We start from the raw sequence: 72,089 nt of genomic DNA, 5'->3' as shown, positions 1-72,089 counted from the left end.
ACCTATAAACTTCCAATACTGAATCAGGAAGAAACTGAGACTCTGAATAGACCAATATCTAGTAATGAGATTGAAGCAATGATCAAAAACCTCCCAAAAAACAAGATCCCAGGACCTGACAGATTCCCTGGAGAATTCTACCAAACATTGTAAGAAGATGTAATACCTATTTTCCTGAAGCTGTTTCAAAACAATAGAAACAGAAGGAAAACTTCCAGACTCTTTCTATGAAGCCAGCATAACCCTGATCCCCAAACCAGGCAAATACCCCACCCAAATGGAGAATTTCAGACCAATATCCTTGGTGAATATGGATGCCAAGATTCTCAACAAGATCCTAGCTAATAGGATCCAACAGTACATTAAAAAGATTCTATACCATGACCAGGTGGGATTTATCCATGGGATGCAGGGATGGTTCAACATTCACAAATCAATCAATGTAACAGAACAAATCAATAAGAAGGGAGAGAAGAATCACATGGTCCTCTCAATTGATGCAGAAAAAAACATTTGACAAGATATAGCATCTGTTACTGATTAAAATGCTTCAAAGTATAGGGATAGAGGGAACATTCCTGAACTTCATAAAATCTATCTATGAAAAAACTAGAGCAAATATCATTCTCAATGGGGAAAAGCTGAAAGCCTTCCCTTTGAGATCAGGAACACGATATGGATGCCCACTCTTGCTGAGCAACAGCAGTCAGACAACAAAAAGAAATAAAAGGTATTCAAATTGGCAAAGAAGAAATCAAATTCTGTCTCTTGGCAGATGACATGATACTTTATATGGAAAACCCAAGACTCCACCCCCAAAATACTAGAACTCCTACAGCCATTCAGTAATGTGGCAGGACACAAAATCAATGTACAGAAATCAGTTGCTTTCTCATATACTAACAATGAAAATACAGAAAGTGAAATTAGAGAATCAATTCCATTTACTATAGCACCAAGAACCACAAGATACCTGGGAATAAACCTAACCAAAGAGGTAAAGGATCTGTACTCAAGGAACTACAAGAACACTCATGAAAGAAACTGAAGAAGACACAAAAAGATGGAAGATCATTCCAGGCTCACGGATCAGAAGAATAAACATTGTTAAAATGTCTATACTGCCCAGAGCAATGTACACTTTCAGTGCCATCCTGATCAAAATTTCACTGGTATTTTTCAAAGGGCTGGAACAAACAATCCTAAAATGTGTATGGAACCAGAAAAGACCCCAAATTGCTAAGGAAATTTTGAAAAAGAAAAACCAAACTGGGGCATCATGTTGCCTGATTTCAAGCTTTACTACAAAGATGTGATCACCAAGACAGTATGGTACTGGCACAAAAACAGACATATAGACCAGTGGAACAGAGTAGAGAGACTAGATATAGACCTCCAACTCTATGGTCAAATAATCTTCGACAAAGCAGGAAAAATTATACAGTGGAAAATAGTCTCTTCAAAAATGGTGCTGGAAAAATTGGACAGCTATGTATAGAAGAATGAAACTTGACCATTGTTTTACACCACACACAAAGGTAAATTTGACCTCTATGTGAAGGACGAACATATCAAAATCCTAGAGGAGAACATAGGCAGTAATCTCTTTGACATCAGCCACAGCAACTTCTTTCAAAATATGTCTCCAAAGGCAAAGGAAACAAAAGGGAAAATGAACTTTTGGGACTTCATCAAGATCAAAAGCTTCTGCACAGCAAAGGAAACAGTCAACAAATCAAAGAGGCAACCCACAGAATGGGAGAAGATATTCACAAATGACAGTACAGACAAAGGGCTGATATCCAAGATCTATAAAGAAATCTTCAAACTCAACACACACAAAAGAAATAATCAATCAAAATATGGGCAGAAGACACGAACAGACACTTCTCCAAAGAAGACATACAAATGGCTAACAGGCATATGAAAAAAATGTTCATCATCATTAGCCATCAGGGAGATTCAAATCAAAACCACATTGAGATACCACCTTACACCAGTCAGAATGGCCAAACTCAACAAGACAGTAAACAACAAGTGTTGGAGAGGATGTGGAGAAAGGGAACCCTCTTACACTGTTGGTGGGAATGCAAGTTGGTGCAGCCACTTTGGAAAACAGTGTGGAGATTCCTTAAAAAATTTAAAAAAAAGAGCTATCCTATGAGCCTGCAATTGCACTAACCTCAAAGATACAGATGTAGTGAAAAGAAGGGCCACCTGTACCCCAATATTCATAGCAGCAATGGCCACAGTCCCCAAACTGTGGAAGAAGCCAAGATGCCCTGCAATGGATGAATGGATAAAGAAGATGTGGTCCATATACACTATGGAGTATTATGCCTCCATTAGAAAGGATGATACAACTTTTGTATCAACATGGATGGGACTGGAGGAGATTACACTGAACGAAATAAGTTAAGCAGAAAGGGTCAATTATCATATGGTTTCACTTACTTGTGCAGTGTAAGGAATAACATGGAGGACATTGGGAGATGGAGAGGAGAAGTGAGTTGGGGGAAACCGGAGGGGAAGACAAATCATGAGAGACTGTGGACTCTGAGAAACAAACTGAGGGTTTAGGAAGGAAGGGAGTGGGGGGCGGGCGAGCCTGGTGGTGGGTGTTTAGGAGGGCACTATTGCATGGCACACCGGGTGTGGTACATAAACAATGAATTTTGGAACACTGAAAAAAAAATAAAATTAAATAAAATTTTTAAAAATGTTATTGGTTTCCATGACATAAATTAAAATCCATATGCTTAACCAAGGCTATATGCCCTTTGCCCTTCCCATTTCAGCTTGTATCTCTCTCTTGCCTATACCTTTACAAACCTATGGACTCCTGCCATGTGACAAATATGCCAAATTCTTTCCTATATCAGGGCCTTCTTGCATGTTGTTCCTTCTACGTAGAGCATTCTCCTTCCTACTTCCTCCTCCTACCAATTTCTTCATCTTTTATTAGCCAAGTTCTTAATCTATCCATTATTGTTCTACTGGTGTCTTCCCTCATTAGCCTAAGTGAGTATCTCCCTGCCCTCCACATACACACACATTCTTCTCCATCTTAGTACACAACAATTGACAACTACATATGTATTTAGTTATTTTCTCCCTCTGGCCCTCCATTAAACTCTATCATAAGAATAAAAACTTCATATTTCCATAGTTGTTGGTTTCCTAGATTTAGCACATAACAAACACTAGAAAAATGACAGGTGAGTACATGAGAAGACATTCAATCCTCTTAGAACAAAGCTCTTAATTCCTTTACTGGGGAATTCCCTTACTCTGAGTCTGCTTGACCTCCTACTTCCTAGATTCAGACTTCTAATTCTAGTTCAAAGTCAAAATTAATTAAGTACTCTGATCATTCTTCATTAAGTTGAGCATGGCCATGCAATGTTACACCTGCAGCTATTCAGAAATATGCAGATGTCTAGCATCAGGATTAAGACTAACAAAATGCTTGGGCATTTTTTTTCACTATATTCTTTGTGAATATGTATTTGAGAGAGAAGACTCATTGCAAATGGTTTACACTAGTTAATTACCGATGTGTCCATACACATATATTTTACTATCATCTGAATCAATATGCAATTCAGATTGGCCCTAAATCCTCTCCACTTTTATTTCATATAAATTTATTACTCCTCACTCAGTGCTGTAAAGTTTAATTAAAGTCAGTGACTGCATCTTGATTACTCTAATTACTTGACACATAGCTTGTGAGCACGTACAATGCTAAGCACAAGCAGGGATCAGTTCCTCCTATTTTATTAAAGTTTCTTTCTGACTACCATTTATAGAAAAGACATTTTACTGATCACTGGAGAGTGAATGACCTACGGTCTCTGTCTTCAGTTAGTATGTAATTGGACATGCCATAACTCTTAATTTAGTTGTTGTGTTTATTATTGTTGGTGTTTACCTGTTAGTTTCAGGGGCTCTAGAATATTACCATAAGCAAAATATTTGTTATTAAATGTGCACAATAAAACTGCACGTTTATTTAAAAGTAACTATTCCACCAGCCCTTCTGACTTCCGTCCTTATACCTTGGTCTTATCACCTGCTGATCTGGACTTTCTTCCCAGGCCACTGACTCTTCAAGGTATGTCTTAAATCTTACCTCTCCTGGAGGGTGATCTTGATGACCACGAATTCCTTACATCTCCACTTTTTGACTTACAAAACTTAACCTATTACTACATAATTTTTGTTCATTTATATATTATGTAACATTATTTTTAAGGAGTTTCATGGATTCACACATGTGGTAAATACTTGGTTGGACAACAGTAATGGACCCTATGATGGTCTACCTAATCTCTCCCTTCAGTACCAATGAAGTCATTTGAAGTCATTCCCAGATGCAGGGTGTGTTGGCTGCTTACCAACCAACTGATTGCCTCCCCAGGATTTGCTTTCAAATGAGGAAAACTATTGCACCCAAATTTTCATTCCCCCAGACGTGGGGAAGTCCACATCCATGACCGCTCAATGTGAAAACACACATGCCAATTTCCCTTCTCTCGAAGGTCAACTTTGAAGGGTTATCTGGGTGCCAGAGCTCTCCAGGAGTTCACCTGAAGCAAGTGGCACCAGCATCTCATTCAAATCCACCGTCTGTCCACTGACAGATGTTACCAAAAGCACTCTTCAATAAACTTGCTTCGCAAATTTCCATTTCAGAGTCTATTTCCTAGGAAAACAGACTTATTACATCTCAGCTGTGCTTCTAGACTTGGTTCTTGGAAGAATTTATTAATTCAGGAATCCTGAGCAGGCAATTTGTAATAGTGATATGAAAATTATCATTATAGGGAGCACTTCTTTAGCACTTATGAACCAACATCATGTTATTAATACCCCACATCATCCTTATGAATGTTATTGTAATCCCTTTCCAGATGAAAAAACTAAAGGTCAGAAAGTGTAAGTAACTTGCAGAAGGACCTACAGCAAGAATGTGGCTAGTAACAAAATGTGAATCCTTAATTAACATACAATGTAAATGATTACACTAGCTTAATTTTTTAAAAAACATTTCATCACCAACCTCTTGGGTAAAGCTTCCCCTACCCTTTCTGAAAGTGCTGTGTTAGGAAGCAAGCACCCTGCAGTAAGACATCTCCTTTGAGGAGATTCATATTTTAAAGGAAGAGAAACTAGAGAAAAGTTTGAATCCAGATTATAGTGCAGATAATACCTGCTGACATTGGCTAAATACAATAGCATTCTTCTGCTTCATTGGATTTTCTTTTTTTTTTTTTTAAGATTTTATTTATTTATTTGACAGACAGAGATCACAAGTAGGCAGAGAGGCAGGCAGAGAGAGAGGAGGAAGCAGGCTCCCCGCTGAGCAGAGAGCCTGATGTGGGGCTCTATCCCAGGACCCTGGGATCATGACCTGAGCCGAAGGCATCGGCTTAACCCACTGAGCCACCCAGGTGCCCCTTCATCGGATTTTCTATGGAGAAAACTCACATAATTTGGAACGCTATTACAGAACCATGACCATCAGCTAAAGTAAAACCGATTAACACAGCTTCCAACAACATATTTCCCAGCCATGTAAAGATTCAGGTTTCCAAAGACAAAAAGTTTTGGCATTTCTGAACAACCTGGATTCCTTTCAAGTAATTAGCATGTGTTTCCTAAATGGGGGGGGGGGGGTGGTTGGGGGAAAGGAAAGTAGGAAAAAGAGGGATAGGAAGCAAAGAAGGAGGAAAATGCAACAGGAAGAGCAAGAAAGTTTTTTAGGAGTAGATGAGATATATAGCAAATACTATTTCCACTACAATTATACTTACACTAATTATGAGGTTAATTATGAGATTAATATCATTGATTAAGATCTGTAACAAATCCACTCTGTCACGGGTTATGCATCTAGTTTAAAGTTTTGTTTCTGTTGGTCTAGTAGAAGCAATTTATTACCAGGATGGGAAAAAAAAAACAACAACTTTGTCTAGCTATTTTAATTCTTCTATCACATTAAGTATTCTGCAAGGAAATGTTTTAAAAGGATGAGGAAATCTGTCAACATTTTTTCTGGAGATTAATTTTTAAGTTGATTAACCAAGGTCTTTCCAACATACTTGAATTGGAATAGGGCTATGTGCTGGAAGGTAAAGACGAGGTGGAGGCACATCTTTGTCTTATACTAATTCTGAGAATTCACATTTTGTAGCCTGAACTGCCAATTCATGTGACTTGCTGAAACTTGAAAATCTCACTGCACCTCTGAATTTGAGAATAGGCTCAAAAGAAAAAGATGAATAATTTTTGAGGATCTTTGACTCTGTTTTAAAGCTTAAAAAGAATAATTCCTTATAATTATAGGAGGTGATAAAAGACTGAAGGAAAGCTGATTAGTTCCCATGTAAATGAAATTATATTTTAGAGCTGGAAATACCTTTATGAACCCTGTTAAAGAACACAGCCAAATTGTGAAAAGGTAAACATAAAATATTTTGTTTATCTTTTACAATTGAGAGCCTTTTATTTAGTCATTGTCAAATGTCTAAAGGAAAGAAGCTTCATGCTGAGATATAAAACATAAAGTCAGGATATTAATAAAGCATCAAATCCTGGCTTTCCATTCAATAAACAAACTGATCACATCAGAAATTTATGAAAAAAAAGAGAAACGCACTAACTTCTAATGGCCATGTCTGTCTAATTACTGCATGGTTACAGTCTGGAAATTAGCAAGGATATAGGTCATACTTTAAGGCAGAAATATTGTACTTGATCAAATATTCTTCATATAAATATCAGAGTAAATTTACTGTGCTGAGCCTCTTTAAGCTCTAGAAATTATAAAAGACTCTAAACTTAAATTTTATATAAGCCACAAGGCATAGTTTATTTCATAAATCATTTTTATTTCTTTAAGGGTCAAAGACACTCAGCTCAATTCGTGAATGAAACATGCACTGAACACTTGACACAAAGCACTGTATTAAGTATTATGAAAATGTGAAGATTAAAAACATTTCATTCTGCAGTTAGTAAGGTTAGAGTATGGTTCATTGATTTTTGAAAACGTATTTAGCTGAACTCTTAATGGGGCCATGGGGGACCATTTCCTGAGTTGTCACAATAGGAGAATAGGGTGGTGGAGATGAGGAGCAAGTTGAGAAAGCTTATGTTTCCTCAAAATTATTTTCCTCTCATTCATATCTATATACTCCTTTATAAAATGTAGTTTAAAGTTTCTGAGGAAAGTTTTCTGTCTGATCAAAATGCATTTCTTGTTTTACTTTACAAACATTAGAAAAACAGTGGAGAGTTGAAACAAATTTGGGTAAATTTCTGTGGTTTACTTATTTATTCAACTTTCAACAAATATTTACTTTCTACAAATGATATAAACATTGAAAGAATGTAAGAGAATACTGTGAACTTCATGCCAATAAATTTGATGACTTACATGGAAATGAACAAATTCTTCAAAAAACACAAGTTACCAAAACTGACACAAGAAGAAGTAGAAAATACAAATGTTCCCATATTAATTAAAGAATTTGAATTTGCAATTAAAATTTTTCACACACACACAAAAACCTCCAGGCCTAGATATCTTAAGCAGTGAATTGTTCCAAATATTTAAGGAGGAAATAATACCCATCATATAAAAATTCTCAGAAAATAGAGGATAGCTTCTCCCTACATCTCTGATATCAAAGTTTGGCAAATTCATAAACTCATTTTAAGAAAATTACATTCCAGTATACCTCATGAACATACACACAAAATCTTTAAAGAAATGTAACAAATGAATCTGGCAATTTATATAAAGAATAACACATCATAAGCACATAGAGCTTATTCCAAAAATACAAGATCAGTTGAAAATCATCCAATGTCACTTCCATATTAATAGAATAAGGCAGAAAAGCCATATTATCTCCTCAATAGCTATAGTAAAGTATTTGAAATAATTCAGTACTTATTCGTAAAAACAATTCTCAGCATACTAGTAGTAATGAACATCTATGAAAAACCTAATGCTAACATTATACTTTAGAGTGAAACACTAGAAAGCTTCTACCCCAAGGCAAGTAATTCTACCCTTTCAACTATTCAACACTGTACTAGGTATTGAAAAAATAGCAGTAAATAGCACTGAGCAAGATGAGCAGACATCTGTCTCTCAAAAAATTTAGATGCTTTCATATAAATGAATAATAATATAGGATTTTCATTAGAAGTACTAGAACTTACCTATTTATTTTAGTTAAGGTGCCACATGGATGGATTACTTAACATTTGACTTAAGTGCAAATATGCCACAAACTGAAACAACATGCTAATTTCCTGGCCACATCATCACAAGTAGGAACTGAAAAATATTCAAAAGCGAGACTCTGTGCCATGATCACAAGCATTCTACATCACCAATTTGTCCTACATAAGCAATTGATTTTCTTAAAAATCTTTTTCTGAGCTTACTGCGCTTTGAAACATATTTCACATCTAAAAATAAAATACATGTATATACCAATTCTACAAAAAGTGGGGGAGAGATCTATTCAAACTGTAAGCTTTTAGAAAATATGCACACCCACGTTGAGGCTGTGTGAGGTGCAAAGCTCCAATTACCATAGTACAATCAAGCCTGTACTTAGTTTGTTTATACCTCTCCCAGGCTGCACACAAAGCATTTTTGGAATCTAATGGGCATGGAAGGCAGGATAAACCATGCACAACAAATTGGGTGTGAAACAATGTTCATTTAGATCATCCCCATTCCACAAAATAGCCATTTGGGAAGTTTTTCAAAAACACCTTGGGGTTTGAAGGCTTTCTTAAATTGACACTTGGTGCAGTCTCTTAACTGACTTCCACAGGAGTTGTTTGGCTCTGATTTGATGCTTTTACTTAAAATATACTCTTTGGAATATGCCTCTTTCATATCCTGAGAGCATGGCATTATAGTCAAAGCTGCACAAGATGATGATAAATTAGTCTTTTGCAAGTGGAGGTCATTCAAATCAGATTATTTCATTAAAATGGGATACAAATTAAAATGGGAGATCAGCAGATGCTTTGAAGCAAAACCTGTATTATCTGTGTTCCATTTATCCAAAAACAGTGCAGAAAGAAATCTGGTTTGATAGATGATCAATAGTAATTCCCACCTACTATTAAATATTATTGTTTAAATAATTGTCCTCCAGCAACAAATTCTATAGTCTTTGTATTCTGGATTTGTTTTTTTCCTAAATTACTTGTTTCAATTGTTTATTTGGTTATTGTTCTTGAATTTAAAAATTTCCTGAAGGAAATAGTATAGCCATCCTTTTATGTACTAGGCCCTAGGAAAGGTCCTGTCTCATGGTATGTACTCAATATGTTATTACAGGGGGAAGGAGAGATAGAAGAAATGAAGGTCACCAGAATGGAAAAGGAAAAAATTGGAAAATTAGGTTTAGGCAACCTAACTTGATAATATAAATGTTTAGTTCAAAAAAGAATCTAATACAATTTTTCTAAACTTGCCTGCTCAGGATAACCACTTTGGGGTGATAACTAACATAGTAACTTTCATATTTATGAGATCATATTGATCACCATATAAGCATGTTGTTATAGCTCTCATATTAAGAAAGAAAACTCTCTTCCTCCCTTTCCTCTACATTATAAGATCAAAGAAGTTGTTAGACTTCCCCAAGGCCACACAAAGATTAAGGTAAAAAGTAAACACTAGAGCTGGGTCTCCAGTCTTGTTGCGTTCTTTCATTTCTCTAAAAACAAAACGTAACAGGATAGAACTACATGATAAAATCACCTCTTCCCCTCATCCTCACCCTTTCTTGCAAGGTACATTCTCTTTCCTGGCCAGATTATAAATGCCAAAGTACTCCATTTTTTAATTCTATTCATGCATTCCTGGATTCCATGTGATGAACTTTTCTGATTTCAACTATTACACTTTTCTAAAAACAGAGGTCAGCCTCTTGCTCAGACAGGATGTGTCCAGTATGCAGATTTGGAAATAAAGGGCTATGTTCTCCATGGGAAGAGAATGGGGCATCAGTTGCTCTGAGCTTGACACTGGAGATTCCTTTGGCCAGGTACCAAGCTAGAGCTCTTCTTCAGCTCCCAAACCAAAGCCTTGTATCTGCTTTTTGTTATGGAAACAACTGCCTCATTGGGGCACCTGGGTGTCTCAGTTGGTTAATCAACTGCCTTCAGCCCAGCTCATGGTCCCAGGGTCCTGGAATCATGCCATACACTGGGCTCCTTGCTCAGTGGGGAGTCACTTGTTCCTCTCCTTCTGCCTTCTCCCTCCCCCACTCATGCTCTCCCTCAAATAGATAAATAAAAACTTTGAAAAAATAAAGGGAAATAAAACAAAACAAAAAAATTGTCTCACTGACTTATCTACTTAAACACACTTCCATCTCCAGGCTTCAGTCCTTACCATCTTCACACCGACATGTATCTATAATGGTCTCCTCCAACCTCCACAGGAACCTAAGGCATGGTCATGCCTCATTCTCAATAGCTTTCTAACACTCATCTCCTCTGATCCCCAAGAGACTCCATAGTTAAGTATCCCTCAATAGTCATGGATATGTTTCTATCTTGAGCTTCACTGTGCAAAAGGTCTTCACTTAATTCTCCATTACTCCATACATTCATCAAACATACTGAGTGTGGCCAGACTCTATAAATGCCTTCTCATAATCCCACCAACTACAGCTTCATTTCTCTTTTTTTGCAATCAACATCCTTAAATGAGTTGACCAGACTCTCTCCCTCTCTTGTCATATTCTTTTAAAAGATTAATTATTCTGGCTTCACCTGTTACAGGACATTTCTTTGTTAAGGTCCCAAATCACCCTCATGGTAAGTCTCAATGTAAATTCTGTCTTTTTCCATTTTTAAAAAATCTATCCAGATCATGTGATGCAGCTGATAACTTCCCCTCTCAATATATTTTATTCACGTTGCTCCCAGGACAGAGTACCCTCTCTTCTTGTATTCCCTCTTACCTCATTGATCATTTCTTCCTGGATTCTTCTGAGGCTCTACCTACTCTGCCTGATTCCTTAACACTGAACTACCTCCCATGCCAGTCCCTGTCTCCATTTTTATGCCTTATTTCATGGATCTAATCCAGTCTCATAGCTTAAGTGCTGATTGCTGACAGCCCCCAGTCCTCTCCTCTCTCTGAAGATAAGTCTGCCTTGTAACCATATCCACTCAGGTATTACTATTTTAGGACATTCAATTACCTAACAACTTCAGTTGCCAAAGTCTACATCTGTTCACCAAAGGAAGTTCTCTAGCCTCTGATCGTGCTCTGCCGGCACATGGAGTAGGCCAGAATTGCCTAACCATACATGTTTCCTGAAAGCCAGCCTCAACAAATCCCTGACAGGAATTAATATATGAAGATCTGTCTCATCCTTCTGGTTGGGGATTTATTTTACAGAGGATCCCAGTGTTCCCTAATGACATTTAGTCCTAATTCCCCACTGTTCTTAATTTGCTTGGTAACTTATCCTTTACTGGCCATTTTCCCTTTTCAGCCTCATTTCCCCCACTTTCCTAGTGCTTCCTGAGTTTACCCCAAAATAAATTGAGTATACTTGAGTCCTAGTCCTGGAGGTTTATTTCTAGGATGAAAACAGACACGAGGGGCACCTGGGTGGCTCAGTCATTGAGCATCTGCCTTTGGCTCAGGTCATGATCCCAGGGTCCTGGGATTGAGCCCCTGCATTGGGCTCCCTGCTTGTCAGGAAGCCTGCTTGTGTTCTCTCTCTTGCTGTCCCTCTCTGTGTGCCAAATAAATACATAAGTAAAATATTAAAAAAAAAAAAAAAAGAAAACAGACACTCAAATACAATTTTATATATCCAATTGATAGCCATATACCCACTTGGATTTCTGATGGACAGGGAAAATATAAAAGGCCTAATACTGAACTTTGACCTTCTCTCTCTGGAAAGATGTATTGTAGCTGCAGTCTTCCTCCTCTCCGTTGATGCAAACTACCTTCGCATTGGTGCCACCTCTAGTCCCTAAATTATTGTTGACTCATTTCCCTTTCTCACAGTTTAAAAGTTTCCTACCTCATTTTATTCTACATTTCATGTTTTTCTATGTTACTTCTGTGTAATATATATGCAGATTATAGTTTTATTTTCTGTTCCACTTTGCTAGAATATAAACTCCATGAAAAACTGTAGCTTTGCTGTGTTCATTGGACATGAGCGTATCTTCTATTTGCTCATAATGTAGATTTATCCAATTGTTTTGAGAAGTTTCAGATTTTTAGGAAGCATGTGTTTACATAATTATTTCTACATAGATAGTTGTGAATTTAAATTGAAGGTAGAGACAAAACTAACGATCTTTTGCGCCCAGGATATGTAATGATCACACAAATCATTTTTAATGGCAGTTTAGTCCAAATATATGGAAAGCCTAAATATATAATGTATAGAAAATACTCAAAATATATCTCTTCCCTTTATTAAATTAGACTTATGAGTGGTTTGGTACTTTTTGTAAAAAGCTTGAGGTCCAATTTGAAGTAGTACAACAAAGTCATTTTTCTAAAGTTTCAAGGGAAAAATTCTCAACAATCACAACTATTTCAAAGAAAGAATAACAGATTTCACTTTTAATTTTTATTAAGATTAGCCAAAGAAAAGTCTTTGGCATACATCACTGAAATTTTGTCTATTTCTTATAGGCACATAGGTCCATTTCCTTATTTAATGGATATATTTGAAATGATAAATTCATATCCAGTATTTGCTTTGCTTATTTTACTTGTTGATATTTTGTTTTTAGGGAACAGTATTGCTTAATTTATTAGTAAAAAAACAGGTTTTATAATTACTGGTATGTTGGCTTAGTAAAAGTTGAAAATCTACAGATCAATTAAGGTATTGCCATTCTGTGTCATAGAAGCAAAAATGGTATGATTAATTCAAAATAAGACCCAATTTTAAGACAAACTGACAAATTGGGTAATTTATTGGTGTTCTGAGTGACATCCAATGGCCCCCTTAACTTCACAGGTTTCTCTGGTTGCTTTTTTCTTCCTCTTACTCACTACCCTCATCCGTAGAAGTCACCTATAATCATCTTTCCAACTTTGTAATTTGATTCTTCTCTGCAGGATTCCCAATTGCTGCCACCCCAGACCTCTGAAAGCTTATCTAGTGACTCAAGGGTAGACTTTTCTTGAAACAAGTACAAGTTGTGTGATAAAAGGAAAGTGGTTTGGGTTTCCACCCCTCCCCTACGCCCCACCATAGTGGGTTTCAATTAACCACAGAGATCATTATGAACTTGGGAGGACAGTGAGAAGGGGAAAGGAGGGGGAGAATACTCCATGAGCAGAAAAGTCAACTTCTGTGAACCTTGCTTCCTGAACCATAAAGGCAAAATTGCTTCATGCAGGGAGTTCAGAATAATGTGATATGTTACATATGCCCAAACCACAGAAGTTATCCAATAAGCAGCAGATACAATTAATACTCATATCTACATCTTTGCCATCTCTACTTATTGTAAAACTAAGAACATTTTCCTTTTTATTACTTAATAATACCACAGTGCTGCTTGTTAGAGGCCTACTTCCTACTTCAGAAGGGCATTTATCTTCATTAAACAACCATTGGGTATTTGTTTTCCATTTACTAAATAACTCATCAGTTTCTTAATCTCCCTGACCTACCAAAGTCTATAAAGTCTATAAAGTGAAGGTCAATCAGTAGCAGTTATGTGGCTCCCATGATTACGACGTTTGGTTTTCTGTACTTAAGCTGCAATGCTAACAAAAACACTTCATTGCTGTTTTTATTTTTTTTTCAACCATTTCAAACCCTACTTAGAGGAGTGTTGGGATATAATAAATGACATTAAAATTTTAAGTCATCTCCCCAGAAGTGAAGAATCCTCACTTTAGATTCAGAAGGATAATTTCATCCTGATTTAGATGAGGTTTATCTTTGCATTCTCCTTAAAGACTTTTACTGAGCAAAATAAAAGGGCAAAAGTCATCATGAGATAGGTTATTTATCTCCCTCATTTTCTGGTCTTTCATAAGTATTTCATATTTTAAGCTATAAAGGTTTCATTTGATTAAAGAAGGATATTTAGAAGACACAACTTGATAATATTTTGTTAGTTTATTTTGAGTTGAGAAAAACTACAAGACCGTTTTTCTTAGATTCATACCAATCAGTTTTATTTTCACAAATGTATTGCCTGCTTGGTACAAATTAACGAGATATTAAGTCAGACACAATGATTGAATTAATAGGACTTTTTTTTCTATAGGCTTCCAGGAAAATACTGGTTCTTGCATAGGTAACCAAATGTTATCTTCACCATTTTTCTAAATGCGCTTTCGTTTGGATAGCATCTATTAACAGCCTGAAGAGATGCTCTTCTGTCAGGTGAAAACTACTTTCCCTTCATCCATCATTAAAGATTGTTTATCAAGATGCTGCAGGTGATTAGTGTGAGCCTTATCATCCAATGTTGCCCAGCTGGATACCTTAGCAGAAATGAGTTCTTGAAATTAAGAAGTTTAGTGATAAGAAATGTACATTATTTTTCCCTTTGATAGCAAAAAAAAAAAGGTCCTGAGAAACAAATACGCAAGAAGGAAGTTCTTATACTACAATTGGTGTAACATTAGCAACCCCAGGGACAGTAACTATCAGACAGGAACCACAATAAGGCACCTTACTTTTTAAATGGCTTGGTGCACACTAGAATGGAATATAGTTCTTCATCTCTTTTGGAATGGTTAAAGTTTGGTAGTATCACTGTGAGTATTGATAGTCCTCCTGCAGACACTATTACAAAGAAAGCTTTTTAGGGAGGTGCTGCTTCAATATTAACTATTATAAGTTGTTCAGAGCAACTATAAAATAGAAAGCTTAATTTCCCAGGAGTCTCAAGCTAGAACTTATTTTGTTTACACAGAGAAATAATTACTCCATGATACTACTATGGCTTCAAAAGGGTTTACAGACTTGTGAAGGGATCAACTTCCTACCTATGTGTGCACTAGGAGACAATGCTAAAACGTGGTCAAACTAGAATACAAAACTCAGAATAGGAGAAAAAGAATTTCAGGGCACAAATAGTTGTCCACAAAGAATTTCTTTTTTGAGCATGGAACAAGGAGTTAATAATCTTATTTTTCAACTTAATTCACTAGAGCTAAACAAATTTGTGTTTGCTTTGTCATTCTCCTTACCTGAAATATTAATCACAATTGGTGTTCTAATTTTTTTCTTTTGATACTAAACTACACTTACTACCTGTAAGGAGTTAAAGAAACAGGGCACAGAAAAAAGAAAGAAAGAAAGAAACAGGGTAAGACTCATCAGTTCTCTCATTTCTGTTTTCAGAAGAAAGAATAGTCTCAGAACAAAAGATGAAAATGGAACTCTGGAACTTTTTTTTTTTTTTTAAGATTTCATTTATTTATTTGACAGACAGAGATCACAAGTAGGCAGAGAGGCAGGCAGAGAGAGAAGAGGAAGCAGGCTCCCCGCTGAACAGAGAGCCTGATGCAGGGCTCAATCCCAGTACCCTGGGATCATGACCTGAGCAGAAGGCAGAGGCTTTAACCCACTGAGCCACTCAGGCACCCCTGGAACATTTTATTATAATTATATTCAAATAAACTGAATTTAAGGAAGATCCATGTTATTCTTACATATTTCTTTTAAGTGTCCAGAAAAGTATACCTACTAGTTACTATTTGACACAGCATCACATTTAGTTCAGAAGAAGTTCATGGCAAATGAAGGGAAATATGTAGTTAGATGCTCCAGTTCTCAGTGTCCAATAAAGTAACCTATGTATATTCTTCTGGCACTGAAATATAAACTTATCCTTTATATGAGGCTTTGAGTTACACACTGGAGAGTTTATTAAGTCCAAACATTTATATTAAAGACTTTAAGTTCTGTAGGGTTTTTTTTTCTTGCTTTATTTGTACAGTTTTTGGGGTTTTTTTTTTATTCCTAGCTTTATTCATGTAGAGTTGATGATGATGATGATTATGGTTATGGGTCATTACCAGGTCACTACTATATTTAAGTTAAATAACCCATCTGTTACTTTTTTTGTATGTGTAAGACCACTTAACGATCTCTTACCAAATTTCAAATATACAATACAGTCTTGACTACAGTCACCATGCTATTCATTACATCCCCAGAACTTAATCATCTTATAACTCAAAGTTTGTAAACTTTGACTAACATCTCTCCATTTTCCATATTCCCCAGCCCCTAGCAACCACCATTCTTTTTTTCTTTAAAGACTTTATTTATTTGAATGGTTATTTTAAATTTTATTTAAATTCAATTAATTGGCATATAATGTATTATTTGCTTCAGGAGTACAGGTCTGTGATTCATTAGTTTTATGTAATACCCAGTGGTCATTAGTACATATATCTTCCCCAATATCCATCACCCAGTTACCCCATCCCTCAACCACCCTCCCCTCCAACAAACCTCATTTTGTTTCCTATGATTAAGAGTCTCATGGTTTGTCTCCCTTTCTGGTTTCATCTTGTTTCATTTTTTTCTCTCTTCCGCTATTATTCTCTGTGTTGTTTCTTAAATTCCACTATTAGTGAGATTAAAAGTTATTTTTTTAAAGATTTTATTTATCTATTTCAGAGAGAGAAAGAGAGCACAAGCAGGGGAAGTGGAAGGCAGAGGGAGAAGTAGGCTCCCTGCTGAGAGAGATCCTGACATGGGACTCAATCCCAGGACCCTGAGATCATGACTTGAGCTGAAGGCAGATGCTTAACTCACTGAGCCACCCAGGTGCCCCTGGCAACCAACATTCTAGTCTCTGGTTCTATGAGTTCTGCTTTTTTAGTTTCCACATATAAGATCATACAGTGCTTGTTTTTCTGTGTGTGACTTCTTTCACTTAACATAATGCCCTCTAAGTCCATCTGTGTTTAACTTCTGTTCTGATGATTAAAGTACGAATTACATACAATCCTTGTTCTCAAGGAACTAGGAATCTAAGAGGGGAGACAAACACAGAGACCATGTTACAACAAAAAAAAAGCATGATAAAGTTATGCACGGGGCCCCATGGGGGTGGAGGATAGAGGGGTAAGAAACTTCATGAATCTGCACCTGACTGAAGTCATAAAGATATAGTTAAGGATACAGAGTGAAAATTGGTTGCAGGTGTCAGGGCAAGGACAAGTTACAAGCAGGGAGATAGATAGGCTGGCCCAGGGAAGAGACGACACAAGTCAAGATCATAAAGAAAGAACATAGTTTTAACCAGTTGTACTTCTTCCATGAATCTTTTTTGCCCATATTTCTTCTGATTGTCTTAATTTGTATTGAATTGTTGGCAGTCTTTTCCTGGAAATGGGTATACTACAAATGAAAGTTACAAAATTTCTTCCATATTGAAATTTTCATTTTGATATAAAATTTATCAATCTATTTATGAATTTTTTCTCATTCAAAAGATTACTCTTTTTCCCCAAATAATAACCATAATGTCACCATGTCTTATATTTTTGTTTTTATTTTTAGTCATTTAAACAATTCATGACAAAGCATAAGAAAAAGTCTTAAAGGATGTTATGAATGGTGTCCCCCAAGAAAACATGTGTTGAAGTCCTCCACACACAAATATCCAAATATAAACGTATTCTTTAAAAAGATTTGAGAGAGAGAGAGAGAGTGCATGTGTGAGAACAAGTGAGGGAATAGCAGAGGGACAGAATCTTCAAGCAGACTCCCCACTGGATGCAGAACCTGACATGGAGCTTGATCTCATGACCCATAAGATCATGACCTGAGCAAGAGTCAGACGCCTACCCAACCAAGCCAGCCAGTCTTCCCTGAATATAAACATTTTTAGAAATAGAACCTTTGCACATGTAATTATTTAAGATGAAATCATGCTGGATAGGGTAGGTCCTTAATCCAAGATAACTGGCGTCATCATGAAAAGAATACTATGTAAAGAGATGAGCACACAGGAAGCACAGGAGTGATGCATCTACAAGCCAAGAAGTATCAAAGATTGCCAGAAAACCACCAAAAACTACAAAGAGTCAAGAGAGGAATCCCCCATAGGTTTTGGAGGAAGCACAGTCCTAGTGACACCTTGATTTTGTACTACCATTTTCAAAGCTGTGAGACAGTAAGATTCTGCTGTTTTAAGTCAGCCTTTTTTTTTTTCTTTCTTTCTTTCTTTTTTTTTTTTTTTTTGAATAGCAGCCCTGGGAAATAGAGATGTACACCAAGTTGACCACAGTGCTTAGAGCTGCATATTGGGTGGTAGGGCAGGGCAGGAGAAACTAGAACTTGGAGTAGGGGATCAGAGCAGACAGCTGGATTGGAGGTCATCCCACCCTATGACATGTCGTAGGGAGTGAGAAAAGAAATCCCATAATACTTCAGAATTGCTAAGGCATAAAGTGAGAGTCAGACTATTAAAGGATGAGCCAGAAAAGGAAAAAGAGTATATAGAATGGACAGTAGTATATGCAGTGCATTAAAGCACTTAAGAGTTAAGCCAATGTTTCTTGAAAGTTTCAGCCTCTATGTCACAATACCACCACAACAGGGGAGTGTTGAAACATACAGTTGTGCTTCTTTTTTTAAATTTATGGGCATCACTAACAGAACAGGTTTAAAATGCAGGCATCCAGGTCTCATCCACAAAGATTGTGATGGATTCTATAGTCCTGGGAATGAGCCTACATGGCCATAACATGTACATCTGTATCATCTGTATCTTAACATCATCAGATGATTCTGATGTAGATGATCTTTGTGTCTCACTTTGAGAAACATCACATTAGAGGGTCTGGAAAAAAAATCCAAACATATTCATGGTGAATATATTTGTTAAAGTTTGACATAGCTTGCTTTATATTAATTTCTATTATCATTAAATATGCTAATTTTATAATCAATTTCAAAAACTGGATTTCCTATTTTAAAGTATTTAATTTACTAAAGTTTCCCATACACACACACACACATACACACACACTATAAATATATATATATACATATATATATGTGTGTGTGTATATATATATATATATATATATATACACAGATACAGCAATTTTTAAATTCTATGGCAAAGATGGCCTGTTCAAAACAAATTCAAGTTCAGACAAATAACTACGGCCAAAAAATAAGGACTCATGGTCCTTATTATAAACAACATAATTCATGATGAATCACATGCTTAAATATCTAAAGTTAACTAGAAAAAATTGTAGAAAACAGGAATATACATATCTTTATGACTGTGGGGAAGGCAAACATCTCATAATTAGGATATAATAAAGGAAAAAATTAAATATTTGACTTCATTATAATTGAGAATCTATTTTTATTAAAATATGCAAGAAGAGAATAGACAATATATAAACTGGGTGAATATGTTTGTAATGCATCAGAATTATGCATGCATATATAGGTAGGCATCATACAAAGTAAAATTAAAAGCATGACAACTCAGTACAAAAACAGGCAAAAATCATTAAATTCAGAGACTATCCAAATGATCAACCAACATATAAAAGGGTCTCAACATTAATTTCTCAACTCAGAAAAATAATAAAACCACAATGAAATATCATTAAACTGTCACTAGAATGACTAAAATTAAAAGATAAATAATACAGAAAAGATGGGGAATAACGGTTTTGTCAGCAAGATACGAGAGTCCCAAGTCCCTAATAGGGATGAGGGTAGAGTACCAAAATGTCCATAGACTCTTCCCAACTGGTGTATGCACCCTTTTGCCATGTTACCTTAAACCTCTTCCCATTAAAGATGGAGTCTAATTTTCCAGTTCTTGACTTACTTTGTCAAATGTAAAATTAAAAGTATTTAAAAAGTGACCAAAGCACAGTGGAAAACACTTCCACTTCTAGGCTAGCATTGTTTTTGCTCCTCTAAAAACCTTTGGAACATCTACTAGGTGATAAAGCCTGGATTAGCCAAAGACAGGCTGTTCAATCACTGATAGCGCTATGGCCAACAACTAAGAACAATTAGCAGCCAGGATCCACCCTGGCATGTGAGTGGGGCCACCCCAGATCAACCAATCTCCCAATCTGCCAACTGACTGAAGCCATAGAAGTAAGCAAGGCAAAGATCACCAGCAAAAGAACTGACTCCATCAAACGGCTGACTCAATCAATCAATAGCAAATAGTTATTTAAAACCATATGTTTGATATAGTTTATGTAGAAAAGATTAATTTTTCAGGGTATTTGATCAGTCTCTTTTTTTACCAAGAATTACCCAAGTGCAATTACCCTACAATCCTCTACACTAAGACTATTAAATAACGTATCCAAACATCTGTCTTGATTCAGTCCTCAAAGCTCATTTGTATTACAAGGGTCTGTCATATGATATAAAATGTTCCATTTGGGCTTGCAGTTACTGTCTGAAGGAACCCAATATTAAAAAAGAATATACAGAATAGATTAATTTGTGAGCTATCCTTTTCATTATGAAGAGAACAAGAAATGCAGCTGATTCATCCAGATTTTACTTTCTGTCATGAAAAAATGAAAATGCCACCTTGAATTTTAAAACCAACCAGGACCTACCCAACCAGCCAGGTCAGGTTTTAAAGTTGCATTGCAATTAATATTGATCTATCTATCAACACAAGTATTTAAGTCTGTTTCTTTACAAAATGTACTTTTACTACCCAAACTGAATGTTCTGACAAGATCAAGAAGATAAAAGGGCAAATTATTTGAGTTGATGTATCCTCAGTGAATGTCATAGCAGCTGCTGGAGAATTCTGGACTTTTCCATGTCCAAGACTTGTATCCATATTTGCACATATACTTTACTTTTTGTTCCCGAGTCAACTATAGCCATCTCTAAGAAGAGTCTCATACCTTATTGAAAACCTTTATAAATTAATGTAGAGAGAAACTGTTCTTAAATAAAATAAACAGAGGCCAATGGGAAAGATAATAATTCCTCTAAATATAAGTGATGTAACTGAATAAACCTCTATAACAAGCCAGTTGTTCAAATATATCTCTTGAACATATTCAAAAGTCCTGTTAGGTTAGATCACTAGGTAATAACCTTTTTTGCCTTTCTTCTTCTCTGGTTACCTCTTTTTGATGCAAAATATATCTGGCCTTGCTATAGTACAGAACTCGACTATATTACCTCCAATTACAGGAGACTCACATCTTATTATGACAATAACAATCAAGCTTAAAGAATTTTTACTTTCTCATTTTATTGTATCTATTATGGCATTGTTCCTAGATTTCTTTTAGAAGATACTGTGATTCCTACAAAATTTCTATGATTGACCTTTAAGATTGACAGTTGTAATACTTAGCTCACAATTTTTTGGAAAAAAGGCAGGGCAAAAGGTCCACAGGCATATAGTGTGGAAACAATGATCTGAAGAACACCTGGGACACACAATGGGGAGGTGTTCTGTTTATCCTGGAGTATGGCCAGAGAGACAGCATTCACGGAGAGACCCCTCCAAGAATAAAGAAACCAGCACGCAACATTTTTCTCCCTCACCTCTCAGCATAAACACAGAACCTGTGAGAACCAGTAGGGCCTACATTCCCTACCTAACTTGCTTATACCACCACCCCAGATACCCTCCCCTTAACTCCACCACCACCACTCCTGCCCCTGCGATCCAGTGGAACCACCTTCTAGTCGTATTTGTCTCAGTCCCAGCTTGATGTGCCCCCTCCCCCAGCTGACCAGCCCAACTACCTGTCCACACCATGTCTCCCAACCAGGGAGTTTTGCAGGGCCTCAGTTCCACTGACAGTGGCAACAGGTCTCATTTCTAAGCAGACCAGGATACACTTAGTTAGAATTTGCCACATTCAGGCCAGAACAGAATAGGAAAGAGCACACAGCACACATTAAAGACATTCCCTGAAGTGCCAGGTTCGGGGGAATAGGGAACACTACACATTGCAGGGCACTAAAGGGCAACTTCTTCATTAGGCCACCCTCAAGTTCAGGAACTAAAGCTGATGTTCCTAACACAGAGAAGCAGGAAGGGACAGACAAAATGAGAAGACAAAAGAATTGGTTCCAAATAAAAGGACAAAGCCACAGCTAGAGATCTAAATAAAACAGAAATGAGTAACATGACTGATAGAGAATTTAAAGTAATGATCATAAAGATACTCACTGGATTTGAAAAGTGGAAGACAAGAGTGAGACTCTTAACACAGGGACAAGGAATAGCACTGCAGAGATCAAGGGTTCAATAGATAAAATGAGAAACACACTTGATAGAATGACCAGGCTGGAAGAGCAGAAATTAATGACCTAGAAAGAGTAATGGAAAGTAATCAAGCTAAACAAAAGAGAGAAAAAAGAATTATGCAAAATGAGAACAGACTTAGAGAACTCAGGGACTCCATCAAATGTAATAAAATTCATATAATAAGAGTCCTAGAAGAAGAGAGGAAAAAAAGAGACAGAAAATTTATTTGAAGAGATAAAAACTCCAAATCTGGGGAAGAAAAAAGATATCCATATCTAGGAGTCACAGAGAACCCCTGATCAAAATCAACAAAAGCAAAACCACACCAAGACATATTAAAATAAAAATGGAAAAATATGATAAAGAAAAAAAAATTTTAAGCAACAAGATAAAAGAAGACAGTCACATAGAAGGAAACCCATAAAACTAAATGGGAATTTTTCAGCAGAAACTTTCCAAGACAGAAGGGAGTGCATGATTTATTCAAAGTGCTGAATGGGAAAAATCTATACCCAAGAACACTCTATCTCTCCTTATATTCTGAGTGATAGCCTTGCTAAATAAAGAGTTTCCCAGACAAACAAAAACTGAAGGAATTCATGACCACTAAACCAGCCCTGCAGGAAATATTAAATAGGATTCTTTGAATGGAAAGGAGAAACCAAAAGTGACAGTATAAAGGTAGAAAGCACAAAAGCAATAAAAATGAATATTTTTATAAAATATCAGTCAAAGAACTCATATGATAGAAAGATAGAAAATATGACACCACATACCTAAAAGATGGGGAGGAGAGGAGTAAGAATGGCTTCAAACTTAAATGACCATAAATTTAATATAGATTACTATCTGCAGAAGTTATATACAAACCTAATGGTAATCACAAATCAAAAACCACTAATAATTATGCAGAGAATAAAGAGAAATAAAACTAAATAAATCATTAAAGAAAACCAGTAAATCATTAAAGAGAGAAAGACAAGAAAGGATCAGAGAAAAACCTTCAGAAACAACCACAAAACAAGCAACAAATACAAATATACCAATAATTACTTTGAATGTAAATGGAATAACTGCTCCAATAAAAAAACATAAGCTGCCAGAATGGATTAAAAAAAAAACAGTAAGACCCATCTACCTGCTGCTTACAAGAGACTATTTTTAGACCTAAGACACCTACAGATTTCAAATGAGGTATGGAGAAGTATTTATCATGCAAATAGAGGTCAAAAGAAAGCTGGAGCAGCAATACTTAGACAAACTAGACTTTAAAACAAGGACCTTAACAAGAAACAAAGACACTAAATGATAAAAGGGACACCCCAACAAGAAGATCTAACAATTGTAAATATTTACATACCCAACATGGGAGCACCCAAATACATAAAACAGTTAATAACAAAGAAACTAATAGATAATACAATAAAAGTAGGAGGCTTTAATGCCCCATTTACATTGATAGATATTCTAAGCAAAAAATCAAGAAAGAAACAATAGATTTGAATGACACATGGACCAAATGGACTGAATAGATATATTCAGAACATTCCATCCTAAAACAGCAGAATATACATTCTTTTTAAGTGCCTCTGGAATGTTCTCCAGAATAGATCACGTATTGGGCTCCAAAACAAGTCTCAAAAAATTCAAGAAGATTAAAGTGATATCATGCATCTTTTCTGATTGCAATGCTATGAAACTAGAAGTCAACCACAAGAAAAAATCTGGAAAAACCATGAATACATGGAAGTTAAATAACATGCTACTAAACAATGAATGAGTCAACTAGGAAATAAAAGAATAAAGAAGTACATAAAAACAAATGAAAATGAAAACACAACAGTTTAAAACTTTTGGCATGCAGCTAACGTGGTTCTAGGAAGGAAGTTTATAGCAATAAAGAAGTAAGAAAAATCTCGAACCTAACCTCACATCTGAAGGAGCTATAAACACAAACACTAACCCTAAAATCAGCCGAAAGAAGAATATAATAAAGATTACAGCAAAAATGATACAGAAACTAAAAATAAAACAAGAAACAAGAGAATAGAACAATGAAACCAGGAGCTGGTTCTAGAAAGATTGATAGATAGATAGATAGATGATAGAGAGAGAGATAGAGAGATAATAGATCAAATCAAGGGATTCCTGCATGGCTCAGTTGGTTAAACATCTGGCTCTTGACTTGGCTCAGGTCATGATCTCAGGGTCATGGGATCTAGCCATGATGGGGCTCTATGCTCACCTGGTCTGTACCCTCTGTCCCTCCACCTGCTTGCTTACTCTCTAAAATAAAGAAATATTTTGAAGAATCAATAAAATTGATAAACCTCAAGCCTGACTTATCAAGAGAAAAAGATAAAGGACTCAAATAAAATCACAAATGAGAGAGGACAAACAAGTAAAACCACAGAAATACAATCTATTTTAAGAAAAAAAATGGGCAGAAGACATGAACAGACACTTCTCCAAAGAAGACACAGAGATGAACAATAGACACTTGAAGATGCTCATCATCATTTATCAGGGAAATGCAAATCAAAACCACAGTGAGTTCTCACCTCACACCTGTCAGAATAGCTAAACTCAACAACACAAGAAACAACAGATGTTGGCGAGAATGTGGAGAAAAAGTAGCACTCATTTACTGTTGGTGGAAACACAAGCTGGTGCAGCCACAGTATGAAGGTTCCTCAAGAAGTTAAAAACAGAACTACCCACAATCCAGCAACTATACTACTGGGTATTTACCTAAAGAATACAAAACACTATTTCAAAGAGATACATGCACCCCTATGTTTATAACAGCATTATTTACAATAGCCAAGATATAGAAGCAGCTCAGAAGTCCATCAATCGATGAACAGATAAAGAAGAGATGGTGTACATATATAAATGGAATATTACCCAGCCATAAAAAAAGAATGAAATCTTGCCATGTGTAACCACATGGATGGACCTAGAGAGTATAATGCTAAATGAAATAAGTGAAAGGCAAATATGATATCACTCGTATGTGGAATTTAAGAAATAAAACAAATGAACAAAGCAGAAAAAAGACAACCCAAGAAACAGACCCTTTTTAAAAAGATTTTATTAATATACAATGAATTATTTCTTTCAAGGGGACAGGTGTGTGATTCATCAGTCTTACACAATTCACAGCACTCACCATAGCACATACGCTCCCCAATGTCCATCACCCAGCCATCCTATCCCTCCCAACCCCCTCCACTCCAGCAACCTTTAGTTTGTTTCCTGAGATTAAGAGTCTCTCATGGTCTGTCTTTCTTAGCTATAGAGAACTGATTCAGGTTACCAGATGGGAGGTGGGGGGTGGGGCGGGAATGTGTGAAATACATGATAGTGACTGATACATTTGTGATGATAAGCACTGGGGGGCGATTAAAAACTAAAGAAATTTTTTAAAAAGTTTATTATATCTACCTGCCTTTCTCATACACCCATATACTTCAAACACCCATACATGGATAAATCACACTACCACCTACCGAGTTGCTAGCATTAGGAATCCAGGAGCCATTCTACCTTGCTACCCTTCCTACTCTCTTCCCCCTGCATGAAATCAGTAACTAAGCCCAGTGCGTTCTGTGTCCTGAAGGTCTCTCTGATTCATTCATTGTCAATACGTAGCTTCTGTTCTCCTCCAGGGAAATCATTCTTTTCTTGGATGGATATGCATCAATTGATTTCTTTTTCTTTGTGCTTTTGCGCTCTCTCTCTCTCTCTCTCTCATTCCCCTCCAATCCTCCATATCCAGAACATGGTTTCCAAAATCTAAACTGATTGTGTAACCCTCCTCCTCTAAAACTTTCAGGCAATCTTCAGGGCCAATTTCTTTCGGATTTAACTACAAATGGCTTAAAGCCTTTGTGATTTTGCCTCTGTCTCTCCCCTTGTTCTCATTTTGTAGTCTTCCCCAGTCACTTTTTACAGTCTTCACTAAATATCTCTTAATTTCTGACCATATAATCCTGCCATGCATCAAGGTCTTCTCACGAGTTTTGGGTTTTGTGGGGGTTTTTTGTTTGTTTGTTTGTTTTAATGGACACTTTCCTCTTCTTTCATCAATTTGCCTGACTTACATACATTCCATCACTGTCCCTTACACAAAATACACACACATACACATACACCTACATGATGAAAGTTCCCCTGTTCTGAGCACCTGTGCAGCTTCTACTAGCTCTAGCACGGAATTACAATGCTGTGCTATATATGTTTCATCCAATGGGAAAAAGTTCCCAAAATTTAGAAATTGCGTTTTATTCTCCATTTCCTATTGAATGACTGCAGGAGTGTCTTCTCCACGGTAGGTACTCCAAAGGTACACAACAAAAGAACAGAGAGCATGTGCATTAATAAATCCCATAGCCAATTTCAAATTATTTATGGTATCTGGTTTCAAAAGAACTGTGGATAATGCATAGATAGGCTTACACCCAAATGCCTAAACAGTCTGTATTCTATATTCCTCATTTCCTAAAAAAATTGGATTCTATACTACTAATCAAAAAGCACCTCATGCTTTCAATACCACATTTAGTATTGGCAGAATTGCATCCAGTTGTGAAACTTTGCCCTCATATAAAACAATCCTACTTGCTCATGGCTGCAGGTTGTCAAGGTGCCTATGAATAATGCTAATATCTTATTTTCTCATTCAAAAGCTCTGAATTTCCTCTAATATCTTGGCAAATATTCATCTGAGATGATGTTCATATGCCATAAAGTGTGGAAAATATAATTTGTGCCTAACTAAAAATTTTAAGATATGCTATCAAAAAGCCAATTTGTGTATGGTTGAAAGAGAATATGATTCCTCTAGGATGTGTGAATTTGAGAACTATGTTTATTTATGGGCCTAATTGATGTTCAAAGATTATTGTGAGCTCTTTGAAGAAAGGGATAATGCTTTAATTATAGTCTCCTGGCAAACAGTAGGAAATCAATCAACATTTAGCCAACAAAATGAGAAATAACAGCAATACAGAAACAAACACATATAGGGCAACTAAATCAGACACCGTGATCTTCTAAGCCAAAGATACCATATTAAGAGTTGTTGGGGGGAGGAGTCAAGATGGCGGAGAAGTAACAGGCTGAGACTACTTCAGCTAGCCGGAGATCAGCTAGATAGCATATCTAAAGATTGCAAACACCTGAAAATCCATCGGCAGATCGAAGAGAAGAAGAACAGCAATTCTGGAAACAGAAAAACAACCACTTTCTGAAAGGTAGGACCGGCAGAGAAGTGAATCCAAAGTGACAGGAAGATAGACCCCGGGGGGAGGGGCCGGCTCCCGGCAAGCGGCGGAGCAACGGCGCACAAAATCAGGACTTTTAAAAGTCTGTTCCACTGAGGGACATCGCTCCAGAGGCTACCCGGGGCAAAGCCCACACGGGGTCAGCGTGGCCTCAGGTCCCGCAGGATCACAGAAGGATCGGGGGTGTCTGAGTGTCGCAGAGCTTGCGGGTATTGGAACGGGAAAGCCGGCTACAGAGACAGAGCCTACAGTAAGCTCGCAGCTCGGGGTGACCTTGAACCGGTCGCAGGCTCGGTGAGCTCGGAGCACCGCCGGAGGTCAGGCAGTCGGGAGTAACTGGGCGCGGTTCTCTGAGCGCGCACTGAGTAGTGCGGCCCTGGGCTCTCGGCTCCTCCAGGCCGAAGACCAGGAGGCCGCCATTTGTATTCCCATCCTCCGGAACTCTACGGAAAGCACTCAGGGAACAAAAGCTCCTGAAAGCAAACCAAAGCGGATTACTCACCCCGGCCCAGGGTAAGGGCGGTGCAATTCCGCCTGGGGCAAAGACACTTGAGAATCACTACAACAGGCCCCTCCCCCAGAAGATCAACAAGAAATCCAGCCGAGACCAAGTTCACCTACCAAAGAGTGCCGTTTCAATACCAAGGAGAGCAGCAGAATTCTAGAGGAGGAGAAAGCAAAGCACGGAACTCATGGCTTTTTCCCTGTGATTTTTTTTAGTCTTGCGGTTAATTTAATTTTTTTCTTTTTCATTTTTTGTTTTTTTCTCGCCTTCGGGTAAAATTTTTTTCTTAAATTTTTTTTAAAATTTTAATTTTTTAACGATTTTTTACTAGTTTATCTAATATATATATTTTTTTCTTTTTTATATTTTTCTTATTTGTTTTCTTTTTTTAAAAAATTCTTTTTTTTTTTTATTTTTCTTTCTTCCTTTTTGAACCTCTTTTTATCCGCTTTCTCCCCCCTCACGATATGGGATCTCTTCTAATTTGGTTAAAGCATATTTTCCTGGGGTTGTTGCCACCCTTTTAGTATTTTACTTGCCCCTTCATATACTCTTCTCAAGACAAAATGACAAGACGGAAAAATTCAACACAAAAAAAAGAACAAGAGGCAGTACCGAAGGCTAGGGATCTAATCAATACAGACATTGGTAATATGTCAGATCTAGAGTTCAGAATGACAATTCTCAAGGTTCTAGCCGGGCTCGAAAAAGGCATGGAAGATATTAGAGAAACCCTCTCGAGAGATATAAAAGCCCTTTCTGGAGAAATAAAAGAACTAAAATCTAACCAAGTTGAAATCAAAAAAGCTATTAATGAGGTGCAATCAAAAATGGAGGCTCTCACTGCTAGGATAAATGAGGCAGAAGAAAGAATTAGTGATATAGAAGACCAAATGACAGAGAATAAAGAAGCTGAGCAAAAGAGGGACAAACAGCTACTGGACCACGAGGGGAGAATTCGAGAGATAAGTGACACCATAAGACGAAACAACATTAGAATAATTGGGATTCCAGAAGAAGAAGAGAGAGGGGAGCAGAAGGTATACTAGAGAGAATTCTTGGGGAGAATTTCCCCAATATGGCAAAGGGAACAAGCATCAAAATTCAGGAGGTTCAGAGAACGCCCCTCAAAATCAATAAGAATAGGCCCACACCCCGTCACCTAATAGTAAAATTTACAAGTCTCAGTGACAAAGAGAAAATCCTGAAAGCAGCCCGGGAAAAGAAGTCTGTAACATACAATGGTAAAAATATTAGATTGGCAGCTGACTTATCCACAGAGACCTGGCAGGCCAGAAAGAGCTGGCATGATATTTTCAGAGCACTAAATGAGAAAAACATGCAGCCCAGAATACTATATCCAGCTAGGCTATCATTGAAAATAGAAGGAGAGATTAAAAGCTTCCAGGACAAACAACAACTGAAAGAATTTGCAAACACCAAACCAGCTCTACAGGAAATCTTGAAAGGGGTCCTCTAAGCAAATAGAGAGCCTACAAGTGGTAGATCAGAAAGGAAGAGACCATATACAGTAACAGTCACCTTACAGGCAATACAATGGCACTAAATTCATATCTCTCAATAGTTACCCTGAATGTTAATGGGCTAAATGCCCCTGTCAAAAGACACAGGGTATCAGAAGGGATAAAAAAACAAAACCCATCTAGATGTTGCCTCCAAGAAACTCATTTTACGCCCGAAGACACCTCCAGATTTAAAGTGATGAGGTGGAAAAGAATTTACCATGCTAATGGACATCAGAAGAAAGCAGGAGTGGCAATACTTATTAGATTTGAAGCCAAAGACTATAATAAGAGATGAGGAAGGATACTATATCATACTCAAAGGGTCTGTCCAACAAGAAGATTTAACAATTTTAAATATCTATGCCCCCAACGTGGGAGCAGCCAACTATATAAACCAATTAATAACAAAATCAAAGAAACACATCAACAATAATACAATAATAGTAGGGGACTTTAACACTCCCCTCACTGAAATGGACAGATCATCCAAGCAAAAGATCAGCAAGGAAATAAAGGCCTTAAACTACACACTGGACCAGATAGACATCACAGATATATTCAGAACATTTCATCCCAAAGCAACAGAATACACATTCTTCTCTAGTGCACATGGAACATTCTCCAGAAGAGATCATCACATCCTCGGTCCTAAATCAGGACTCAACCGGTATCAAAAGATTGGGATCATTCCCTGCATATTTTCAGACCACAATGCTCTAAAGCTAGAACTCAACCACAAAAGGAAGTTTGAAAAGAACCCAAATACATGGAGACTAAACAGCATCCTTCTAAAGAATGAATGGGTCAACCAGGAAATTAAAGAAGAATTGAAAAAAATCATGGAAACAAATGACAATGAAAATACAACGGTTCAAAATCTGTGGGACACAACAAAGGCAGTCCTGAGAGGAAAATATATAGCGGTACAAGCCTTTCTCAAGAAACAAGAAAGGTCTCAGGTACACAATCTAACCCTACACCTCAAGGAGCTGGAGAAAGAACAAGAAAGAAACCCTAAGCCCAGCAGGAGAAGAGAAATCATAAAGATCAGAGCAGAAATCAATGAAATAGAAACCAAAAAAACAATAGAACAAAGCAACGAAACTAGGAGCTGGTTCTTTGAAAGAATTAATAAAATTGATAAACCCCTGGCCCGACTTATCAAAAATAAAAGAGAAAGGACCCAAATAAATAAAATCATGAATGAAAGAGGAGAGATCACAACTAACACCAAAGAAATACAAACTATTATAAGAACATACTATGAGCAACTCTACGGCAATAAATTTGACAATCTGGAAGAAATGGATGCATTCCTAGAAACATATAAACTACCACAACTGAACGAGGAAGAAATAGAAAGCCTGAACAGACCCATAACCAGTAAGGAGATTGAAACAGTCATTAAAAATCTCCAAACAAACAAAAGCCCAGGGCCAGACGGCTTCCCGGGGGAATTCTACCAAACATTTAAAGAAGAACTAATTCCTATTCTCCTGAAACTGTTCCAAAAAATAGAAATGGAAGGAAAACTTCCAAACTCATTTTATGAGGCCAGCATCACCTTGATCCCAAAACCAGACAAGGATCCCAACAAAAAAGAGAGCTATAGACCAATATCCTTGATGAACACAGATGCGAAAATACTCAACAAAATACTAGCCAATAGGATTCAACAGTACATTAAAAAGATTATTCACCACGACCAAGTGGGATTTATTCCAGGGCTGCAAGGTTGGTTCAACATCTGCAAATCAGTCAATGTGATCCAACACATCAATAAAAGTAAGAACAAGAACCATATGATACTCTCAATAGATGCTGAAAAAGCATTTGACAAAGTACAGCATCCCTTCCTGATCAAAACTCTTCAAAGTGTAGGGATAGAGGGCACATACCTCAATATCATCAAAGCCATCTATGAAAAACCCACCGCAAATATCATTCTCAATGGAGAAAAACTGATAGCTTTTCCGCTAAGGTCAGGAACACGGCAGGGATGTCCATTATCACCACGGCTATTTAACATAGTACTAGAGGTCCTAGCCTCAGCAATCAGACAACAAAAGGAAATTAAAGGCATCCAAATCGGCAAAGAAGAAGTCAAATTATCACTCTTTGCAGATGATATGATACTATATATGGAAAACCCAAAAGACTCCACTCTAAAACTGCTAGAACTTATACAGGAATTCAGTAAAGTGTCAGGATATAAAATCAATGCACAGAAATCAGTTGCATTTCTCTACACCAACAGCAAGACAGAAGAAAGGGAAATTAAGGAGTCAATCCCATTTACAATTGCACCCAAAACCATAAGATACCTAGGAATAAACCTAACCAAAGAGGCACAGAATCTATACTCAGAAAACTATAAAGTACTCATGAAAGAAATTGAGGAAGACACAAAGAAATGGAAAAATGTTCCATGCTCCTGGATTGGAAGAATAAATATTGTGAAAATGTCTATGCTACCTAAAGCAATCTACACATTTAATGCAATTCCTATCAAAGTACCATCCATCTTTTTCAAAGAAATGGAACAAATAATTCTAAAATTTATATGGAACCAGAAAAGACCTCGAATAGCTAAAGGGATATTGAAAAAGAAAGCCAACGTTGGTGGCATCACAATCCCGGACTTCAAGCTCTATTACAAAGCTGTCATCATCAAGACAGCATGGTACTGGCACAAAAACAGACCCATAGATCAATGGAACAGAATAGAGACCCCAGAAATAGACTCTCAACTCTATGGTCAACTAATCTTCGACAAAGCAGGAAAGAATGTCCAATGGAAAAAGGACAGCCTCTTCAATAAATGGTGCTGGTAAAATTGGACAGCCACATGCAGAAAAATGAAATTGGACCATTTCCTTACACCACACACAAAAATAGACTCAAAATGGATGAAGGACCTCAATGTGAGAAAGGAATCCATCAAAATCCTTGAGGAGAACACAGGCAGCAACCTCTTCAACCTCAGCCGCAGCAACATCTTCCTAGGAACAACGCGAAAGGCAAGGGAAGCAAGGGCAAAAATGAACTATTGGGATTTCATCAAGATCAAAAGCTTTTGCACAGCAAAGGAAACAGTTAACAAAATCAAAAGACAACTGACAGAATGGGAGAAGATATTTGCAAACGACATATCAGATAAAGGACTAGTGTCCAGAATCTATAAAGAACTTAGCAAACTCAACACCCAAAGAACAAATAATCCAATCAAGAAATGGGCAGAGGACATGAACAGACATTTCTGCAAAGAAGACATCCAGATGGCCAACAGACACATGAAAAAGTGCTCCATATCACTCGGCATCAGGGAAATACAAATCAAAACCACAATGTGATATCACCTCACACCAGTCAGAATGGCTAAAATCAACAAGTCAGGAAATGACAGATGCTGGCAAGGATGCGGAGAAAGGGCAACCCTCCTACACTATTGGTGGGAATGCAAGCTGGTGCAGCCACTCTGGAAAACAGCATGGAGGTTCCTCAAAATGTTGAAAATAGAACTGCCCTATGACCCAGCAATTGCTCTATTGGGTATTTACCCTAAAGATACAAACGTAGTGATCCGAAGGGGCACGTGCACCCGAATGTTTATAGCAGCAATGTCCACAATAGCCAAATTATGGAAAGAACCTAGATGTCCATCAACAGATTAATGGATCAAGAAGAGGTGGTATATATACACAATGGAATACTATGCAGCCATCAAAAGAAATGAAATCTTGCCATTTGCGACAACATGGATGGAACTAGAGCGTATCATGCTTAGCAAAATAAGTCAAGCAGAGAAAGACAACTATCATATGATCTCCCTGATATGAGGAAGTGGTGATGCAACATGGGGGCTTAAGTGGGTAGGAGAAGAATAAATGAAACAAGATGGGATTGGGAGGGAGACAAACCAAAAGTGACTCTTAATCTCACAAAACAAACTGAGGGTTGCTGGGGGGAGGGGGTTTGGGAGAAGGGGGTGGGATTATGGACATTGGGGAGAGTATGTGCTTTGGTGAGTGCTGTGAAGTGTGTAAACCTGGTGATTCACAGACCTGTACCCCTGGGGATAAAAATATATGTTTATAATAAATAAAAAAATTATATTAAAAAGAAAAAAAAAAAAAAAAAGAGTTGTTGGTACTGCTGTGTATTCTTGACCATCTAAATCACCGGAATCTACCTATGTTAATATACTTTAAACTTCTAAGGTAACCATAAGTTTCAAACGGACTCTTTGATAGCTGCTTTTATACATCATATATAAATATGATATCTATCTATATATAAATGTGTGTATATATTTCTTTAGAAGTTTATATATACATATATATGTACATATAAATGTGATAGAGACTCTGTAGGGTTCACCTCTTCTGAGCACACAGCAGATTAGAATTCTTTAAACTTATGCATTTAGATGGGGCTGTATACCTATTTCTAGCCAATGGCTTGTAAGCAAACAATTTATGTCACTTTCAGGTCAAACATTTTTAGAGATCAAGTGCTTCTCCCTACCCTGTCCAACTATACCAAGGATTTCCTATGCTCTAGATGGTACAGCTACACAATGGTGGAGACTGTGAGTCTGACCTGCTGAGCAAAGTCATGAAGGACTTCAAAAAATAAATAAATAAATAAACCTTTTGCTGTTTTAAGTCTGAGATTTAGGTGTTTTTTTGTTTCGTTCTGTTTTAATCAGAACACAACCTTAACTATCCAGGTTAATAAAGCACAAATTTTCAATTATCGAAGGTATTTCAGTTTATTAATGTATTTAGACAAATTATTTAAGAAGGTGGAAAGTTTTCAGAACTCTCAGAGAATTTTAGTTTCACCTTCTGAAACTACACTGTCTAAAGTTTCTTAGTCTAAAAAACGTCTCCTGAGAATAAAGTGACTCAATGTCTATATAAGTCTTTAATTACTTTGATATTTAACAGATGCCATAGAGAAGTTAATATAGACAATGAATGTAGTCTAAAGCATCTACCCCAGGGAGGTACAAAAATTGGTTGCTAGTAGAGGTGACCTTTAACTAAGAGAAGAAGGGAATAGCACTGGTCACCTTAGGGATTTAATGTGGTTATCTTAGAGAAGAGATTGCCGGCTGAAGGTGGCCTTTGGCAGCCATTGCTGTATTTATGCTGTCAGCAATTCAGCCAACACTGTGACTTTATGTTCCAAAAAAGTAGACTGAAATAAAATGTACTGTTGTTTTTTTTTTCACTCAAGAAAATTAGAAAGTATTATTGGTAGTTTAAAAAAATGTCAAACTAAAAGGAATCGTAAGTGTATTTTCTCCAGATTCAGAAGCTCTGATACAGAGAGTACCTTTGCAGAGGCAGATCTACAAACTCCCAAGCCAATGTACTCCTGTAAGTATTTAAGAATGACTGAGATCAAGGCCCCTGGGTGGTTCAGTGGGCTAAAGCCTCCGCATTCGGCTTGGGCTGTCTGCTCAGCAGGGAGCCTGCTTCCTTCTCTCTCTCTTTGCCTGCCTCTCTGCCTACTTGTGATCTCTGTCTGTCAAATAAATAAATAAATAAATAAATAAATAAATAAATAAATAAAATCTTTTTAAAAATGACTGAGATTTACAGATTTTGATGTTTAAAAATTCTGAGTCATTAAATTCTGGCCTTAATTTTTGCTTTTGGATTCATAGGGAGATGAAACTGACCTGGTAAGACATAACTGTATTCCTCAACATCCTAACCAAGACTGAAAAAGCCGCATCATCCCTTGGGCATTAACATGTGAGGCTGATAAGTTCTGAGGAATTAACAGTACATTAGGCCCAAAGGAGAAGAGCAAACACAAATGCAGGTCTGAAGCTGTCTACCCAACACATAGTCATCCTTCAGAGTTTGTGAAAATACTACTGCGTAATGAATTCTTCCCTTGTCCTCCATAGTAGGCAAAACTGGCTTCAAGCTCAGGTGACCTGCGCAGAGTCCTGTGCTTTGAATTTGAATTTGAAGGTGCCTTGCATTTTCATTTTGTACAGGACCCTGCAAATTATACAGCAGGTCCTGATACTATGCTAATTCTCTCTGGTGTTTACACTCCTAACATCCTGTATTTTTTCTTCATAGCACAACTGTATTTAATTATTTGCTACCTCTTTTCAGTCTTAATAGTGTAAACTCCACAAAAATCAGAAAGTTTTATCTTTTTCGCCATTTTATCCACAGGGTTTAGCAGTGTTGCTGGATTAAAACAGATGATTTGATGAGTACATGGAGGAGTTAAGTCCATAAATTTTGAATAAATAAGTAAATAAAAGAAACCTGGGGAACACATTAGGTTTGACTAGAATGGTAGGTAGCCTAGAGTTATTTGGGGGTACAGGAAAAATTAAGGTCAGCACATAGAGGAATTGGGAGTAAAATACAGTGAGTTCTGTAAGTCAAGCCAATAATTTGACACTTATCAAATGAGAAAATAGAGGCGTTGCCATTAGATTTTGGGGTACAAATTATAACATGCTTATTTCCTGTGTCTAGGGTGAACTTTATATCCCTAGACATGATATTCCCTCTGCTTTCTTAGTAGGAATATAATATCATACCATATTTTAACTTATGGTAACAAATGCTTCACCATCAACTGTGTTGTCCTTTATTTGACTGAGTTCTCACGACACCCTATAATGTTGGTTCCCCATTTTTCAAATTAGAAAATAGGCTCTAAAAGGGGAAAAACTTTCCCAAGGTAGCATCAGTAAAGGAAATAATGAGATTTGGAAACAGGTTTTCTTGAGATAAATTCTCAAAATCTTCCTACTATTTAAAGGTGCTTCTCTAGCATAAACATTTTTTTATGAAAAGCAATTTTTTTTTAATTTTTTAATTTTTTTTTCAGGATTCAAAAATTCATTGTTCATGCACCACACCCAGTGCTCCATGCAATACGTGCCCTCCTTAATACCCACCGCCAAGATCACCCAACCCCTCACCCCTCTCTCCTCCAAAACCCTCAGTTTGTTTCTCAGAGTCCACAGTCTCTCGTGGTTCATCTTCCCCTCTGATTTCCCTCAACTCACTTCTCCTCTCCATCTCCCAATGTCCTCCGTGTTATTCCTTATGCTCCGCAAGTAAGTGAAACCATACGATAATTGACTCTCTCTGCTTCACTTATTTGTTTTTTAAGTGAATATTTAGCTACTTTGTATTCACCAACATTGTGTACTAGTGGGGTAAAAATGAGATACTAGAATGCTTAACACCAGCTGTATCGTGTTCTTAAAACTTTTTCTAGATGAACTAAATCTCAAAGAGCTTGAAGTGTGTCATTATAAATGTCTACTTTCCATCATCTCTGAAGAAACAGACTCATTCTTTAACCAAAAATACTCCAATTATAAGTACAATAACTTTTTAGAGAAAAATGGAGAAGAGATTTATAATCAGAGCCATAGTGCAGAAATTATCTTTTCAAATTTTGCAATACTGAAAGAAAATTGACCCCTAATTAACTTTAAAAATAAGATAACAATTTGACTAATAATTTCATCTAGTTAAACAAGACGTACAGATCCTATTACTTTGAGATAACTCATAGGAACAGAAAAATAGCCTCCAAGTAAATGTGCATACTCACCTTCACCTAAAAGCCTACTGTTAATACTGATGTTTTATCACATCACTGGTATTGCTATAATAAATCTTCAATTGAATTATTGTGCTATCTTCTCTCAGTTTAATACTAGTTGTAGTCCTGCTACATAGATGTCAAAGAAGGAAGTCACCTGGAGCCTTCAGCAGGTAGGAAATGAATGTGATGTGAAATCTGTTTGAATAATCTAGTCCTTTTACATGAATATAAAGTCCTCCTCATTTAATGCCATACCTTAAAATAAACTTAACCTTAGTAGAGAGCTAAACATAACCCTCTATAAAGTGTGAAATTATTCCATTAAGGGTATAAGTCTAAAGATCAGAAAATTTGGAATTTTACGTTGGCTTCATGGCTTCTCAGATGTGAGATGTTGAGAAACATAGTTTAGCTCTACCTCAGTCGCTGAATCTGTAAAATGAGAATTTTATATAGTTGTCATAAGGGATTAAGTGAGATAATGCATTTAACATTATTAGTACTTTCCATAGTAAGAGCAGAGTAACATTACTATTATGCTGACTAATAAGAATATCCTCACATAGATCATTTTGTCAGTTATAACGTAACATTTGACTGGAACAATTAAACAAGTGAAATATCAGAGTTTGAATGTGGATGTTGAAAACAACTTAATAAATCAGTCAATTTTCTATTTGAGAGTGTACATGCATATATTACAGGGATAAGGTGTGTGTGTGTGTGTGTAGAGAGAGAGAGAGAGAGAGGAAGAGAGACAATCGGATACTAAATACACAATTTGAATGTTAACTAATGGGTGAAACTACATAACCAATAATATTGCACTGAAGATCTAGAATATTTGCAGCATCCCAGAAAGCTTATCATAGCCCCTTCCTGTCAGTGTCCACCCTCCAAAGAGAAGCATTGTTTTGATACCTTTCACAATGGCTTAGTTTGCCTGTCCATGAATTTAGTACAAATGGAGTCATACATTATATACTCCTTTTTGAAGGACTCATTCCCTCAATATGGTTTTGAAATTTATCTGTGGTATTATGCTTATCAGTAGCTCATATTTCTGTTGTATGTATAGTATTTCATTAACATACCACAACTTGTTTATTCATTCCACTATTGATGGACATTTTTTCTAGTTGTTTTTTTTTTCTCTGAATTCCTTGAAACACACTTACAAAAGATGTTTTAAATTCCTACTCTTCTAATTTCTCCAGCTGGTCTATTTACACTGATGACCATTTCTTCTTGTCATAGTTTGTGTCCTATTTTCCTGCTTCATATTCTTATTGTATACTTTAATAATATGAATAATACATTGAGGGCATCTGGATTATATTGTCTCTATTTAAAAGATATCATACTTTAGTGGTGCCTGGGTGGTTCATTTGGTTAATTAAGGGTCTAACTCCTGATTTCAGATCAGGTCATGATCTCAGGGTTGTGAGATTGAGCCCCTCAGAGGGCTCCATGCTGGGTGTGGAGCCTGCTGAAGATTCTCACTCTCCCTCCCTGTCTCCCTCTTCCCTGTCCCTCTCAAAAAACAAATAAAATAAAATAATAAAAAATAAAGTATATTGTGCTTTAGTCTGATACAGTTGTAGTATTAGCAAATCTTTCCTATTCTTTCAGGGTTGTCTTTGGTTTTCCTCAGCATTTTATTACAGAAATTTGCAAACATATACAAACTTGACAAAACTGTACAATGAAAATCCGTAAGCTGCCTTCTAGGTTCTATAATTGTCAGTACTTTGCTATGTTTACTCGATTATATAATGCATATATGTATTATATTCATCTTACATTTTGATGCTGTTCAAAGTGAGTGGTAAATACCACTGCCCTTCACACCTAAAGTGTAGTATGCCAGGCTTTTTTATTCTTTGGTAAATGGGTTTATATTAAATTTTGTCCTTGTATCATGAAAGCACAGACCCTACTTTAGGCTGTCATCCTTATTCTTCAAGTGGAGACTCTCTTCAGCCAAAATTGAATGTCTGAGATTCTCAACGTGATCACTCTAGCTGAGACCAGCTCTAAGGTCTCCCGGCACCAAAAGAATCTGGTGGTTTTGTTCAGATCTCAGATACGCACCACTCTTCACCGCATCTTTCACCATCTGTGCTCTCCACAGCTCCTTGTTCAAGCAGTTCTCCACCACGCAGAGCCCTGAGGGTCTGTCTACATAGTTCTCTTCTCTGCACAAGGCCCCACAAACACAAGCTGCTGTTCTCCTAGAACTCTGCATCCTTGAAATTTGATTCCAAGGGCACCCTGTGCTCTGCTTAGATTCCAATTCCCTGTACCAATGACTAGAAAAGCACTGCTTGATAGAACTTTGTGATGGTGAGGTTCTGTACCTACGCTGTCTAATATGGAAACCACTAGACATTTGTGGCTATTAGGCACTAGAAGTGTGACTTCCTTGACTGAAGAACTGGATTTATAGATTTTGTTTTCTTTAATTACCACATGTAGCTGGTGGGTGACCTATTGGACAGTGCAGGTCTAGAAATGTCCCCAGGCAGAACACAAGCAAATGCTGTGTTCTCCAGTATTTGTCTTCTCTCAAAGTTCGCACTTCCGTATGTCCTACTGGCCAGTGCTTAAGAAGAATTACCTTATATTTTGTCTAGTTTGTAGAATCTTTGGTACTGAAAAAAAGGCAAATCTAATATGGTTATTCAGTTAGCCTTGAGACTAAACTACCTTCTGTTTAACTGAAAATATGAATTCAGTCAAATATACCATTCTGATAACCTAGTAAAATAAGTAGAAAAAAGAATGGAACATCTCCATCAGAACTGGGCCAGGTCCAAACACTTCACATGCATTCTTATGACTCATATTATTGGTCTCCTCATATAGCACATTTTATCTGTGTAGGGTATGCAGTCTTATATTCCCTAGTAAATTCAACATAGACTTGAAGGGGCTCTTCCACAAAAGTGGGGTTAAACAAAGTTGTAGTCAAGAAACAAGAGTAGAAAAATAAAGTCAAATTACTGCATAATCATTTAGCCTCAACTAAGCAGACCAGAACAGCAGTCCAAGTTGAAGCTGGTTCCATGATCTTCCTTTTTTGTTCTCATAGGTCTTAAGTTTGCTTTTATCACACCATTTGCAATCTGTAACTTGGGTATCCCTGTAGACTGTAAGCAACTTGAGGACAAATCTTCATGTGTGTGTCCCTAGACCCTAGCAAAGTACTTAGAAGATATCAATAAACAGACATTAAATAAACAAATAAAAAAATACTCATTCCATTTCTGCCTTTAAGAATGTAGACTGGTTAAAAAGCCTTATTTTTTTTTTCTAGGTTTGTAAGAAAAAAAAGAAGTTACACAACACCTTAGCCACTAAAGGAAGACCACAGCACATGCAAGTCAGTTCAAGACTGCTCAAACTTGCACTGCACATGCAAGTCAGTTCAAGTCAGCTCAACCTTAGGCCAGAGTTGAGTCTTGACCTTCAACAGACTCCTAGAATTTCATGCACAGAATGCGACATCTCATGCACTCAATGATCAAGATATTGCTTTCACTATGAAATCCAGCTTTGCCTAGAAAATTGTACTTTTTAGCCCACAGGTATGGATGTGTACCAAAGAAAGCTATGTTCAAGCAGACAATTATTCTACTTCCAGATACTTATGTACTGTTGCTCATTAAGTGTGTCATTTATAAAATGACCTAAACCCAGTGTATGCAGAGCATTAAGAAAATATTCTATCCATGTTCTGTTTAATTCTTTTAATTTTCTTGCCAATGTGCATTTTGCTTAATTCCATTGGATGCATAGTTTCTTCTTTAGGTCTCCATAAAATGACTGAGAGCCCTCTGCATTTATAAGTAATCCTACCAAGCAATGAATAAAGACTCAATTTTGGAGTGTGTTAAGTGTAAGCTGCACTGTGACTGGGAATATATCTCCACTAGTTTAGGGCAAAATGAAGGATGACAAGTACTCAATATGAATTAGATTTCAACAGGCTCTCAGAGCGAATGTGGAAAAAGTTCCCCTATTTCCAAATGCAGCAAGCAGTCTTAAAATATATGTTTTTATTAAAAAAAGTTTGTAATGTTAAAATTGCTTCTATGCCCCCCAAAAAGCTGCTGCTCTATTTAACAAGCTGCTTTAGCATATATAATTTTGTCATTTATTAATTTCACTAATAAAGCAATGAACATGAACATTTTTGTGCCATTTTTTTCTACTGAAAATTTTTTTAGAATTAGTTTGATTACAATTCTGTGCAAGTTGAAATGCCATTTTTTAAAAATTCCAAGAAGTGGTGGAACTAGAGGGTATTATGCTGAGCAAAATAATTCAATCAGAGAAAGACAATTATCATAGGCTCTCCCTGATATGAGGAATTTGAGAGGCAGAGTGGGGACTTGGGAGACAGGGAAGGAAAAAAATGAAACAAGATGGGATCGGAAGGAAGACAAACCATAAGAGATTCTTAATCTCACAAAACAAACTGAGGGTTGCCAGAGGGAGGTGGGTAGGGGGAGGGGGGTGGGGTTATGGACATTGGGGAGGGTATGAGATATGGTGAGTGCTGCAAAATGTGTAAGCCTGATGATTCACAGATCTGTACCCCTGGGGCAAATAATACATTGTATGTTAGCAAAAAGTAATTAATTAAAAAAATAATAAAAATAAAAATTCCAAGTACAAGAGCATTCCTCTAGGAATGGGAGAAGAGATTCCATAAATATCACAAGTTACTTAATTTCTAGATTCAGTTTTAGTTTCCAACCTTTACGTTCAGGTGTTTATTTTTTAACTGAGCTAACTGCTTAAGTCTGACTATAGCTAGACATTAGATTTTTCAAGTACATCTAATAAAAAGGGCTTAGTATTTGGTTTGCTGATTCAGGCATTTTACTGTTAAGAAACTATCTCTGTAAATAGAGTAAATTCTGTAATGCCTAAATATTTGGCAAAAGCTATTTCTAAGATAATTTAGAAAAGTAACAGAAAATAGATCATACTGACAACTAATCAATTAGCTCTTAGGGAGAGGAGAGGCAACCAATCGTGTCAAATCAGCAGCACGGACTGTGCCAGAACTAATAGCCCACAGATGCAAACTGACTTTTGATTGTAGAAATGGAAGGAATTGTATCTGATGTCTAAATATGTAGTTAACTTTATAAAGAAGGGTTCAAGCGTATTGTGAATGGTCCTTACTAATTCAAATATGGTCTCTTGACATCTTTGTTCCTTGAAGGATAGAAGTGTGCAATTAATGTGATAGCAACAAATATTTTGTTTAAATGTGTGTAAGAAAGCATGGCTTTACACCTCCTCTTATTATCCAGCTGCCACAGTGACTTGGTAACTTTGGAAAAATTGTTCATACTTTTCTAGCTTGATTGCCCTTAAGAAGGTCCCTGTTTTTGCTTTGAACTTATCTTCAGTTTGAAGAGAAACATGCATAATATTTGAAGAAAGTAGGTAAAATCCTAATTAGCAAAAGTAGTATTAGCTATGTGGAATCCAATGAGGGTTTTTTTTCTCTTTTGTGTAAAATGGGGACAGAGACAGCACTCAAAGAGCTGAAGATAAATTGATCCTTAGAAAAAGGGGGGAAAAAGCAATTAAGGAAAATTTAGTCAGACTGTCAGGAAAAACAGGATCTGGAGATGCTGTTGGTAAATTTTAATAAGATAGAACATGACAACCATACAAGATCTGGATGTAGAGATGAAAAATGAGGTTTGGATGGGGCTGGGGGGACGAAAAGAGGAAAAAAAGCAAGAATGAGGAAAAGTAGAGAAAAAGAGATAAGGAAAGAGAGGAGCAAGGGAAGTATTAAGTATATACACACAGATGGCTCAATTTGGAGGAAAGACATAGCCCAAGAAAAAAGTATGGCAAGGGCTTAAAATTCTAGAATTAAAAATATGATTTCAAAAAAAGATTCACAAAATTTAAGAAAACAAAGATGACTTGCGACAGAATTACACTAAAAAGATTAGAAAGCTCAGGATGTTCGATTAACTCTATTACAGAATAAATCAGAAAAAAATTTTTTTAAAGACTAGAATATGTGAAATGTAATCAACGTTACAGATAAAAGGCTGTGATGAACATAGTATATGCAGGGAAAAAACACAGTTTGAAGAAATTAAAGAGAATATAAATGGGGAGACCATTTATATGTTTGTATATTTTGCAGGATAATTTCCCCTAAAATGAAACAGTAAACATATCAAGAGAGTTTGTGATACAATAGGAAAGTTTCTGTATATTATATATACATATCTTGGTAACAAGCAACACAGATATATGCCGGGGAAATTATCAAACTTCAGGAATAAAGGACAAGATTCCTTAAGTATGCAGTCAAGGAAAGCACATCACTAGAAAGAAAGAAATCAGATTCGTCTCAGGTTTCTCTACAGCCACATTCAAGGATATAAGATAAGAAAGTTATGGACATAAACTTCTCCAAGGAGAGAATAGTCTCAGGAATATTCTACCCATTCAACTTGACAAATACAAAGATAGCAGAGAGACATATCAAACACGCTAGAACTCTAGAAATGTAGTATCCATGAATTCTAGGGGATAAAGCTTGATAAAATGCAGCAAACCAGGAGATCAATAATGAAGAGAGAAAATGCATCATAAAAGGACTGGCGGTGCACATTAAATCTACTAACTGTTTTGCTATGACTGAACATCTGGGGAAAGGTGTTTGCAGAAAAGATGGTAAATTTTATAAACTCTAACAGTTTAAAATATTATAACTAACAAATACTGAAAGATATGGGGTGGGGAAGTAGGGAAAAGGTTGAGAATGCTAATCACCTTTCCTTCAGACTAGGGAATACATTAATGTTACTTAAAATTGAAAGATGGTAATTGAAAAAAAAATCACAGTGATACTAACCAATTAATATTCGTTTCTCATTCATTTAGAAAACTTACTCTTTTTTTTTTTAAGGAAAACATGTAAGTTTTACTAGTTTTTACATTTAAAATGTTATTTTTCTTAGCAAAATTCAAGTAAACAAATTTAATTAAAATTTTCTATTTCGGGGGTCCCTAGGTGACTCAATGGGTTAAGCATCAGATTTTTGATTTGGCTCAGGTCATAATCTCCCGGTCTTGAGAATGACCCCCACGTCAGGCTCCACGCTCAGTGCAGGGTCTACTAGAGATTCTCTCATTCTCCTTCTCCCTCTCCCCTCTCCCACCAGGCTCACGTGTACCCTCTCACTCCCTCCCTCTCTCTCCCTCCCTCTCCCTCCCTCCCTCTCCCTCCCTCTCTCTCCCTCCCTCTCCCTCCCTCCCTCTCCCTTCCTTCCTTCCTTCCACACGTTCCCTCTTTATCCCTTCCTCCCCCCTCCCCATCATGCTCACAGGACCCCTCCTTCCTTCTCCCTCATTTACGGCCATACCCCCCCGAATGTGTCCAGTCTCATCTGATCTCTATCTCTCTAGGATAAATAAATTATTCTCTACCGATCTACATATCTATTTCTACACACATACATACAAGGAGATGTCTGGAAGGATATTGAAATCTGTGAGATTTTGGATAATTTGTTACTTCATAATTTTGTATATGCCCTGAATTTTTTTTTTTTATAATCTTATGTCATTTTGATAAAATTTATAGTGGCCAATGAAGTTAATTTGTTGGGTTGGTAAAAATATTTCTAGTGGTTCCCCTCCCCCACCTCCAACCCCAAGTCCTATGGAAAGATTTTGGTAGAAAATGATAGCATTTGTTTCACTACAGAAAATATTTTGTTCTTATTGTAGCATCCTCACCCGAGAAAATGAAAGGCTAGCATGGAATGGTTGGTTACAAGAAGCACTTAAATGATGGCTTTGAAAGAGAGAGATCCTTAATCTAAATTGACCAGTAAACTGCCTGGTCACACCTAACCTTCCTATTCATATTGGGAGCCTAGAGATCAGGGTTTGGGACACATAAGTGTTGGTTAATACACAATTCTAAGGTTTTGCTTTACACAAAGATTACTGGGCAACACTCCACTAAATTCAATAAACATTAAGAGCTGAAGTCCACTTTAGATGTTTTTTATTGAAAATGCACAAACCAAAAGCGCTAACGTCCAAAGAAACTGCACAGTTAAGAGGTAGGGAGGAGGAACTCTGTGCCATATGGAATAAAGTGCAAAATGCAATCCCTACCATTCTCTGGCATAGTCTTTCATGATAAATAGCCTGCATCTCAAATCGTTTTTTCAATTTTATGTTTCTTTATAACAGAGGCTAAAAATGAACACATTCATCATTACATATGTCTTCACTCTGTATTTCAATCCTACTTCATCAGTATTAGCTGTTAGATTATCTCTTACATTTTCCTCTCATTTTAATAAAATGAAAGCAAGCTGCAATAATCAATAAAATTTAATCAACACCACCAAAACTAAAAAATGGATTCCATAGTTAGTGTCATCTAGGATGAACCAATATAAAGTCAGATTGGAACCAAAAAAAGTTTCAATAAAGAGTAGAAGGTGTACAAAAGTCAAATGTACAACATTCAAGGATCAACTCTAACATGAAGACCAGAATGCTTTAAATGCGCTTTAAGTTTGTTGAAATGGGAATTTGGGAAATGTTATCAAAGAGGGAAAAGTGAAATTGGCTATAAATCATTACAGCTATAGAAAAAGAGACTGTTGACCAGACACACAAACACAATCAACAAACTATGAAGCAGTGAATCATTTGAGAAAACATCCACTCTAAACTCAATCTGTAAGAAAGGGAATGACAGGGCTCCTCCTATGTCTGAAACACAGAAAAATTAAAATTTTTTAGATACTGAAAAATACGCCTATAGTAATGGTAATAGCACTTTAGCTAGAAGACTTGATAAACCTCTCCTCCTCCTGTCTATACGACTAGCTATTCTTTAAATGTTAGGATAAATATTTACAGAGAAACTTTATCTTTCAATAAATAATCTAATAATAGTTTATTGCACTGTTATCTACTTGAGGAAACAGACTTCTGTTTGGATACTCAGAGCTATGGAAATCATGTCCTGAGTAGGGAAAGTAAGAAACCTACAGCTCAAATGAAATCTTACTTTCATGTAAATATCCCTAATATAATACTTAGTCCCCAAATTATTTCAGGGCTCCATCTACTGTAAATATAGTCTAAAGACTGAATGTGAATATAATAGAAACTCAACTTCTTAATCATCAAGAAAGTATGCAAAAACTACTAGTTCATTCTTCCATATATAATATGGCTTTTTTGGAACTTGTAGAAGGATAGAACCAACCATTTATCTTAGGAACCAAAAAATTGGTACAACTCCAAATAAAAGTTATAAATTTGTTCACTACTTCCATACTAATATCAGTATTTATGGTAACCTTACCAATTATACTAAACACCTCTAACATCTACAAAAGTGATTTATATCCAGACTGTGTAAAAAATATCCTCTCTTATCCCTTCTTACCCAGTCTGATCCCCACACAATATTCATTTATTTGGGCCAAGAGAATTGTTTTAAACTAATACTGAATTACCATTCATATCCTAATTTTATCCCTTAGTTTTAGATTAGACTATTTCTCAATAATATTTATACCAGTAGCACTTTTAATTACGTGATCGTTACAGAATAATATAAGTATGATATAATTCAGATCCCAACATTAACCAATTTTTCAAGTATTTATATTCCTTATTACTGTACTAATTTTAGTTACCACCAACAACCTTCTTCAACTATTCATTGGATGAGAGGGAATAGGAATCCCACCTTTTCTACTCACTGGGCAATGACACAGACAAGTAGATTCAACACTGTGACCCTCTAAGCAATTCCTTTTTTCCCACCTTGTTACATTTTTAAATTTAAATTCAATTCAATTTTCATATAATGTTCAATGATTCATAATGGTATATAACACCAAGTGCTCATCACATCACATGCCCTCCTTAATGCCCATTACCCAGCTATCCCCTCCCCCCATCCACCCCTCTTTCTGCAACACTCAGCTTATATCCTGGAGTCAAGAGTCTCATCTGGTTTGTCTGCCTCCCTGATTTCTTCCCATTCAGTTTTCCCTCCCTTCCCCTATTGTCCTCCGCACTATTCCTTATGTTCCTCATATGAGTGAATTCATATAACTGTCTTTCTCTGATTAACTTATTTCACTCAGCAGAATACCCTCCAATCCCATCCATGTTGATGTAAATGGTAGATATTCATCCTTTCTGATGACTGAGTAATATTCCATTGTATATATGAACTACATCTTCTTTAACCATTCATCTGTTGAAGGACATCATGGCTCCTTCCAGTTTGGCTATTGTAAACATTGCTGTTATGAACATTGGGGTACATGTGCCCTTTCTTTTCACTACATCTGTATCTTTGGGGTAAATACCCAGTAGTGCAATTGCTGGGTCATAGGGTATCTCCATTATTAACATCTTGAGGAACCTCCAAACTGTTTCCCAGAGTGGCTGTACCAGCTTGCATTCACACCAAAAGTGTAAGAGGGTTCCCCTTTCTCCATATACTCACCAACATTTTTTTTTATCTTATTAATTTTTGCCATTCTAACTGGTGTAAGGTGGTATCTCATTGTTATGTTGCTGATGGCAAGTGATGTGGAGCATTTTTCCATGTGTCTGTTAGCCTTTATATTCCTTCTCTGGAGAAGTGTCTGTTCAGGTCTTCTGCCCATGTCTTGACTGGATTACTTGGTTTTTGGGTGTTGAGTTTGAGACATTCTTTACAAATCTTGGATACCAGCTCTTTATCTGTAATATCATTTGCAAATATCTTCCTCCATTCTGTAGGTTGTCTTTTAGTTTTTTGTTGATTGTTTCCTTTGCTGTGCAGAAGCTTTTATTTTCCTGCATTTTTTAAAAACAATTTTATTTATTTATTTGACAGAAAGTGATCTCAAGTAGGCAGAGAGGCAGGCAGAGAGAGAGAGGAAGGGAGGCAGGCTCCTTGCTGAGCAGAGAGCCTGCTGCGGGGCTCAATCCCAGGACCCTGCGATCATGACCTGAGCTGAAGGCAGAGGCTTTAACCCACTGAGCCACCCAGGTGCCCCTATTTTTCTGCATTTTTTAAAGATTTTTAAAATTTTTTAATTTTAAGCAATCTCTGTACTCAGTTGTGGTGCTCAAACTCAGAAACCCAAGATCAAGAGTTGCATGCTCTAGCAACTGAGCCAGGCAGGGGCCCCTAAATGTGCATTTAAAAATTTTTTTTTTACTAAAATATAATGTATTATTTGCTTCAGAAGTACAGGTCTGTGATTCATCAGTCTTACACAATTCACAGCCCTCACCATAGCACAAACACTGCCCAACGTCCAACAACCTACTTCTTCAATTTTTTTCTCAAGTGTTCTGTAGTTTCTAGAGTACACATCCTTTACCTCCAAGCAATCTTTTTTTTTTTTTTTTTTTAGATTTTATTTATTTATTTGACAGAGAGAGAGAGAGATCACAAGTAGGCTGAGAGGCAGGCAGAGAGAGAGAGAAAGGGAAATAGGCTCCCTGCTGAGCAGAAAGCCCAATGTGGAGCTCAATCCCAGAACCCTGAGACTATGACCTGAGCTGAAAGCAGAGGCTTTAACCCACTAAGCCACCCGGGCACCCAACCTTCAAGCAATTCTATAAACCACGTAGAAGGGAGTAGATTCACTGTATCAAGAACATGGGTTCCTATTTACCTGGCTCTTTACACTTTCAAATTTCTGTACTCAACTTCAATCATATTAATTCTCCATTAATCAGACTACTTTCAGCCACAACTGGCAAATCTGCCCAATTTGACATTCACCCAGGACTTCACTAGGCATAGAAGACCCTATACCCACCCATTCAAGTACCATAGTTGTAGTAGGTGTCTTTCTACTAATCCATTTCCATTCACTAATAGAAAATGAAACTATTCAAACAGTAACAAATCTTACTAGGAGATATCACTACGTTGTTTACAGCAATCTTGGGTCTTACCAAAATGATATTTTAAAAATTGTTGCTTTTTCCACCTCAAGCCATTTAAATCTAATAGTAACTGTTAGTATTAATCAACCACATTTAACATTTCTCCACATCCGTATTCTTTAAAACTATATTGTTTATATGTTACAGATCCATTATTTATAATCTAAATGATGAACAAGACATCTGAAAAATAGAACTATTTAAAGCATTACCTTTCACCACAGTCTCACTCACCAGTGGCAGCTTAGCGTTAATAGGAATACCCTTCCTCACAAGTTTTTATTCCCAAGTCTTAATTATTAAAACCACAACACATTGTATACAGCTGTCCACAGCATCCAAATTATTTTCTTCACTCCTAGGACAGACCCATTTTTCTACTTTAATTGTAATTAGTGAAAACAACCCATTCTTAATCAATTCTACTAAATGTCTTTTAATGGGGAGTATCTTGGCCAGATTCTTAATTTCTAAGACTACCCTAACTATCTCACAGATAATTATGCCTTCCTATCTAAAATTAACAGCTATTGCCATGATTATCTTGGGTTTTATTCTGGCACTTTAACTGAACTTTACAACACAAACACTAAGATTTGATCATCCTTCATGCTAATCCCAATTCTCAAATCTTCTCAGATATTTTCCAACTCATATACACTGCTTCTCACCATTAATAAAATTTGTTGTCAAGTCTGGCTCTTATATGCAAGTGATAAATTACTGAACACTATATCTGAAGCTAATGATGTACTGTATGTTGGTTAATTGAATTTAAATTAAAAATTTTTTAAATTTATTTTTTAAATAAATTTTTCATTACTACTAGACTTACTAGACTTAACTTGACTAGAAAGTATATTACCAAAATCCATTCCCCCCTTCCAAATAAGACTCTCCATACCAATTAGACCTTTTTCATCAGAAATTAAATTATATCTTTTCCTCTTTTCTCATCATATTAATCCTAAACCTATACCTAATTTCTATGAGTAACCTGTAGAATGACCATAATGCCAATCAGCAACAAACAACCAATCACAACTTAGTAGTCTAATAGCACATCTATATAATGGGGAAATCTCTATAGCCTCTTCACCAAAACAAACAAACCAAACCAAACCAAAACAGAACAAAACAACCTTAGAATTCCTGGTTTCATAGATTACTCAGTCCTCTAACCAATTAAACTTAAAAAAAAAAAATGAGGTGGATATTATGTTTAAGACCTGAAACTACCATAACTTTCAGCAAGAGTCCTAAAAGAAATATCTCTAAGATAATTATATTAGAAACCCAATCCTCAGGATATTGCTCAGTGGCCAAAACCTTGTATAATGAAAAGCCACCAAAATCGATCCCTCAATTAAGTCTTAAAAAAAAAAAAAAATTAAACCTGGAAAAGATCCACCAAGATTGCTTACATTACCACAACTGATTCCAGCATTTAAACAACCCTAACCCACCATAAATAGAAGGTTTAAAAACAAAACAAGAACAAAAACCTGCAAAACTAATCACAAAAATAGTACTTAAAACACAATATAGGTCATTATTATTCTCACATTTCTTTCTAAAGATTTATTTGAGGGGTGCCTGGGTGGCTCAGATGATTAAGTGTCTGCCTTCAGCTTAGGTCATGATCTTCAGGTCCTGTGATGGAGCCCATCAGGCTCCCTGCTCAGTGAGGGAGTCTACTTCTCACTCTGACCCTTCCCCTTCTTGTGCTCGCTATGCATCTATCTCTTAAAAAAAAAAAAAAAAATTGAGAAATAGAGGGAGAGTGCAAATGAGCAGCAGGAGGGTCAAAGAAAGGGAGAGAATTTCAAACAGACACTTTTGTAAACCGAGCCCCACATGAGGCTCAAGACCACAACCCTGAGATCATAACCAGAGCCAAAAATCAAGACTCCAACATTTAACTAACTAAGCCACCCAGATACCCCGTCGCATGGACTTTACCCCTGACCAGTGAACTAAAATCACCATTGTATTTCAACTCTATGTACATTAATGACCAACATCCAACAATCCTATCCACTAATCCAGATTACAAATTTATTTATCAGCCCCAAGCATCTCATCATGATGATATTTTGGCACCCCTTTAGGAATCTGCTTAACTTTATGAATTCTGACAGGACTATTCCTAGCTACACGCTCTATACATCATACATTGATAATAACTGTCTTTCAGCCAAAACCCATATCTGCGGAGATATAGGTTATGAATGAATTATCTGATATCTATACACCAATGGAGCATCCATATATTTTATCTACTTATTCATTCATGTAGGATGTGGCCTATGCTATGGAGCTTATACCTTCCTAGAAACATGAAATATGAAAAGATTCTATTATTCATCATAATAGCCACAGCATTCTTGGATTTATGAAGCCAAATATCCTTCTGAGGTGCAACAGTTCTTACAAATCTTTCAGTTATGCCTTTCATCAGCATTAGCCTGGTAGAATGAATCTGAGGGGGACTTTTAGTGAGCAAATCTACGCATCTGACTCTTCACCTTTCACTTTATTCTCTAATGCATTCATGGTTTCAGCCCTAGTGATTGCCCACTATTTCTTCATGAAACAGGATCCAAAAACCCATCAGGAATCTCATCTGACATGGATAAAACTCCAAGCCAAAATTTCACATAGTGAAAGATATCCTAGGACCCTTATTCCTAATTCTGGTACTATCCATTTCAGTCTTATTTCCACCTGACCTGTTAGGAGATCCAGAAAATACACTTCAGCCGACACCCTCAATGCTCCCCAATCCCCACATGAAGCCAGAATGATATTTCTTATTCACCCACACAGTTAAAGACCTTCTCCTCATAAATTAGGCAATGTATTATCCCTAATTTTCTCAATTCTAATTCTAGCAATCGTTTCAATGTTTCACACACCAATAATAATGAAAGATAATATTCCAACCCCTTATTGATACTTCTTCTGATTACTAGTATCAGACAGAACACTAACATGCATCGGAAGACAACCAGTTGTACATCTATTCATCTTTACTACTCAGCAAGCATCAGTTTTACATTTTCTCCTCATTTTTATACTGAAACACTCCCCCAAATTACTAAAAATAGTATTCTAAAACATTGAATATTTATAATATACTACTCTGTTCCTGTAAACCAGAAAAAGAATACTTCTCTTTAGAACTCAGGGAAGAAGCTCCAGCTCCACCACCAGTATCCAAAACTGAAATTCTAAACTACTCCTTGGAAATTCACACATGAACAAAAACATTGTCATATACTGTTAGCATGAAAAAATCCTAAGTTAATCCTATTGTTATTTACTTTTACATTCAGTCTACCACATATTTAGTGTGTGTGTGTATATATATATCTGATAATATATGCCATGTGTAATTGTGCATTAATGATTTACCCCAAATATTACCATGTACATTAAATTAATATATGAAGCATTTTATCATACATATAAATCCTATACACTACAAATATCCATGACAGAATACACATGATTAGTATTACATAGGACATATTAATCAGACATACCCCATTAACTCAAATAATTTTTTTAAAGATTGTTTCTAAATTTATTCATTTGAGAAAAAGAAAGTGAGCAAAAGCAGGGGGCAGGATCAGAGGGTAAGTTAGAAGCAGGCTCCCTGTTGAGCCAGGAGCCCAACATGGGGCTTAATCCCAGAACCTCATGATCAAGACCTGAGCCAAATGCAGACAGATGCTTAACCTACTAAGCTACCCAGGTAATCCTAAGTCAAATCATTTCTATCAACATGTTTATCAAAACCAAAAACATTACTTGATCACCAAGCTTTGAGAAACCAGCAATCCATCCACAAATGAGTCCCTCTTCTCTCTGTGGTCCTAATTTGTGGGTTTCTAAAAATGATGTGGTGTCTGGTTCTTACTTCAGGATCATCTCACCGAGACCTGCCCATTCCTCCTTCTTAAAGAAGATTTCTCAATGGACTAATGACTAATCAACCCATGCTCACAGATAATTGTGGTGTCACACATTGATATTTAATTTTGGGGGTGGGGTGGGAATGGAGATGATGTAAATCAGCTATAGCCTTTCCATAGTTGAACACTTGTACCTGAGGTTATATTGAATATGACCTCCATCATCAACCATATGGTGTTATTCAGTCAATGGCTACAAGATATGGAAAAATTATATGTGTGCATATGGATATTCTCACCAATTAGCTTAGGAAACTCCCTATACCCACTTAAACCTTATAGTGTATGTAATCTCGCCAAACTCCCAGACAAGATTAAATCTATCAACCCTCATTTCCTATCTCCTAAATACTTTAATTATGACTAAATACACACCTGACCAAAACCACAGATTAACACTCCTATCCTCAGCTCTCACAGATTAGGAAAAAACTACTCAATTTTTAAATTTTTTTCCGTGGATACCAGTATGCTACTTAAATTCACAAAATTTCCGTAGACAAGAATTACCCTAGATCGGACATTTTCTTTGATTAAAATTAAAGTATAGTAAACTAAGCCCTGAAATAAAATTATGCATGACTCTTAACATTGAGAAATGAGAAAAAAAAATTCACTCAACTTTAAAAAAATCATTCAATTGATACCAACAGATCACTTAAATCCATAAACCCTTCATGGGCATATGTGATTCATTAATGCAGCTTAATTAGAGCAAGGCAATGAAAATGCCTATATGAATTTACCAACTCTATACATCCATAGGTTTGATCCCAGTCCTTGTATTAATTTTTTTTAAAGAGTTTATTTATTTATTTGACAGACAGAGATCACAAGTAGGCAGAGAGGCAGGCAGAGAGAGAGAGATGGAAGCAGGCCCCCTGCTGAGCACAGAGCCCGATGCGGGGCTTGATCCCAGGATCCTGAGATCATGACCTGAGCCTAAGGCAGAGGCTTTAACCAACTGAGCCACCCAGGGGCCCCCTTCCATTAATTTTTAATATAATTACATATACAAGTATTTCCATTCTAGTGAGAATGTCCTCTAAATTGATCAACAAAAGGAGTAGGCATCAAGGGACTAAAAGTACCTAACACCTTGCTTTACCACACCTCTACAGGAAACAGTAGTGATAAAAATTAAACCATAAACAAGTTTGACTAAGTTATAGTAATTAGGGTTGGTAGATTTTGTGCTAGCCCCTGAAGTCACAGGATTAACCCAAATTATTATAGCTTTGGTGTGAAGCATTCTAAAGATAACTCCTATAGTAAAGTTAAATTTTAATTAGGCTGCAAGAAGCTACAGCTAAAAAACAAACAAACCATGAAAGTGACTAATATTCTTGACTATAGGATAACTAAGACCCAAACTGGGACTAGACACTCTACTATGCTTAACCCCAGACTCAAGTAATTATAAACAAAATATTCACTAGAGGACTACTACTTGCAACAGCCTAAAACTCAAAAAAGAATTGGTGGTGCTGCGCAGCCCACTAGCAAAGTCTGTTCTGTAATCAAAAAACCTACCCCCAGGGATAAAAATATATGTTTATAAAAAATAAAAAATTTAAAAAAAAAACAAAAAACCTTACCAACTCTGCCTAATAATGGGCTGCGTGCTGCCATTCCCTGCAAACCGTAAAAAGGAATTACAATAAGCACAAATATGAAACACAAAAACATTACATCAAGGTGTAGCTTTTGGGATAGAAAGAAATGGGCTACATTTTCTACTCTAAGAACATGAAATGTTATAGCAAAATTTTTATAAAACTAAAAACTGAAAGATGATTAAGTAGTAAATTAATAGAGAGTTTAATTAGTTCAAGAAGCACACACACTGTCCATCACCCTCTTCAAGTATCAAAATGCATTTAGTAATTATTAATAAATTATATGTAAGAGGAGACAAGTCATAACAAGATAAGTATACCGGAAAGTGTGCCCAGATAAATAAATCAAAGTCTAGCTTAAACAAAGAACCTACTTTACACCTAGGAGATTTCATATTAAATGACCACTTTGAACCATGGCTAGCTCACACTTACCAAACTCAATTATAAGTAAATTAAAAGCAGCTACCAATTAAGGTTTGAAGCTCAGTACATGTTATTTATCTTAGTTCAAAAACAAAACAAAACAACACTCCTGACCTAATACTGGATTAATCTATTAGTTAACGGAAGCAATATTATTAATAAGAGCAACAGAAATGGTTTCTCTTTGCATAAGCTTATATCAGAATGGAACTGCCAATAGTTAACAAGATGAATCCAAGCTAGTAATCATTAAATCTATTGTTAACCCTACATAGGTACACATTTAAGATTAGGGAAAAAGTGAGAGGAACTTGGCAAACACAAACTCACCTCTTTACCAAAAACATCACCATTAGTGATTTCTAATGTCAGAAATACTGTCTGCCCAGTAACATCCTGTATAAGGTCTTTGATATCCTGACCGTGCAAAAGCAGCATGATCATTTTTCCCCTATATATGGACTCGTGTTATCAATGGCGGCATGAGGATTTTACTGTCTCTTAGTCAGTGGAATTACCTTCCCAAGAAGATGTGGGAATGACATAAGATGAGGAGACCCTAAGGAATTAATTAACTAGGCCAAAAAAAAGCAAACAAAACAAAAACAAAAATTAACCAAATTTAAGGAATAATAAAACTTTATATGGGCTTACAATATTGGTTGAGCTATAATTTATAATTTAGATGGATTTATAATTTTGCTTGAGAATAAAAACCTCTGAGTGACTAAAAATCTAGACCAATTAATTAAAATATTTTATTACTTATTGATCCAAAATATAGATCAATAGAACAAGTTACCCTAGGGTAACAGTGCAATCCATATTGGTAATAGGGTTCAAGACCCTGATGTTGGGTCAGGACACCCTAATTGTATAAGTGCTATTAATAATTTATTTGTTCAACAATTAAGTCCTAAATGATCTCTGTTCAGACCAGAGAAATCCAAGTCTGTTTCTGTCCTATACTTCTCCCAATGTGAGAAGACAACAGAAATAAGGCCTACTTTACAAAAGCGCCTTCAAACTAATAGATAATGTAATCTTAATCTATTAATTTATACCAACCTGCCCAGGACAGAGTTCCTTAGGGTGGCAAAGCCCAGTGATTGTGTAAAACTTAAACCTTAATTGCCAGAGGTTGAATTCCTCTTCTTAACAGTAGGTTCATAATTAATATCCTTTTATTAGTTAACCCTACTTTACTTGTTACAGCATTCCTCCCATTAGTGGAGTGAGAAGTATTATTAGGTTATAGGAGACTTCATAAAGGATCAAACATCACTGGCCTCTTACAACCTATCACTGACTTCAAACTACTTATTAAAGAACCACTACAACCACTATCATCAGTGTCCACATTTATTATTGCACCAATCCTAGTCCTCACCCCGGCCATAATGATATGAATTCCACTACGCATACCATATTCATCATGGCATCCCATTCATAGTAGCCATATCAAGTTTGGCTGTCTACTCTCCTTTCTCTGATCAGCTGAGCTTCAAACTCAAAATATTCATTAACCAGAACCCTGTAGGCAATAGCAAAATTCTCTATGTTGATCAATTAGCAATCATCCTACTATCGGTCCCATCACTAAATGGACCATTTACACTTTCAACACTACCCAAGAAAACCTGGTACTATTTTTTCCATATTGACCACTCTCCATAAAACAATTCATCTCAATTCTAGCAGAAACCAAACAAGCTTCATGTGACCAAACAGAAGGAGAATCTGAACTCATTTCTGGTTTCAACAATGAATATACAGCAAGTCCATTTGTCATATTCTTTTTAGCAACTTAAGCTATTTTTATAACAATTCTTTTCTTAGGGGCATTTCACAATCCCTACATATGAGAATTGTATGCAATCATCTTTATTATCAAAAGTCTTCCAAGGGGCACCTGGGTGGCTCAGTGGCTCTGCTCTGCTCAGGTCATGATCCCAGAGTCCTGGGATCGAGCCCAGTGTTGTGTGTGTGTGTGGGGGGGCTCTCTGCTCTCTGTTCAGTGGGGAGCCTGCTTCCCCCTCTCTCTCTGCCTGCTTTACTGCCTACTTGTGATCTTTCTCTCTCTCTCTCTGTCAAATAAATAAATAAAATATTAACAAAAAACAAAAATCCTCTTCCAGATGCCTGGGTGGCTCAACCCACTGCCTTCAGCTCAGGTCATGATCCCAGAGCCCTGGGATGGAGTCCTGCCTTGGGCTCCCAGCTCCACGAGGAGTCTGCTTCTCCCTCTTTCTCCCTTCTCATGCTCTCTCATAGTCTCTCCTTCTCTAAAATAAATAAATAAAATCTTAAAAAAAACTCTTCCATCTGTTTTTTTTTTTTTATGAATCTAAGCATCTTATCCATGATTCTGATTACCATCAACTCATTATGAAGATATAGTCTACCTTTGCATATGACTTTGTATCACTCATTACCCATTACGCTAAGCATTCCACCACAAACATAAATATCTGATAAAAGAATTACTTTGATAGAGTAATAAAGATTTAACTCCTCTTATTTCTAGGATTACAGAAATTGAACCTACTCCAAAGAATTCAGAAATCTCCATGCTACCATATTATACTATATTCTATAGGAAGTTCAGCTAAATAAGCTATTGGGCCCATACCCCAAAAATGTTGGTTTGTAAGTCAAGTGCTTATACACAGGCTTGGTAACTATTTGGCATAACCAAGAAACTGTTTTCATATTAAATCTTTTATTGTATTTGAAATTTCAAACTAATTCTTATCAGAACACATTTTATTTTGCAATTTGACATGTGCCTTTTTTTTTTTTTTTAATGTGCTTGAATTCAGACTACCTGACATCTAATCCTCCTGAAATCCTTGGAAAATTTGGGCCTTTATAAAATTCCCTAGAGCTCTGTGCTTCAGTTTCCTCTTTTGTAAAATGGGAATAATAATATCTCCCTAATATGGTGGTGAGGTTTAAAGATTTTAGAATTATATTAAACGTATGTGCTGAGCAAAGACTAGCTGTTATTACTACTGGTCCCTTATTTACCAAAGAGTAAGGACCAATTTTTATTTTAAAGATTTTATTTATTTATTAGAGAGCACGCTTGAGAGCCTGTGAGAGAGCAGTGCAGAGGGGCAGAGGAGGAAAGAGAACCAGGTTCTCAGCAGAGCAGGGAGACCAAAGTGAGGCTCCCAGGACCTAGGATCATGATCTGAACCAAAGGAACACGCTTAACCAACTGAGCCACCCAGGCGCCCCAGGAGCAACAGTTTTATAGCACTTAGAAGCTAGACAAAGATCTAAGTGATTTACATATACAAATGGTCCCTGACTTCTGATGGTTTGATTTACAATTTTTTGATTTTTTAATGGTGCAAAATTGATGTGCATTTGGTAGAAACTGACTTTGAATTTTGATCTTTTCCTGGGCTGGAAACACACGGTATGATCTGTCTCATGATGCTTGGGTAGCAGCTGGGAGCCACAGCTCGCAGTCAGCCACATGATTGTGACCCCGTTTTGTTTTTCGCTCTCAGTACATTATTCAATAAATTACATGACATATCCAAAACTTTATTATAAAAATCAGCAGGCTTTTGCCCAACTGAACGCTAATGTAAGTGTTCTAAGCACATTTAAAGTAGACTAAACTAGAATGTTGGCTAGGTTAGGTATCTTAAATGTGTTTTTGACTTAGTATTTTCAACTTAGAAGGGTTTCTTGGGACATAAGTTGAGGAAGATCTGTATTAATTCACTCAATCTGCTCATAGCCTGTGAGATGGATTCTATGATCATTTTTCCAGAAGAGGAATTTGGGATACAAAAGGGTTAAGTCAACTGCCAAGAGCCTGCGGTCTAAGTCGTCTAGTGATTCTCAGTTTTGGCTGTGATTAAAATCACCTGAGGAGCTTTTAGTACACTAACCCAATTAAGTCAGAATCTCTAGAACTGGCCCTCAGTAGTTTGTAAAACTCCCCAAATCACAGCATTAGGCTGCCCTGCATAACACGTGCAATGCAGACAAAAAGTAAGAGGGGAATCCTATAGGCTCAGCTCATAGCCATCCGAGGTTCTTGGTCCCAGAAGTCCATGGGTCCCAGGGTAAAATGAAGAAAATAAGGCCCAGCAGCAATTGCTTACTAAAGCAATGGAAGACAATACACTTACCTTTGTTATGACTAATGGCCTCAGTAGAAAAGAACAATTAGCAATTCCATGGGTCAGTGCTCTTTCCACTTCTGATCTAGAGACAACCATAAGGTAGTCAGGGAAATAATATAGTATTCTAGTTGGCTGTAATCTCGATTTCTTGTTATGTGAGGCAAGCGCTTTTGAAATGAAGTTATATTTATTCACAGCTACATGTAACTTATTCAAGGCAGAGGACATTTAAATGACTAGCACTGAAAAAGGAAAATAATACAATCCCTGACTAATACAATTACTAATTTTTTCTCCACTTACACTCTCATTCATTCACTTATTCAGCATTTACTGAGCATCTATGTTGCTCTATATGCTCAGCTAGTAACTCCCACTGATAAAATTAAACAAGTTCAATTTCCCTAGTCATATAATCTACCATTAACTAAGAAAGTGGAATTTTTTAAAGCTGATGACTAGGAACTACAGTCTTGATTTTTTAAAATTTCCATTCAGTATAACAACTGTTTATCAGAGATTCTAATCAAGTTAATTAAACATGGAAACCAAACAGACAGAGGTGGTACTAATGCCTAAGCAGTTTACCTAAGCAAACCCAAACCTAAGGCTGTAAAATGCCTCAGTGTGAAGGACTCAGAACCAAAGGACAACCCATCACCACAGCCAGCTGGGCTTTAGCTATAATTTCGTTTCTTTGCTTCCACATTTTCTCTTATAAGTGTCTTTCTTACCTATCTACAGGGTACTCCTAATTACTTCCGGTTTGGTGTGCCCCCTTAGAATAGTTTCTGATCAAATAAACTCTTAATTTCTAATATGCCTCAGTTTATCTTTCAACAAAATTTTTCAAAACTTCTTTCTGGCTTAAAAACATAGTTAAACAAAATCTAAACAAGTACCTGTCATACCATAAAAGTGATATAAATCTGAAGCAAAAACTTTGTCTCGTTAAAATACTAAGACTAGGGCACCTGAGTGGCTCAGTAGGTTAAGCCTCTGCCTTCGGGTCAAGTCATGATCTCAGGGTCCTAGGATTGAGCCCCACATCGGGGTCTCTGCTCAGCGGAGAGCCTGCTTCTCACTCTCTCTCTCCGCCTGTCTCTCTGCCTACTTGTGATCTCTCTATGTCAAATAAATAAATAAAAATCTTTAAAAAATAATAATAAAATACTAAGACTATCTGATGAAATTCAGAGTATGGGTTAGTGAGAACATATTAGTTCCTTGGGTTAAAAAAACAAACACCCAAATCATACTTGTAGGATTATATTATTCATGAAAGATCAAATCCAAAGCAGATAATAACTGATGTATATAAATAGTTCTTAGGGCTAGAACTGTACTCTACCTTGTCAGGGGAAAACATCTTTCTTAATCCATGACCCAAAATACTCTCAGTAATTTGACAGTTTTCCAATGATCTACAATTCAAATGTTAATCTTTTCATAATTTTTAACAAAATATTTCTCAACAAATCCACTTATCTCCTTTAAATTTGACTTTTTAAAAATGAAGATCAAATTAACCTATGATCATTCAATCAGGTAACAGGAAAAACGGAGATTCCTTTCCCTTTTTCCTTCACTCCTACCAGGATAGATAAGGTTAAAATCAACTTCTACAATTCGACCAACTTGTCCTTGTCTTTCTCATTTGTGTACTTCTACAACTATTCTAAAACAGTATTGGGTATGCTGCTAGTGAGAAGGGAACATAATGTGAAACTATTAGTTCTTAACCTTTTCGTAAACAAAGAACCTTTTAATGATAAGAATGGGAGACTAAAAATATGTATTGTTGGGTAACTACTGCCAAAGTTCCTCCTGAGTTAAGAGAGACGCAAGAATGAACAAACGACATTTGAGAGGGAAAATATTTCTTTGAAGTAAAATTTTATATCCAAATGTCTCTTCCTACTCCTTCCTGCCTCAGATCTTCCTTCATACCCAAGGACTCTTGTAGTAAGGAGGAACCTTCATACAAACCTAAATTATAGATGAAATAATCCTGTGTCAGATCTACTTAATTTCATAAGTTCCAACTGCTGAAAGCCATGGATGGCTGGAGATAGAAAATAGGGTACAGCTGCAAGTGTCTGTTTAGTACCATCTGGTTTTCATTCTAAATTCCTGACACCTGCTAAGCTTCCTTAAAACCTTATGAATCTATCCTGAAAGTTAACACAGAAAATGTCATTTTCTGCCATCCTTGTCTTGCTCCCTTCTTCCCTAAAGTTACTTTCCACACAGTATCTTTGGCACTACATAATTTCTAACTTCTGGAATTATTTTTATTTTTTTTAATAAATAATGGAACCTAATAAGTTCCATTACCTGAAATCGTTTATAATCCTCCTAGGAGGGTACACCTTTATGAGCTACACACAACTGAAGGTCACTGAGGGGATCAGCAGACAAGAAGTCTTTTCAGATCTTCCCTTGTCTGACTAAATCAGTGCATCCTAAAAATAAAGCCAAAAATACAGCCGCCATAACCCTTCTCTGAAGGAGTCCTATTTGGGAGATTTATCTGTCACAGGCAAGGGGTAGATTTAGCTACCATAAACCCCCTCCACTCTATGGGAGCTTCCAGCCATTTCATCATGAGAATGAAAAGGCCCAATAGAACCTTCTATATTTTCCCACTGAAGTTCTCACCACCACCACCCCCTTTTCTTAAGCAGATGTTAACACTTACTTCTCTCATTCCTAATTACTGCTGAGTACTCCCACATGGGTAATCAACTTCTTTATTCATACATTGCCAGTTAATTCAGAGTCCCAAACGCTGCACCTAAATTGGCAAAAGGAAAGGTTTACTTGCCAACATAATTCCATATGTATTTTTGATACCATAGATGTTTCTGGAAGAAGAGAAAGAAGTCAAGACCTAGTCAATTTTATTTTTCAAGATTTTCCTAAACAGTATAAGAAGCTTATAAGTTCCCCCTAATACATGTAAATTCTCAGTATTGTGGAAATATAGGCCATAGCCCAGATTATGATATTTAGATAGAGCAAATCCTAGTAGGGTATTTTTTCACTGCCTCAACTGACAATTTTAACCACAAATCAAGTTGCAAAGAACTAGAGGAACGGGAGAGAATTTGTTGCCAAACCCAAGTGCTGCCTTGAGAGGAAACATGCTCCTTAAAAGTGCTTGATTCACACGTGACTGCCAACTGATGAACTATTTAAAACACCCCAATTCTAGCCAAGGACAAACATAACTGAGTCAGACAAAATGGTTTTTAGCCAACTAACATAATCAGCTCATTTAAACTAATTGTTACCAATAAAACAAATTATAGAATTTGTCCCAGTTATTGCCTAGGATCTACTAATACTGAAAAAAAAAAAAACCAACATTATTTATCTGAAATTCAAATTTATACTGAATTTTATCTATCAGCTCTATTTTTTTAGTTCTCTGGAGGATTGTAATGTGGAGATAGGATTAAAAGTTACTATAACACACTAAATTTCCACACCCACTTATAATATTTTCCCCTTGTGTTGCTCAGATTATTCCTCTTTGGGGACAAGAGTAAATAGCAGAGCATGACACATCTTTGGTAACAACTCTTTAGTGAGGTAAAAACAGAAGTTTCTGTATCTAACTAGATCATAAATCATTAATGAATATAAATAAAGGAAATTTTTAGGACCCAAAGCCTTAATTGAGCTGAAGCACAGTCCCACCCCTAATGCCTAAATAACAAGTAGGCGTTTAGCAAGACTCTGATGGAGTGAGAGGCAGAGCTTGGAGGACTAAATGAGAATGAAGGGGTAAGGGAAAGATGGATCTCGCCACCCAGAGTGTAGTGTATGGAACAGCATAACCAGCCTCACCTGGTAGCTTGTTAGAAATGCAGACTCTCAAGATACTCTCAGACCCATTGAATTAGAATTGTTTTAATAAGATCTCCAAGAGATTCATATACACGTTAAAGTTTGGGAAGAACTACTCTAGTTAATGGAATTCTACACAGGGTAAATATGGGCACCCAGTGTCACTGAAAAGGGCGAAGAAAACAGAAAACAGTAGTAAAGCCTGTCAAATGCAGAGATTCCCAGCCTTGGCCAGTTTCTAGAAGCAACAAGTAGCCCCTAGTTCCTAGGAACAGATGGGTTGCTCAGGAGAAAAGACTTCGTCTGCTCAAGCCTCTATAACAAAAATGCTATGATGCTATGGACAGCGTGTCTTAAGCAACATTTAGCTTTCACAGTTCTGGAGGCTGGGCATTCCAAGGTGATAGCAGACTAGATGTCTAGTGACGTCTCTCTTCTGAGTTTAAAGATGTTGTCTTCTCACTACTTCCTCACAGGTGTAGAGAGAGAGATACCCTTCTATAAGGGTGCAGATCCCCATCATGAATTTTCCACCCTCATGACCTACTCATGTCCTATAGACCCCACCTACAAATGTCATCCCATTGGGGATTCGGTTTCATCATATGAACTTTGGGGGGCCAAAACCTTTAGTTTACAGCAGTATCCCTGGTCCCTCCAGAATCAGCAAGCCTACCTAGGTGGATTAACTAAAAGCCAGCTCACTGCCATTTATATACTACTCCTCTGAAAGAATCTGGGATATAACCCAGCACAAATAAAAGAGGAGCATCAGGCACTTTCTAATCAAATTTAAGCCTTGTATAAACAAGCAGATGTAATTATTCCAGATACATCAGCAAAATCTGCAGCTAGAGTGCCAAGTCAATCTTGTTTCAGTTGCATATATATTGGTGAAAATCTGATCTTAACTACATTTATTTGAAAAATATATCTACCATAATATATGAGAGCTATAAGAATGCCAAGGGCAGGGATATATTTAATAGGGTTTGTAATCTCATCCACTTAAAAACTACCTTGGGGAACACTGCCATTTTTCCCACCGAGGACAAGAAATATCAATATGTATAATAGAATCGAATCATATTTTATTTAGATATATTCTTGTCCAGTATTTTGAAAGTGTTAGCACAGTCTTTCCTTTTATAGTATCTCATTATAAACTCTGCCTAGAAAAGGAGGTACAGTGATTAAGGGTAAAAAAAAAAACAATTTAGTTAAGTCAATATATTTAAATATCTGTCCCATTTATTAGAGGAGGGTGGAGTGTATGGAGAAATTGTTTGGGTCAGTTGTAAAATAGAATCTGCTAACTAATTGATGTATGATCATTAATCAGGCCAAATCTCTCCCCTCATTACCATCAACCCAGGCAAGAGGGACATGTTAGAATGTGACTGGATTAAAGCAAGATATGCTCTGAAAGGACTGTACTCCTGTAGGCTGTGGGGCAAGACCAGTGTATCATGTCACAAGAAGCATGCTTCCTCTTTTCAATTTCAGTGGCAAGTGATAGGCATTTATCAAAGGAATTTGAACTGATGCTAGGCATTTATCAAAGGAATTTGAACTGATGCTGTTGTGCCTAGATCAGAGAGAAACTAGATTCAGATGATCTCTACCAAGTAGGCCCAAACCCTCTGATAAAAACAGATTATTATTATCTTTACCTTCCCTTGTTCTTTGCAGGGAGAACTAGCTCTTTAAAAGCAGTTCCCTCCTATATGGCCACTGATCAGGGAAAAAGCTTCTCCCCAGCTTCGGGAGTCAATGTCCACATGTCTATGCCAATCAAGATAATTTATTTTCCCTCCACCACTGACTGATTTAGAAATAGGTATGTGATAGCATTCTGAGCAATAAATATGATTCTGCAAGGAAGTATAGGCTTCTTTATTTTTATTTTTTTTAATATATTATTTATTTATTTGACAGACGGAGCTCAGAAGTAGGCAGAGAGGCAGGCAGATAGACGGGAGTGGGGGGGGGGGCTCGATTTGGGGCTCGATCCCAGGATCCTGGGATCATGACCTGAGCCAAAGGCAGAGGCTTTAACCCACTGAGCCACCCAGGCGCCCCGATAGGCTTCTTTATTTTTAAATAGAGATAGAGAAAGAGAGACTTCTATCTCCGGATAAAATTATCTGCACGAGATACTTAGAATTGCCATAATCCCTCTGAGGGCCATGAAAAAAGTTAACCTAAGAAAACAAATCAACATTGTTAAAGTTGGCAGAAAGAAAAAATAAAAATAACCTGGGTCCCTAATCATATAATCAAGCAATGAATAAATCAAATCTGGAAACACCTAATTTATTATATCATAAATCTATTTTGAGTTTGGTTCCTTGTACTTGCATCCAAACTTTCTTAACCAACTAAAAACTCATTAGCCAGAAATTCTATTATTCATATTCTGTCTATTCTGAAGAAACACATCAGGTGCAAACTCACACAGGTCATTGCACAGAAGCATGACTACTCACAAAATGTGTCCTTACTCAAGCAAAGGGAAGAATATTCTGCAAACTAAGGCAATGTATTATTACATTCAATGTCAGAGTAGACCACTAATGTTTCCTTCTATAGTGTGAAGGCATCTGCACACCATGATACTTCAACTTATATACTTGAGTTAACCAATCAGAATTTAAAATACCAAGATGGTTTTCACCTAGTATCTGATCTCCACTTAGTTTGGCTCTATTAAAGTGGTTTCCTATACATTACATATGATATTCCTTCAGATTGCCCATAACTATCACAAAGCACTGTGGTGCAAGTAAAAATCTCAACTGAAACTGGCTAGAAAAATAAAGAGAATTTACTGGCTCATAAAATCCAGTTGCTCTAATTGTATCAGGTAGGAGTCTGGTTACTCTCTGATTCTCCATTCTGCCTTCTGAGGGCTTGGCTTCATCCTCAGGCTTTACTAAACTTCCCCTTCAACCAAACCAGCATCAACACAGCTATCCACACTCTTGCTTCACAGCAGAAAAAATGACTATAGCAGTTCTCAGTCTCAAATCCTAACCCCACAGTATCAAGGGAAAGAAAGAAATCTCCTCTTTCTCAGAAGAGTCGACGAACATCTCAAAACTCATTCATTGGCTCTGATATGTATATAACAATTGTGTAGATTAAAAGGGAGGGGTCCATCAAATGGTGTAGGCTAATCAGTGCCAACACCTGGAACTGGGGTGGGGTTAATTCTACCTAAACAATTTGGTTGATAAGAGAGGAGAATATCCAAAAGCAAAACTGTTGTCCTCTTGCTGAGATAAATAGAGAAGAATAGATGCTTGGGAGGCAGGAGTAAATATCCAATGTACCATGGAGAAATTAGCATGGGTTATTTAGAGAGACCATGCAGCCAAATAAGTGAACTTTTAATTGATTATTCTTAAATCCTAATTTTTTTTTTTTTAAAAGATCTGACTTCTACCTAATGAGTTTAGGGATGTAGGGCAGATCTGATGTATGAGAAACAGACAACTCTACAGAAAAGTGACATACACTACTGTACAACTCGAGTCCCAAGGCTTATATTTAGCAGGATGATTACTCATCAAACATTTTTTTTTCCCCTCAAACATTAAATTCTATCTGCTACAACCCCACAAATCTCATTTGTTTTACTCTGAAAGCACCAAGAACATAAGCCACATAGGAAACTTAAAAGGAAGTTTAAATGTACTTTTGTTTATCATTAAATCTTATGCACAAATCTGCCCTACGCCTTCTTGTTCCTCTCCATACCTCTACTTGCCTGATGTCTAGTTCACTGGGGGTAGAAAAAGGAAAGGGAATTTAAAACAGAAATATTAGTTTTTAATGCCCACAATCTCCACATAATAAATTTTCTTTCCACATTAAATACTTGCAGAGTGTATTCAGCTATGCCTCATTTAGCACCACGTTATACAATTTTTAGCTAATTGTACATTGTTTCCTATATAAGATTAACACTGTGTTATGTCATTCATCTTACTGTAAGCTTTCTGCTCTTTTGAACAATGCAGAGGACAAAACAGCAGAGAAATGCTGGATATGACTCTCATTATCTTTACCATACTTTAGTGGTTTTAATGAGGTAGGGCTTAGTAATTCATAATAAAGATTATGCAATTTTCACTATTGCAATTTTGAAAGTGGTTTAGCATCTGCTCAATTTACCAGTTATTTCAAATACGCATCACATTATAACCTTCAGGTAAAAACTCTAGCTATTCGCCAATATCATGATAAAATCCTCATCTGATACATTTATTCAAATTCATTAAGATGCAGTCAACATAGTGTACTGCAACGGACCTGTATTTCATTTATTTATCCATATAGTCATTTGTGCATAGAAGCACTCAGGCATATTCTAAGTCAGGTACTATATACACAAAATGACACACTACCTCTAACTTGTCCATGTGCTCAAGCAATTTATTAACGTAGGTGAGTTTCTCAACTCTGTGCCTCTACTTCCTCCTCTGTCTGATGAAGATAATCACAGTATCTACCTGGTGGGCCTGTTGTGACACTGAAATAAGAAAATATACATGAAGTGCTAAGAACAGCTCTAGCAACCTAGTATGTACTCACTGTTAGCCATTATTGTTAATATTACATAAGATAATAAAAAATCACAAAAATAATAACTAGGGTTCTGTTAATTCATTCAATATATTCTGAGTGCTCACTGTGGTCTGGTCTATATGCAAGGCCCTGAGAACATAGCAATAAAAGAGACAGATACATTATCTGCCCTCATAGGGCTTTCAGTCTAACTCAGGAATGAGAAAATCATAGTAATATTCAAAGGAAGTATATGACATGGACAATATAAAATATGTTGAATATCTAGTATGTCCCACACTTTGTGCCAGAAACTTTAGAGAAATTATCTCTTTTTATTATCCTCTGAAGTAAAGCTCAAATAGTGGTCCAAGGTCATACATTTCCTAGAAGAGAACCCAGATCCAAATATAAATTAATTTTTTAACTCTACACTATAAAGACCTAATAAATCACAGAGAGCAATTAGGCTAGTTTGGGAAGTCTTTGCCAAGAAAATAAAGAGCTTTTGAAAGATACCACTCTGAGAAATAAATTTGAAGTAACTAATTTAAATTAATATTTCCCACTGTGCGTTCTGTGGAGCACTATTTGTACAAGATATGGATAACATCAGTTAATGTTGAGAAGGTAGTAGTGGTGGTATAGTTTCTTAATCTTCTTGAATCTCATCATAAAATCAGAGCAACTAGGAAAACAAAACCAAAAACCCACAGAAAAATCTTTATCAAAACCAAGGGGCAAAATAGCCCCATGACACAATATGAGTATGTGAAAATCACCACCAACTCTAAAGCCTACATGGTATCAGAATACATTATGGGAAGAAACAGAGGGAAGCAAATGATGAAACAGAGAACAGGAAAAACCTTAAAACTCTCAAAAGATTCTCAGCACTGGGCCAAGCTTCAAAACTACAGAGGGGTTTCACACATCCATAGGTGACTAGAAGGAGTTAGTGGTAAAGTCTGAAGGACTGAAGCTACCTGGGACTTATGTCCTTCCTAACCCATCTGCCAAACCCCCCAGGACCAACAACAGCCAAGGAGAAACTTCTGGAAATTGATTTGAATTTAGACAAAATGGAGGTATTAAAGAAAAAAAAAATAGACTAGCCAGATAAAAATTGGAGAGGGGAAAAGAGAGTATAAGAATTTGGTTTAAGATTTCACAAAATAATAGAAATGCATTTATACAGAAATGTATTTATAAAACAGGAATGTTAAAAACAGCTATTATGACCAACTTTCCTTAAAAAAAAAAAAAGCCAGAAAACAAATTTTATTTAAAAAAATCATCAACAGAAAAAATTTCTATAAAATCCCACAAACAGAAATAATGAAGAGAATAAGGATTAAAATAGCATTGCTTTAAAGAAGTCATGTCAGCAAGATCTGCCTAGAAACTGATGAAAAGTACAACCCAACATTCCAATATAGAGATATATGTAAAGAAAAACAATGCAAAATATAAAAGTATAATATAAATGATAAATAGGAAACTCATAAATGGGTTTTAAAACTCAATAAAGACATAGTAAAAAAAATTCAGGGCACAAATGAAGGCTAAAGCAAAGGGAATATAAGAGCAAATGAATGTGTGCTCATACCTACACACAAACACACACACATGCTTGAATGGAAATAGTGGCTGAAAAATCTTGAGGAAAATGAAAATAAATAATAAATTTAAAATATTACATAATTTGAGGAAAATATGAAATATAATAGGAAGAAAGAGAAGACTCAACAGAAGTATAATTGGTTTCCCCAAGGAAGAAAACCCAGGCAATGCATGAAAGCAAGTGTTAAAAAATTGTAAGTCAAGAAAACCTACCTTAAATATAAGAAATGGCATATTGTAAAATATATATCTATGAAACTGCATATGAAAACATATGTATCATATATATTTATATCCTTATAAGAATATATAAATTTATTGATGTAAATATAATTATATTTATATTTTATGTGAATAAAACATATATTCATAGATATGGAAATATGCATTTTCACATATATATGAAAGTACATATTGAAAATGAATTATGGTATCTGTCACAGTTTGAAATACTTATATTCATAACAAAGCTCTTTAAAGATTTATTTGTTTACTTGAAAGAGTGTGTGCACATGGGAGTAGGGGTAGGGGCAGAGGGAATGAATCTCTAGCAGTCTCCCCACTGAGTGCAGAGCCCCATGTGGGGCTCAACATCACAATCCTGAGATCATAAACTGAGCCAAAATCAAGAGTTGGATGCTTAACCAACTGAGCCAGCAGGCACCCCTAAAACACAAATTTCTGCATCTTTATTTGATAAATCTACTACCATTATACAGCAATCCTACAGCTAAAAGGTTAATCTCAAGGAATTTCAAAACAAACCTTCCTTTTAATTCACTTATTATTTTCATAAAACGATTACTCTTGAATGTGTAATTGTTCTCATAAGTCTTTTAAAATATAAACAAAAATGTTATTTTTTATTTGCTTAAGAGTCAAATTAACTCACTAATTCATCTATATCTGAATTAGAAAACCTGTAAAAAAATTCAGTATGTCTCTGAACTATATGCCGATAAAAAACATGTAACTAAGTTCTGATGGCATTTACAGTTGTAAGTATAAAATTAAAGATGAGGTTCCCATTGTGTCTGATCTGAAACTGCGCACATAACCCCTAAAACCTACCAATGTTCGTATGAGCACCCAAAACACATAACATACCAAACTCTTCAACCCCTTCATATCTTTCTATGCAATGTTACCTAGCCACCCTGACCATTATCTCCCTCACTTTTAACTTCCGTGGAAATTATTTTCTCTTATTTGTCCCACTCCTTCCTACTGGATAAAACCTCTTTGAGCTGGTCCCACCAAATTTTTGCCTCACACATAAAGTTATGGTTTTCCTCTGGCTCACTCCGTGTCTGGCAACTCTATGTAACGCCATTGCTTGCCTTGTTCCTTGAGCACATGGGACCTTCATCATCATTACTTCTCCGAGACGATTATTCCTCAAGTAGCATCTTCCATCTGGAAGATCTGCCCAGGCAGATCACCTAAATGGCAGACTGAATAGGACTCGGCAATGCCCACATCTTCCCAAAAGACCTAGTGGGGGCTGCAATTAAGAATCTGTCCAGCATGCAAAATACATTATTTTGTGGTTACCCTGCCATTTGCTGTGGCTATTCATTATCCATGTCCTAATTTTTCTTTCCACTCCACTCGAGGCACAAATTTAATCTCGGAATTGCTCACTCATACTGAAGACCCTTATCTACTACGAAATCCATCATCTTCAGAAAATATATCATTTGGCAATAATTTTTTTCCTTTCCCATCAAGTATATACATCAACAAAGACTTTATTGGCACAAAAGTGTTCCGATAATTTTCTTTTAAATAATGTGATTTAGATCTTGCCACTCTGAAAGCACAGCAAAAATGGTAAATTTTATTTGCTTACATGCATGTGTAGACACTGATGAGAAGACCTTGGGATGGTATGAGCTGTGTGCTGACTTCATTTTTTGAAAAAATAGTCACTTCCATCATTTTTTATGGAATAGCTAGTAATCTAGAACACTGCATATTGATAAGAGCCCAGGATTAAGCCTTTCAATCACAAATTATTTTCAGCTGCTGCTTTAGAAATAGATGCCTGCTTAAGTGATTTGATTAGTTGGACAAGTTACTTAATATTGCTTTCCAAAAGCCCAAATTACCAGATTAGCAGTTATCAATAGTTGTTTTTTGTTACTGTTGGTCTGATTTAATTTAAGTGAGATATGATTATTTATATACAATCAAGGTAATTTCTAAAAGTGTTAAGACTTAATCATTACTTTATCCAATTACCTAACTCTGATGTTTTTGAACCACCTGTCTGAGAGACTTTTAATCTATTTGGAGAACTGTCTGAGTCCAAGACTGTGAGTGATATGTCCAGTGAAAGAGAGAACTAACATCAAATTACATCTGAAAATGTTTAGAGAGAGTAATTAGTAGCAGAAGGAAGAAAGGGAACCCCAAACTCCAATTTCTCCTGGTCAGTCTGCTACAACGCTGAAGGAGCATTACATATAAGCCTGAATTACCTCTCATCCATGAATTCAGGGGGTTTTACCATTTTAATGAAAGTTACGTTGTTCGGTTCTGATTCTTTTAGAAGTCCTATAGAGAGAGTCTGAGACAAAATTACTGTCCACTGAAGCTCTTTCTGTGACTACCTAAAGTACTAATGGCCAATAC

General features: G+C 36.5%; 1 pseudogene; it reads left to right on the top strand.

Moving 5' to 3' along the window:
- The first annotated feature begins 48,936 nt into the window (after positions 1 to 48,936).
- Positions 48,937 to 50,225, top strand: LOC131839195 (NADH-ubiquinone oxidoreductase chain 5-like; annotated as a pseudogene).
- The last annotated feature ends 21,864 nt before the right edge of the window (positions 50,226 to 72,089 follow it).

Source organism: Mustela lutreola, chromosome 1 (genome assembly GCF_030435805.1).
Source record: "Mustela lutreola isolate mMusLut2 chromosome 1, mMusLut2.pri, whole genome shotgun sequence".
NCBI lineage: Eukaryota > Metazoa > Chordata > Mammalia > Carnivora > Mustelidae > Mustela > Mustela lutreola.
Note: the sequence above shows the minus strand (reverse complement) of the source record. Positions and strands in the feature narration are given on the sequence as shown.